At 52.5% G+C, this 70,271-nt stretch overlaps 2 protein-coding genes across 4 annotated transcripts; both read right to left on the bottom strand.

The window, feature by feature from the left end:
* Window positions 1–16,696: 16,696 nt before the first annotated feature.
* Window positions 16,697–31,396, bottom strand: MFNG (MFNG O-fucosylpeptide 3-beta-N-acetylglucosaminyltransferase). The gene is made up of 8 exons (XM_020904056.2): window positions 30,935–31,396; window positions 26,356–26,404; window positions 25,904–26,006; window positions 25,352–25,505; window positions 22,335–22,420; window positions 20,286–20,451; window positions 18,490–18,575; window positions 16,697–16,871 (listed from the first exon to the last, which is right to left on the bottom strand). Exons 1-8 carry the CDS (start codon window positions 31,187–31,189, stop codon window positions 16,808–16,810), a joined length of 963 nt encoding a protein of 320 aa, XP_020759715.1. The 5' UTR covers window positions 31,190–31,396; the 3' UTR covers window positions 16,697–16,807.
* Window positions 31,397–35,146: 3,750 nt separating this feature from the next.
* Window positions 35,147–61,757, bottom strand: CARD10 (caspase recruitment domain family member 10). 3 transcript variants are annotated; one of them, XM_070453920.1, is made up of 21 exons: window positions 61,559–61,757; window positions 61,135–61,386; window positions 60,178–60,315; window positions 57,757–58,082; window positions 53,453–53,650; window positions 52,381–52,536; window positions 51,658–51,783; window positions 50,399–50,590; window positions 48,584–48,718; window positions 48,123–48,238; window positions 47,291–47,319; window positions 46,716–46,839; window positions 41,231–41,390; window positions 40,645–40,804; window positions 40,008–40,251; window positions 39,751–39,820; window positions 38,607–38,709; window positions 37,331–37,489; window positions 37,121–37,236; window positions 36,561–36,676; window positions 35,147–36,340 (listed from the first exon to the last, which is right to left on the bottom strand). In XM_070453920.1, exons 1-21 carry the CDS (start codon window positions 61,695–61,697, stop codon window positions 36,094–36,096), a joined length of 3,306 nt encoding a protein of 1,101 aa, XP_070310021.1. In that variant the 5' UTR covers window positions 61,698–61,757; the 3' UTR covers window positions 35,147–36,093. The 3 variants fall into 3 exon arrangements, with proteins under 3 accessions (XP_070310021.1, XP_070310023.1, XP_070310024.1); XM_070453922.1 differs by having other exon boundaries at window positions 39,727–39,820; window positions 40,696–40,804; window positions 61,559–61,756; XM_070453923.1 differs by having other exon boundaries at window positions 36,561–36,673; window positions 40,696–40,804; window positions 61,559–61,755.
* Window positions 61,758–70,271: the final 8,514 nt, after the last annotated feature.

The following is a 70,271-nucleotide window of genomic DNA, read 5'->3' as shown; positions in this document are numbered from 1 at the left end:
GCAGGGAGAGCAGCCAGGTGGGGTGAGGCCAGGTGGAGTCATGTGTTAAAAGACTCCTCGGGGAGGAAAGCCGAATAGCCAAAGCGGTCTTGATAAAGAAGAACGGAGCTGAATGAATCCACCTTCCTGACTTCAGACTACCCTACAGAGCTACAGTCATCAAGACAGTACGGTTCTGGCACAAAAACAGAAATGCAGACCAATAGAACAAGATAGAAAGCCCAGAGATAAACCCATGCACCTATGAGTACCTTATTTTTGACAAAGGAGGCAAGAATATACAATGGGGCAAAGACACCTCTTCAATAATGATGTGGGAAAACTGGACAGCTACATGTAAAAGAATGAAATTAGAACACTTCCTAACACCATACACAAAGATAAACTAAAAATGGACTAAAGACCTAAATGTAAGACCAGAAACTATAAAACTCTTAGAGGAAAACATAGGCAGAACACTCGATGACATAAATCAAAGCAAGATCCTCCATGACCCACCTCCTAGAGCAACAGAAATAAAAACAAAAATAAACAAGTGGGACCTGATTAAACTTAAAAGCTTTTGCACAGCAAAGAAACTATAAGCAAGGTGAAAAGACAACCCTCAGAATGGGAGAAAATAATAGCAAATAAAACTACTGACAAAGGATTAATTTCCAAAATATACAAGCAGCTCATACAACTCAATGCCAGAAAAACAAACAACCCAATCGAAAAGTGGGAAAAAGATCTAAACAGATATTTCTCCAAAGAAGACATACAGATGGCTAACAAACACATGAAAAAATGCTCAACAACACTCATTATTAGAGAAATGTAAATCAAAACTACAATGAGACATCACCCCACACCAGTCAGAATGGCCATCATCAAAAAGTCTACAAACAATAAATGCTGGAGAGGGTGTGGAGAAAAGGGAACATCTTGCACTGTTGGTGGGAATGCAAATTGATACAGTCACTATGGAAGACAGTATGGAGATTCCTTTAAAAAGTAGGAATAAAACCACCATATGACCCAGCAATCCCACTCCTAGGCATATACCCTGAGGAAACCAAAGTTGAAAAAGACACAGGTATCCCATTGTTCATTGTAGCACTATTTACAATAGCTAGAACATGGAAGCAACCTAAATGTCCTTCGACAGATGAATGTATAAAAAAGTTGTGGTACATATACACAATGGAATATTACTCAGCCATGAAAAGGAACACATTCTTATGAGGTGGTTGAACCTAAAACCTATTATACAGAGTGAAATGAGTCAGAAAGAGAAAGAGAAATATCATCTTCTAACACATATATACAGAATCTAGAAGAATGATACTGAAGAATTCATTTACAGGGCATCAGTGGAGAAGTAGACATAGAGAATAGACTTATGGACATGGGGAGAGGGGACGAGAGGGTGAGATTCATGGAAAGAGTAACATGGAAACTTACATTGCCATATGTAAAATAGACAGCCAGTGGGAATTTGCTGTATGGCTCAGGAAACTCAAACAGGGGCTCTGTATCAACCTAGAGGGTGGGAGGGAGGTTCAAAAGGGAGGGGATATATGTATACCTACGGCTGACTTATGCTGAGATTTGACAGAAAACAACAAAATTTTGTAAAGCAATTATCCTTCAATAAAAAAAAGAGAAAGAAAAAAGAAAGACTCCTTGGGGAGGAAAAGTGTTTTTAAACATGACACAAAAACATTAACCATCAAGGAAAAATTTGTAAATTGGACTTTGTAATAATTAAGAACTTAAATTCAGCCAAGGACATCATTAAGAGAAAGAAAAGCCAATACACAGATGCAGAGAAGATAATTCAGTACCTATATCTGACAAAGGACTAGTATCCAGCACATATAAAGAACTTCTACAAATCAATTAGACAAAAAAATCACAATGTTTTAGTAGGCAAAGATACGAAGAGGCAGTTCACAAAAGGGAACATTAAAATGGCCAATATGCACAAAAAGATACTCTAATTAGCAGCTATCAGAGATATATGCAAAAGGAAACCACAAACACCCAAAGGAATAGTCAAAATGTGAAAGACTGATAGTATCAAATATTGCACAGAAGGATGAGGATCAACTCTCCCACAAAGCCAATGGGACTGTTAGTGGTTCACCCTGTTGAAGAACTGTTTGGCAGTTTCTCACAAGGCTACAGCCATTCCACTCCAAGGGATTTATCCAAGAGAAGTAAAAGCATGTGTCCACGCAGAGACTTGACATAAATTCTCATTGCAGCTTTATTCAGAAAATAGCACAAATGTCCATTAACAAGTGAAAGAATAAGCAAATAGTGTGTTTCCCCACCATAGAGCATTACTTAGCAATAAAAAGAATTGGCTGCTGATATATGTGCCGCAACCTGGATGAAGCTCACAGGCTTTACACTAAGTCCAAGAGGCCAAAAGCAAGACAACATGTTCTATGGCTCTGTTCAAAGAAGGGTAAGAACAGGCAAAACCAGTCACTAGTGACAGAAGCCAGGGTAGTGATTGCCTTGGGGGAGGAAGGGTTGGTGACTGGGAGAGAACACACGAGGGAAACTTTTGGGATGCTGGGCATGTTTGATACACATATGTAAATCCATCAAACTATACATTTAGAATCCATGCATTTAATTTCCTTTCCTGTATGTAAATCATACCTCGATTTTCTCTTAAGTTAAAATAAATGAGGAAATTAGGACTTGGTGCTTTCAAGACACAGTTGAGCCTCCCTCCCCCCAGTCCTGGATGCCTATCTCCTGACATCCTTTATATAAGAGAGAAATAAGCCTCAATCTGGTATAAGCCACTGTCATTTCCAGTCTCTATGATTGGCAAAACGAAGCAACCCCTAGCTAAAACACAAAAGCCTTGTGAGGTAGATATGACGGTGCAACCTCCACCTCTTGCACCCCCATTTTCCAGGTGCACCCCCAGCCTCCTGTCAGATGTTCCAAGACACCAGCATTCAAATCCCAGCTCCCAGACACTGTGAATCAGCCTTGGCCTGAACTGGAGGGGGCCGCCCCAACCAGCGTGTGGTGCTCCACGCTGATCACTGCGGCTGGAGCTGTTGACACATGTGCAGGTGAGACAGCAAGGTGCTGGGCTGAACATCATACCTGGTGCAGAAATAAAGGAAGAGCTGGAGAATATCTGCATACCACAAAGAGAAAATACACCAAACGAATACTAGCCACGTGGGGTAAAAGTCTCTTTCAGACTTGTCTTCCCTTGTCTTTGCCATGTGAAACCGAGGCTTGTGGGTCTCCCGCAAGAGGAAAGAAAGTATTCGTAGCTCAGTCTTGTCTGACTCCTTGCGACCCCATGGACTGTAGCCCACCAGGCTCTTCTGTCCACAGAATTCTCCAGGCAAGAATATTGGAGTGGATTGCCATTTCCTACTCCAGTGGATCTTCCTGACCCAGGGATTGAACCCAGGTCTCCCGCATTGCATTCAGGTTCTTTACCATCTCAGCAACCATACAGGAAGGAACGGCATTAAACCCACACTGAGACTACCCTAGAAAGCTGTCCTACAACTCATGACCTAGTGGCTGGATAGTAGGCAAGGGTACCAGCCAGTCTGGGTTCAAATTCCTGCTCCATGAACTGTGTGATCTCAAGGCAAATTCTTTACCCTCTTTGTACCTTAGTTTCTTCATCTCTAAAATGGGCACCCTGGAAGTCCAGTGGTTAAGACTCCATGCTTCCAATGCAGGGAGTAAGGGTTCGATCCCCAATTGGGGAACTAAGATCCCACATGCCATGCAGCACAACCAAAAAATAAAATGGGCAACATAAGGTGGCTTTGAGGGTTTCAAGAACTGACCTGGAAGAACTTGGTGCCTGATATGTAGGAGGAGCTATTAAGTATTAGCCACTGTTGACATGTTTCTGCTGAGAACTCTCTTTCTTTATCATGTGTTTGTTATAGGAAACTATTTACTCACCAGTTTTGGAACATTTCATCCGTGGACTTCACACTTATTGCTTCTGATCGTAATTAATCCTGTGTAGAGTCTCCTGGCACCAGGAGGAGCAACCCAAAGCTTTTCCTCTTGCTTAGGTTTACACAGGTAAAACTAAACGGTGATTATACGCAATTCATTTGTCAAACACAAGGTCAAGAATCTCAATTTGTCGCATGTCACCAAGGCAGCACCAGGAAGCGCCCCACATCCCAAGCCATCTCCCCTCTGACATTGACTGAAGTGCCACCATTAGCACCAGAGAACCCCTAGGAGGAGAAGCAATTTAGGAGCAGAGCATCTTCGTCTTCGTCTTCGTGTGAATGCACATATCCAGGTCAGCCAGGGGGAGGGAATCCTGGCAAGCGAAGGGAGGGAAGGAAACACCATGGGCAAATTTTTGGACCTTTTTTGGGGGTAGTTGAGGATTATGCAACCCCTAAAGGCTGTGAGCTCAGGCTCACCCACCTATACAAGTACACACACACACACACACACACACACACACACATAATCGCTTTACCCCAGCAGTAGGGGCTTAAGCGGCTATCTGGGCTAGCACCATCCCGCCCCCAGCTGCACCAGCACCTCTGCCCAAGGTGGGGTTCCCAGAGGCTCAGCAAGGAAACCCTGCAACTGGAAGCTAAGTCCCACAGAGCCAGCTGCTAGCGGTGGTCACATGCAACCTGCTCTCTGTCACACACACTCACGTGCAGACACACCGCCGGAGACTAAACACCAGACACAGACGCACACTGAACTGTCCTCCCAAAGGCAAGACAAATCAGGTAAGACCACACGGAATAATTCTGTCTCAGAGAAAGCCACAGCTGCACACTCCCAGAAACAAGGGGGACACGGAGAAAACACTCACCCACAGACCGCTCCCTGGGCTCTCTCTGCCCTGTGCCCCGCAAGCGCTCTGACCTCAGTCTTCTTCTCCCTGGGAGACAGACTTCATCGGGGTTCCCTGTCCTCCCCCATCCCCTTTCCCAGGTACGCGGGCTCCCCAGGAATCGTCACACTCACACACCTCCGCTCCCAGGGGCTGTAGACAGTAGGTGCTCGGCTGCACGCCTCCCCCTCCCCCTTGCCTGGGGTTCACGCCTCAGCTCCCCTCCTCCGTGGAGCTGGCGGCTCTTCTCATTTTCCAGCGAGTGCGTGAAAACACAGATTAGAGCAATTAGAGAAAAGTCATTGCAGGGCAAGGCAGGAGCCACCACCACACCTGATTGCCAGCTCCAGCAAGGCGTGGTGAAGCACAGACTTACTCACACAGATTACAAATTGGAGCAAATTCCAAAGCAGGAAGGAGCAGAGAGGAGGGGCTCCAAGTTCCATTTTAGATTCTCCTGTTTCTCTTCAAACCTGTTCTTTGCAGCAGTTTTCAGAGCCACGCTCCCAAGAGAGGCAGGTGGGGCAGAAATTATTTCAGCTCCATTTTATACAAGGGAAAACTGAGGCCAAGGGGAAGAACAGTTGTAGAAGGCCCCATCCACCTGGACTGGTCTTCCTGGCTGTAGGTGGGGATCAGGGTGGCCCCAGTCCCCAGGAGAGCCCCCCTTGGCCCCCATCAGCTCTCTCCTCCCCCTGGAAAGGATCAGCAGAGGGTTGAGGTAGAGGACAGGTTCTGGATCAGCTGTAGGTATGTTGTCTGGTGCTTATGATGGGCTCAGTATCTGCACACGGGGTGGCCTTGCCCTTCACCAAATGGCAGGATGGTTTCATCCAGGGCCGCTGTTGCCAGCTGCTCCTGTGTAAATAGATGTACTGTGTGCTCTTTTCCCCTTTCTGGAAGAGGGGAAATTTCCTAGAATCTGAGTGCAGGGGCCCCATTTCAATGCCTCCTTATCCCATAAGGCTCTTCAAAAGCTGGCCTGGTGCCCCTCAGCAGCATGCCCACCATCCTCCTCCTTCCCGCCAGGCCCACCTTGCCCTGGCCCTGGCCTGGGTGAGAAGCCAGCAGTGAGGCAGGAGTGCCCCCTGGTGGTGACAGCCTACACTACCCACTGGGACTCCACCCCCAGATCTAGCATCAGGGCCTGACTGCTTTGGGTGAGGAAGGCTCAGTTCTGGTTCCAGCAGCATGGAGCGTGGGAGGCTCCTGGGTGACTGATGGACACTAGGCATGGTCATGCAAGAAGGCAGGGGACGATGCCCAGTATCAAGCACGGCCCATCAGAGGAGCTCAGGAAATATGGGATGGATGGATGAAAGAATGCGTGAACAAATACAGAAGTGAATTGTTTCCTAAAAGGTGGTATGAATATCACAAGTAATAAACAAGGGAACTTTTAGTCAGTAGTGTACCTTTTAGGTAATTCTTATTTTAAGAATTATGTGCCTATGTTGAAGTATGATAGATTTAATAGATCTGGCCCATCAAACCGATTATATAAACTTTCTGTTTAAAACAAATGTCTTGGGACTTCCCTGGCAGTCCAGTGGTCTAGGATTTCCCCTTTCAATGCAGGGGTGAGAGTTCAATCCCTGGTCTGGGAGCTGAGATCTCATATGCCTTGTGGCCAAAAAAAGCCAAAACATAAAACAGAAGCAATATTGTAACAAATTCAATAAAGATTTTTAAAATGGTCCACATTAAAAAAGTTTTTAAAATTCACCCCAAAATGTCTTTAGGTGCAAAAATAAATTAGGCAAGTAACATATGGGTATCCTCAGGATCTAGCATAGAAGGTTCAATAAAAGTTAAAAAAAAGTTCAATAAAAGTTCATGTGACAAATGAATGAGGAGATGACCACAGGTCATGATGGTCTTTGTAAAGTAGAAACAGATGATCCCAAACTTTGCTGTAAACTGAAATCACCTGGGGAGGTTTTTTCCAAAAAAAAAAAAATCTCTGGGCAGTTATGTGTCTGTAAATCTCAGGTGGCTGAGGAAGAAGCCAGTGTGTTCTGGACAGCTCCCAGAGGAGAGGAAAGCCCCAAAGCACCCAATTTAGGTGACTTCTAAGATGCATCACGGCTTTGCTGCCATTTGAGATAATGTCAAACTGTCATCATTGGAGGAATCAGCAGTGCTTGGGTGATCTGGGCTTCCTTTGTTGGGTAAGAGGTTGAACTGGATGAACTTGAAGGCATCACGCAAGGAAAGAGAAGTGAGTTATTTAGGTAAACTAGTTTCTACATTGACACACAGTACAAAGTGAATTGTGCATATACTATGGTTTTAACATACTAAGTATTTCTCATTTACTCACCCTGCACATCAAGTCTTATTTGACATATATCTTTATTATCAGTTAATATAAATATTACTTTAGTTGCCATGAAGAGCATATAGAATTTGCGTCCTGAGTTGATTTATTAATACGTGTTAGTTCTTCATTTACAGGAGTTTTTGCCTCTGAAAAACAGTCCCCTTCTTCTTGAAAACTGTGTCTAGTTAATTACAAACATATATTAATATATTATAGTTAGTGTGGCCACAGTCTGTTTATCTGTTTTAATTGGATCCTGGCTTGATCACAACAACTTTCAGTTACTTTCTTAATTAGGAGCCAGAGGAGTGAGGGATTTGGTGTTGGCTATGGAAAGCATGCTGTTTGCTTCTAAATCCACATATCACCTAAAAAGTGCAGGTTGAGTTAATATTTGATGTGTGAGTTGTTCCATGATCTTGTTAGATACCGCTGACAACAGAAAAGAGTTTTCAGGCACGAATTTTCATGGCTATACCTCTGGGAGGAAAATGGATAAGAATAAATTTATCCTATTTGGAAAGATTGGCATATGTATTGAGATTGAGTCTGATTTTTTTAATATCATTTTAATAAGCAGTTTTTTAACTTTGAATAGATTTTTAAAACATAAAACATGAATGGATTTGTCATAGCACAGGGTCAAAAATCACTGTTGATGGCAAGTTATTTGATATTAATTCCATTTTATGAACAAATGCAATTAAGTTGCAAATCCCTTAACAGAGGGCAGTGTTAGGCCAACATTTTAATCGGTATTAGGAAATGTCAGATTAGCATCCCCAAGGAAGAAGAAATCTTCGGCATAATGCTGAAAACTTACATGTTAGTATTAAAGCTGCACCTTGCTCTCTTACATAGCTATAGGAACTATAAACTGGTGCATACTCTCTCAAGGGCAATTGGACAGCATCTACCAAACTGACACATGCAGCTTTTCTTTAATTCATGAATCCTGCAAGGATTTCTCTTCCAATATACTCACACCTGAGCATGATATCATGTGTAGGAGAAAATTCGTTATTGCATTGCTTGAACAACATATGATTGGAAACAACCTGAATAGCCATCAATAGAGCACTGGTTAGTAAAAGAACTGCATAACTCTTCTTTGAAATGCTACATGACTGCAAAAAGAATGAGATCTCATCACCAAGAACAACAACAAAAAACAACCCAATTAAAAAGTGGGCAAAGGACGTGAAAAGACATTCTCCAAAGAAGACATACAAATGGCAATAGGCGTATTAAAAGATGCTTAAAATCACTAACCATTAGGGAAATGTAAATCAAAACCACAGGGAGATGGTTCATACCCATTGACGAGACTTCATACTCATTAGCGTGACTGTTACTTAAACACACACACACACACACACACACACACACACACACACACACAGAAAACATGCTGGTGAGGATATGGAGAAATTTGAACACTTGTGCTTTGCTGGTGGGAATGTAAAATGGGGTGGCTGCTGTGGAAAACAGTATGTCAGTTCTTCAGGAAAAAAAGGCACACAGAATGACCATATGATTCAAGAATTGCCCTCCTGGGTGTATTCCCAAAAGAATTCAAAGCAGACATGCAAACAGATATTTGTACACCAGCATTCACAGAAGCATTGTTCACAATAGTCAAAAGATGGAAGCAACCCAAGTGTCCATGGATGGATGAAGGGATAAAGAAAATGCGACATATACAGGTGATGGAATAGTATGTAGCTGTGAAAAGGAACGGAGTTCTGATACCAGCTACAACATGGATGGCCATTGCAAAAAAGTTTTGGTGGTGGTTGTACAACACTGTGAATGTAATTAATATCACTGAAGTACACTTAAATGGTTACAATGGAAAATTTCATATTATATATTTTAACACATTTTTAAAAATTAATAATGTAGTTTCTTAAAGGCAAGGGTGGGGCCAGCCCTCTCACTGAATATGAGCTGGCCTTGGTTGATGCTGCTAGATTTCCTAAGCCAGATCAGAAGAGGCAACCCAGCTTACTCTCTTGGCTGGATGCCCTGAGCCAGCATGTAAGAAGTCCAGCTACCCTGCAACGTCATACCAGAGGGACCTCATAGAGAGAATGACAATAGCAATTTGAGTCTTCCCCACCCAGGCATCAGATGTCAGCGCCTCCAGATGATCCAACCCTAGCCAGAGCCGCCCCAGTGGACACCAAGCAGAGCAGAGAAGAACTTCCCCACCAAACCCGCCCAAATCACAGATGCATGAGCAAAATAAGTGGTGTCACTGATTTAAGCCACTACATTTTGGGGTAGTTTATTATGCAGCAATGGGTAAATGGCACTGTAAACATATTACTAACGTATTAGAATGTATTTAGATTTAATTTAAAAATAATCAGACACAAATAAAACAGATTTGAACTACATAAATGTCTCTTGCAAACCAACAGGTAAATTGGATGGTTTCAGTCTCATGGTCTGTATCATGCTTCTGTAAAATCATTAAAGATGCAGATCTGCTCGCACCCAAATACTGAACAAAGCTGGGGTGAGGGAGGGTCAATGGGCTAGAAAGAGGGGAACACAGATCCATCTGGAGGCTTTTCCAAGAAGGCCAGGATGCGGGTGGGAGAGAGAAAGGTCACTGGAGCTATGTAGCATGAAGGGACAGGTTTCTGACCCAGCAGGGCCAAATTAAAGATAAAAATTAAAGACAAACAAACAGCAGGTCCTTGAAATAAAATCCAGAAGGTGGAATTAAGAATGACATAGGTCACGCAAGATGGGCTTTCAGAAGGCTTGAGAAGGAGGTTAGCCAGACAAAGCTAAAGAATTTTAGACCAGGACCATTGAGAGGCTGAAGGTTTACTCGTTAAGGTTGGAAGAATTTAAAAATAAATCCATAATGTGTCCGCCAAAGATCCCCCACTGGCTCCTTCCTGCATGTGGCTCTCATTACTCCATCAGTTTCTAGAACTCCTGTTTATTTGTTTACCTGTTTGCTTTATGTCCCTGTATTAGTATTAGTCAGGGTAGGCTGGGGCTTCCTGGATGGCTTCACCTGTAATGAAGGAGATGTGAGAGACGTGGTTTCGATCCCTGGGTGGGGAAGATCCCCTGGAGGAGGATCCAGTATTCTTGCCTGAAAAAATCCCATGGACAAAGGAGCCTGGCAGTCCACAAAGAGTCAGACATGACTGGGCACAGACAGCACAGACAGGCTAAGTGCTGTGACAGACACCCCAAGACCCCAACTCAACACCAGTTTGTTTCTGATTCTTCTAACAATTCTGTGCAGCTGTTTGATGGAGACTTCCACAAAGAGATTCTGGGACCTGGGCTCCTCCCATCTCCAGGCTCCTATAACCCAAGTCCTCTCCATCCAGCCAGCGATGAGGACAGAAAGAGATCATCTCGTAGAGGGGAGTTTTATGGGCCAGGCCTGCAAGTAGGACACATCCATCAGCCAGAACTCAGCCATACGGCCGGCCTCTCACTATAAGGGAGGCTGGAAATGTCATCTCACTGAAGGCCAGGAGTATTACCCTCCACCCCAGTTTACACCCCTTGCATGCCATCTCTCATGCACCTTGATTCTCAAGCACCTTCACGGTGACTGTCAGCATACCTGGCATAAATGTAATGTGAATGAATGAATGTGAATCTATGAGTGAATGAATGGTGCTGGAGCTGTGCCCCTGGAACCAGGCTGATGGAAGGATGTAATCACTCCTACTTCTCAGATTAGGAAACTGAGGCTCTGAAAGCTAAACAGCAGGCACAAGGCCACACATCTAGTCAGTGCTAGAGCAAGGTCTCAAATCCCAAAAGCCTTTTCTGCCACATGTCTGTTCTCTCCACTCCCCAGGCTGCCTCTCCAGTGAGCACACTTGCTGACTCTGGGTCTGGTTATCTTCAAGGCTGCTCTCCTTTCTAACAGTCAATGAACCATATTTGACAAGCTGTGGGCTCCTTGGGGGAGGCAGCTGTATCTCGCTCATCCTTAGGTGCCCCCTGGCTACCAGCACAGCCCTTGAACACAGTAGGTGCTCAAACCACCTTTGGGGGATTAATTTGTTCACACTGGCTCAGGCTTCATGCTTTGCTGCTTGCACAGTATGAGGGTCGCTTATAACTTGTAAAAGAAATAGAGGGGATATTCATTATCCTGCCTCTCCCTGTGCAGTCAGAGCCGTCTCCCACAGCAGGACCAGTGCCCACCCCTAAACTCGCTCCTGAAGCACAGACGAGGGCCATGTCACATGAAGGCCAAGGCCACAGATGTCTCATGGCCCCCATCAGGGTTAGACCATTAACTCCTGTCACATGCACACATAGAATGCCCTTGCCCCAGCTGGTCCCAGGAAAGAGAGGAGATAGGGACTGCAGTGTGAGGTTCTGTCCATGGTGCTGAACTCATCTCACATCCCACCTTGTTTGCTAAGCCAGGAACTACTTAGATCCTCTCGGGAATCAGGTAAAAACACAGATTCCTTGGCCCCTTCTTTGGAGACATGAGTTCCGAGGACCTAAGATGGGGCTTTAGAATCTGTTTTTACCAAGCATCTGTGATTCTAATATAGCCAGTTTGGTACTAGCCTGAGGTTGATTCACTTACCTAGTCTTTGGTCTGCATGAAGTGCCTGCTATGTGTCCAGCACTGTGTGAGGTAATATGAGGCACAGAAATGCAGTGCGCAGGGTCTCTGCCCTGGGGAGAATTTACACAGTCATTCAGGGGGAGATGTAGGAAGGGAAAGAGGATGAAAAGTGTTTTATGTGGACACGGGGCTAGGTACATATATACTTCACCTTTACCCTGCATGGTGAAATAAGTAGGCACATGAAGACAGTAGTACTCACAACCATAACTAGCATTTTCACTTTCCTTCGGGTCTCCCTAGACTTATCTGCAAGGCAGGATGTGACGCATTTTGTTCAGTCTGACATCTTCCTGGCTCCAGACAGAGACCTTCCTGATTCCTGCTGCCCCTAGAAATGAGTCCTCCTTCTTCTGCCCTATGGTCACATTTCATCATCAGTTACATGATAAGCCATGTTTTTAATACTGCTCCAACTGGGATCTGAGCTCCCTTTTGAGAGTAGGGCTTACACCTGACTCCCCTGTGTAATCTCCAACACAGGGATCCCAGACACTCCCACCAGAGGAGCTGAGCAGTAAACTCTTGTTGGATGGGTGACTAGGGGCAGTGGTAAGTGATGGCTGTGACTGTCACTGTGACAGCCCAAGGAAAGTGCTGCTGGGCTATGAAGCAGCTGGGACCAGTGCTCAGAACCAAAAGAAGTCAGGATGGGCCTCAGAGAAACCAGGAAACAGGCAACATGCAAGTCAGGAAGGGACCAGCCTCCAGTCAAGGTCTGCCTCTCCTTTCTCTGGGTGTTTGGGGAGAACAGAAAGTAGAGTCAGGACAGCAGTGTCTGATGAGAACAGATGTTCTCTGGCCTGAATGTGGGGCATGGAAGAAGGGGGAGGGGAGGGAGAAAGTTAAAAAGGGGAGAGGGGAGGGCCATAGACAGCAAAATAGAATATCCACGGCCTTCTTATTTATTTAATTTTACTTTTTATGACGGAAAATTTCAAACACACACCCAAATAAAGAAAATAGTAAGAATGAACCCCTATGTGCCCACCACCCTACTTCAACAACTATCCCCACTTTAAATACTTATTTCATTCCTTGCCCCCAAGCATCTCTTTAAAAAAAATTATGGACAATATATCATTTCACCCAAATATATTTCAGAATGCATCTCTCACATATTAGAATATTTCTGAAAAAGTAACCTCATTATCATAGCTAATAAAATGAACAATTTCTTAAGACTAATAGAAAGTCCATTTTCAAATTTCCATATTTTTCTCAAAAAAAAAATGTCTTTTTAGGATCCATTTATTTGAACCAGGATCTTAACAAGATCCAGGCACTCTATTCTGTTCTATGACTCTTAAATCTCTTTTAATGTCTAGCATTCCTTCCTCCTACCTTTTTTATGGTATTTTAGTTGTTGAAGAAACCAGGTCTTTGTCTGTAGAATTGTCCCCTTTGTTGATTTGCCTGGTTGAACCCTCATGGTGTCATTTAACATGTTCTACTGTGCCCTCCCCCCATTTCCTGGAGACTGATATTTAGATCGAGAGGGTTGATATGTGGGGTCAACTACTTTGGCAAGCAGACTTCCTGGGTGAAGCTGTGTCCTTCCTAATGCACTATAATCAGGAGCACTTAAGGTCAGATTTTTCCCTTTGTGCATGATACTATAAAAAAATGGTCAATGTTACCAACTTGATTTTTCCATTATAAAGCTTCCCCATCATCTTGTCCGCAAGGGGTTTTAGCACCTTTCATAGACTCTTAAAACTGACAAGCTGGAAGAGCTCTGAGAAGCTCACTCACCCATTTTTCAACTCATCCCACAAATATTTGTTGAGTGCGTGCCAGGTAGTGATAGCAGTGAGCAAAACCAACACAATCCTTGGGATCGCAGAGACAACAGTCAGACAGGGGCGAGCAACAAATACATGAGCAAGCAGGTGCACCCACAAGGGATGTGTCTGCGAGGTTCAGAGCCACCTGGGGAGCTACCCCAGAGGGAAGTGATGGCGGTCCGTAGCCACTTTGAGGTGGGTGATCAAGGAAAGCCTCCCTAGGAGAGGATGTTGGGGCTTGACCAGAGCTATCCAGCCATGCAGAGTTGGGGGACCATTCCAGGGAGGGCTGGGGCAGACAGAGAAACTGCGCACCCACGAGGAGTAACGAGGAGCAAGGTGGAGGGGGGTCTGGGGGGAGGCCAGCGAGGAGGCTGCTACGGTAACGCCCTTTTCACCCCCTTTTACGGCTGAGAACAATGAGGTTGGGTAAGCCAGGAGACAGTGGTTACTGAGGAACTACCTGCCCCAGGAGCTTTTTGTGCAGCGTCTCAAAACCACAGCTGCACGCTACGTAGAGGTCACTCTATGTCACAGGTGAAGCCAGTGAACGGCAAAGTCAGCTGCCCAAGGGCTGAGAGGCAGAGGATAAAGGAGGCCCAGCCTGAGGAGGCTCTCCCACCCGCCACGGTTGTCCTGAACTGATGGTCACTGTGGGGTCTCAAACCTTGGCCCTGGCCCCTAAAAGCCCCATGACCTGGACCAAGGGCCTTTTCTCTCTCTGTGCCTCAGTTTCCTAACCTGTAAAATGGGAATAATACTTGCCTGAGGGGTACGGCAAGGCCAAGACAAGGTGGCTCAACCTTGCCTCCCCACCATGCTCCCAGCTCCTGCCTGTGGGGTCTGCACAGGTCACCCTAACACAGCCTACAGGCAGCTTCCCCCTTCCCACACAGACTCACAAGGAGTTAATCCCAGGCTCCCTCCTTCCTCCATTCCAGTTCTGATCCTTGCTGACTCTGCTCCCCGCCCTACGTAGCTATTCTGGGACAATGGAGGCAGCAGATGGCCCGAGTCCTGTTCCCTCCACCCGACCCTCGGGATCTGGGAACAACCCGTAAATCTGCTATTGCTTCTAAAAGCGGGCCAGCCGGCAGCCCTCCATGCACGGGGTGGAGAGGATGGCGACTATAGAGTACACCATCCCATCCCTACAGGCTGTAAGCCCAGAGGCCGCCCCACTCGGCTCGCATCCCACACACCCAGCATTAGGTCAACTCAGAAAGAAAGGAAGCCCCACACCTAACAAGCACAGGGCGGCTCCTCTCGGGGTCAGACTCCTCCTTGGAAGAGAAGGGGCCAAGGCTCCAGGGTTCGGTAGTTCCATCAGCCCAGACAGAGTTGTGGCAGGGACAAGGTCCCTTGACGGCTGGAGGACATGCCTCAAAGAAGCCCCCAGCCCTGGCTGCCTGGATCAAAGCCCTTCTGTCCCTCTGGATCTCTGTTCCCTCCGCCCCCCTGCCCTGAGCTCCACTGTGACCCCCAACCCCTCAACATCTCAGCATGATGCGGGCTGGGAGCAGACACATCCTCTTCCTAGCCCTCCCCATAGACACCACCAGGCCTGAAATTTCACCACGATCACTTTCATTCAGTCATGCAACCTCTTTGGGACGTGAAATTTTAAGGGCACTTACCTTTACCTAGCTCCTCCCTGGGCTGTCAAAGTGTCCCTTAATCTGATACCAGAGGCTGAACCCCTCAGCTCCATTCTGCCTTCCCTCATTCTCTGGCCACCTCAACCCAGGCCCTGAAGGCAGATAAAAGGAAGTATTGTCCTCAGCAAACCAGCACCTCATGACACACATGTATTCACTCGCATGCGTATCACTCACACAGAGGCGTGACAGAGGCACACACACATCTATATGTCCCACATACATTGTTAGGCACAGAAAAACAGAGAAGGGTGCATGGGCACACCCTTATACATCCCAGCACACCATGACACAGCACACACTACTAGCCATCACTGCTCACGGAGCCGTTCCTTTCTCCATACCAGACTCTGTGCTCTGCCCTTTACAAACCCTGCATCATTTCACCCACAACCCGTGAAGTAAGTACTCCTTTTCTCATCTGTAAAATGAGCAAACAAGCCAGAGAGGCCAAGCAGATTCCCCCAGGTCACACAGCCAGCAAGAGCAGGGCAGTGCTGTCCAGCTCAGGGACCCAAAATCAACATCACTGAGACAGACAGATGGAAGATCCTCCCATCCTGCTCAGGAATGACTTTCACTGTGTGTAACAGAAAACTGAACCAAGCAAGGCTTAAACAAATAAGGGTTTAATCTTCTTACAGAACCAGATACTGGAAGGGACAGCTGTGAAAATGATTGTCTTGGCATTCCCTTCATGGCAGCAAGGTGGCTGCCCTAGATCCAGACATCACACCCACATTTGCGTCAGAAAGATGGGGTATAGGGCTACAAAGCCTTCCCTAGAAGCCTCTCTATTGGCTTTGCTTAATTCGCACTAACTGACAGAGATCTGGCTCTGGCCACAGCTGGGCCATGTAGTAGCTCCTAACAGCAAGGGAAGCTGGGAAAGAGAGCAAAAGGAACATCATGATGGGCTGGGACCCATTCTGATTCATCATCTGGGTCTGGTCATGCTGATGCTCCAAACAACATCAGGTGGGGAGCAGGGGCTGGAGACTGGTCAGCAACAGCATTATCTGCCACAGATTCTGGATTCTGCCCTTCCTCCACTTGGGTCCCCTCAGTGCTTGAGGATCCAGCCAAGGAAGCCAGGAGTGAGTGGCCCAGTGCTTGATCCCAGGAGAGGAACTGAGAGACCAGAGCTGGGGGCTCTGCACACCCAGGGGCCCAGGTAATTCTCTGGAGGGTTAGGATTCCTGAGCCCAAGTAGCTTAAGGACCCTCCATCCTCATTCAGTTCAGCCGCCCAGGGCCCATGGAGGCCCAGCCTTTGAGGCCTCTCTGGCACTTACTTGGTGCCCCCAATCCTGGGCTGTGCAACATACCTCCCCGGGGCTTGAGATGCATTCAGCACCAGTCATCATCCAATCCTGGGCTTGCTCATCTCTCAGAGGCCCTGCCAGGGACTGTCCCCCCCCCCACCCCACCCCCCCACCCCCCCCACACACACAAGACCTGCCACAGGCCCTCAAGGCTGCCTGGGAAGCTAAGGATAACCAGAGAGCCTCAGCCCAGTCTTTGCCCAGAGGTTCAGGGTTCGTCAGGCCACCAGCTGCGGGCACCAGGGAGTATCCGGGTAGAGGAGACAGTGGAGAGAGTGAAACCTGTGGAGAGACCAGAAATGGATAAGACAGTCACCCTCACAGGCTCTTGGGGGAGCATGGCACAGAGATGGTTTGGAGCAGGGTTTTTCCACCTTGGCACGTTGTGAATATTAGGAGCCAGATAATTCTGTTGTGGGGACTGTCCTGGGCATTGTGGGTGCTTAGCAGCAGCCCTGTACTCCACATGCCAGATGAGATTTTTTTTAAAAATATTTATTTATCTAATTTACTTATTTGGTTGTGCTGGGTCTCAGCTGTGGCATGTAGGACCTTCTATCTTCACTGCAACATGCAGGATCTTTAGTAGCAGCATGTGAGATCTAGATCCCCGACCAGGGATCAAACCTGGGCCCCCTGCACTGAGAGGGTGGAATCTTAGCCACTGTATCCACAGGGAAGTCCCTGCTGAGGCTTAACAATAAAAAATGTCCCCCCACACTACCAAGTGTCCCTTGGCAGGGGTGCAAAATGGTCCCTGGTTGAGAACCACTGATGGGTAAAGACTTCAAAAGCCAGAGAAACCATGAACAGCTGAGGCCACATCCTCTGAGTGACCTGAGTCCCCATCAAGCAGGAACCTATGGATTCTAGAATATTTAGGCTTTGAGAGAATTTAACACCAATTTTTAAATCTCTTGACATACAGCCATAGCTTGCACACCTCTATTGATAAGAAGCTCACTCCATTATAAAGCAGCTCCTTTTCTCTTGAAATTTTTTTTCCCCCTATATTGAGCCAAATTCTGTCTCCTTGTAACGTCCAACTTGTTCAACACAGTCCTGGGCCCGGCAGCCTTGGGATGGCGGTGAGCCCTCTGCCTCCAAACAGTCGGCTCTGCAGGATTTCAGGGGCGGGAGTGCATACTCCCTTATGGGTTATGCACTTCAGGTAAGTCCAGAGTCTGGACAGAGCCTAGAAGGCCCAGGGGATGCGGGGGATGCCACCTCCCCAAATGAATCTGATGCCACTCTCCTCTTTTCTCCCATGTACCAGTCACACTGGCTTCTTCTACTTCCTTGAGTAGGTCTTACTTCCCTGCCACAATATGTCACAGACCAGGCTCTAAACGGCTCCACAGCAATAAGGGCTGGGAGTGGGATGGAGGGGGCTGAGCTGAGCAGCTCTAATCCCTCCAGGGTGTGTTTGGGGGGAGAACTGGAGGTGCCTAGGTGGCATTTTAGCCCTCATTCCAACTCTGTCCATGGAAAAGTATCATCTAAGAAACGAAGAGCCTAAGAAAAAAATTTTTTTAATTTCCCCATGAGTGCCTGGAATTTCTCCCTGAGAGCATCTCCTTTGCTCAGTGAACACAGTTCAGTCTTCTAGAGCTTCCTGAAGAATCCCAGAGGATCAGTTCTGGGAGATCCCCTTCAGATCCTTGACGCCCAGCCTCCTTGTGCTACCAATGGGGTGACTAAGATACAGAGAGGGCTGGGCAGGCCCCTGCCCAAGGTCACACAGTAAGCCCAGGACAGGGCAGCGACTGAGATCCATTCCCAGCTCTGTACTATCAGCTACTAACCTCTCTCACTTCCCTCCCTCCAGGTTCCCTTGTCTTTCTATCCCTGGCCTCAGGCCCCAGTCCTCCCATCCTACAGTTTCAGCCCGCAGACCCACCTGGAGGGGTCCTCCTCAGGGGAGAAGGGGCCATGGAGCTTAATGACGTTGAGTTTCCCCTCAAAGACGCCGTAGCTAAGGGTAACCTGTGCAGAGAGAAGCAGAGAAGGCAATGAAGCTGGGGGTGGGGGTGGGGGGTGGGTGGTGTTTGTCCCATCAGGGACCCCACAAGGGGGCAGCATTTTGGTGGAAACAGAGAAGGTGCCTGAGACATTTTGAGCGGCACAGAAAGCCAGTCTCTGCACCTGAAATTCCACCATCAGTAATGGGTGTTTCACTGGGGGCCCATCCCCTCCCATTCTCCCATAATCCCATTGGTGCCCTCAACAGTCCCATTTACTAAAGAGGCTGGAATGATCCCCTCATCTACAGATTGGGAAACTGAGGCTCAAGAGGCGAAGGTGCCTTTCCAGGAAGTTGCACTCCTGGAATGAGGTTTCCTGAGACCTACTCTAGGGCCTTAGCAATCCCTCAGATCATTCCACAAGCAATGAGGCTGTGGATGATGACTCCAGTCAAAAGGCAGTCAAGCACAGTGGTTAAAGATTGTGGATTTGGGGGCCACCCACCAAGGTTCAAGTCCCTCTCTGTCCTGAACCAGCCACAGTTAGTTCCACTCTCTGGGCCTCAGTTTCTCCATCTGTAGAATGGGAATAATGTTAAGATCCATTCCCTATGAATGTTATGAGGAACCTGAGAGTTAAAAAAGATAAGGCCCCCAGTGTGGTGTCTGGCACAGCAGGGACTTTAGGGAATACCCTGGTTTTGGCCAAAACCAGGTTTTGGTCCAAACTCTGCCCCTCTTTCCTGGCTGTGGCCCTAATGGGACCAACCTGCACCCCAGTTCTAGGTCTGGTCAATCAACATTAGCTCTAGGCTCTGGTAGGAAACAGGTCATGTGACCCAAGTGAGCCATGTGACCAGTGAGCATCAGCCGTGCGGTCTGACAGAAGGAGGAGCTCTCTTCTCACTGGTGGAGTGGAAACCAGAGGCTGCCATCTTGCAGCACAAGTAGCAAGCCTGCCTGAGAATGGGGCCAGCATAGGGGAGGACACCCGAGAGAGGGGACAGGGTATGAGCACCCAGATCTCACCAGATCGAGCAAATCAGTCACACCCTCACCTTCTCAGGTACATGGTCCCATAAAGGTCCTTTTCTGTTTAATTAGTCTATTGCCTTTCTGTCACTTGCAGCTAAAAGGGCTCTGACTCATACCATGAAGGCCTCCCGGGGGGCCTTCCCAGCCAGAACCCCCTATGGGGCTGGACACCCATGAGTTGGAGGGCAGTATCTGCAAGGCAGAGTTCAGCAGAGTCACTACCTGCCAGGTGATGGGAGGGGTACCCACCCCTCCCCCAGCCTGACCTTACACATGGATCATACCTACTGAAGACCTCATCTTTCCCAATAACACCTGTGTGGGAAGGAAGTAGTAAGCAGTGGCCAGGTAAGCTCTGATGAAGGAGGAGGCCATTGAAAAGGAGGGTGTGGTAAGGATGGGAGGTTGAAGAGAGATGAGAAGGAAGGATGCAGCGTTCAGGGACCTGAGTGGTCTGAATCTCAAGATGAGCTTCCTCTCATTTGTGCAAGTCCCTCCAGCTGGCATTTGAGAACCAGATCAAAGAATATTAGCATCACAAATGCCAACCCTTAAGGGTCAGAGGTGGAGAGCACTGAGTCACTGCGTGCCCTTAAGGGGGACCTTTGCCATGCTTGGACTCAGTTTCCCCATTAAAGGAGAGAGCCCCCCAACACACACACCTCCCCCATTGCCACCTGCCCCAAGGCTGGCTCACCTGCTCTGGAAGCTGGGCAGCCTCCAGCAGCTGCAGGGTCTCCAGGTGGGAGTGGAAGAGGGGGCAGGGCTGCAGGTGGCCGCCCAGCTTGCACTCCACGATGTAGCCCACGGTGCAGTCGTCAGGCAGCCGGATGAGGGCAGAGGTGTCCATGAAGTGGGAGCCACTGAAGGACAGAGCCATGCTGCGGCCACTGGCCAAAGGCCCTTGATACCTAGAGCCCTTCCTGTCTCCCAGAAAACCCTCCCTCCACCACAGCCAGCTGGGAGAGAAGAGTGCAGCTCTAGCATCTGCCCCCTGCACACTGTGTGGCCTCGTGCACGTTATAAGCCTTGGAGAGTCTCAGTTTTCTCTTCTGTAAAACGGGCATGATAATAGCCAGAGCTGTTGTGAGGATTAAGTGGTGAAATGGTGAGATGAAGCCTTTTATTAATGTATCCTTTCCTTTTCCCTCTTTCTTTTCATTCGCTCATTCATTCATTCTTGAGTTTGAGTGTCTACCTGGTGCCAGAAACTGATGGCACAGAAGCTGAGGACACAGAGATGGGAAAGAAACGCTTCCTGCCCTCAACAGCAGCCTCCGTGCTGGACGGAGACAGACAGATGAGCAGGTCATTTCAGAGGAGGACTGATGCTAGGTCAGAGGAAAGCACGAGGCCTGGGGACACAGGGAGGGCAAAGCAGATTCCCAGAGGAGGTGGCAGTCTTTTGTTTTGCTCTTTATTTAATCATGGCAGTAGCAGATTCTAAACAGAGTCTTACAGGATGATCTGCAGTCAGCCAGGTGCCAAGCGGGGGAGGAGCAGTGTTCCTGGCAAGGGCGTCACCTGACTGTGCACCCCACGAACGCCCTAGAGACCAGGCTGGACAGCTTGCCCCGCTGCACAAGATGCCTGAGAGAGGGGTTGAGCGGGTACAGAAACCCATCCTCTGTCACCTTCCCCAGGCTGTGCCTGGGGGCCACACTGCCCAGAGGGGGTACTTTTTTCTAATTCACACAAATGTGCCATAGAGGGGGACAGAAGACTAGATGGGGTATCCGGGTCACAGGGAGACCCCTAGTCATGTGTATACACCTGTTATCAACAGACCTTAGGACAGCATTCCTGCTCCCTGTCAGGACACAGACTACCTCCGGAGGGCATCCCCATCCAGGGCAGGGCAGAGCAGGTTGCTGCAGAGGCAAATCACGCAGGCCCTTGAGCCAAACCCAGCAGCTGAGAGACCTTGGGCCTGGGTGACCTTGAACCAACCACTTACTTAACCTCTCAGCAACTTAGTTTTTTCAGCCAAGTAGAAATAAGGCCAACGCCCCTTCCTCCCTGGGGGCTGTGATAATCTTAGCGAAGTACAGGCCTGGCTCAGAGTCAACCCTCAATTCAAGGTGGTGACACTGATGTGGCTGTTAATAACAGTAAATCCTGCCCAGCAGACCTCAAGAGACCTTTGTCATGTCCTCTCTAGAATACCAGTACTCCCACCCAGTACTGAGGGCTTCCACTACTCTCACAATTGCCCTCAGTCTGGCACCACTCTTCTAGGACCATTCCAGCTCAAATGCCACCTCTTCCAGGAAGCCTTCCCTCCTCTCCCCAGGTAGAAGGCCCTACTTCCTCCTCTGAGTGTTCCTCCACTTGGCCTTCACCTCCCTTGTGACAGTGATTGGTCAGAAGAGGGCTGAAAACAGAACCTAATACTGACTGGGCTCCTACCAGGTGCCAGCCCAGGCACTTTCTCATTTAACCCTTACAATGACCACTGGCCACTGTATTATCAGGTCCATTTTACAGATGGGGCACTGAGGCTCCTAGAGATTACACAGCTTGCCTGTGTGTAGCAGTGTGCACTAGGCAGTGTACCCCCAAGGGATGGTAACAGGTGGCTTGCTCACCACCATCTGTGTAACTCTGATGCAGTGGGAATGAGAGGTAGTGTCTCCTTAGCTCACTTTCAAGCACTTTCTGCTACAAACACTCCACCCACACACCAGCCGATTCCTCCTCTCTGCACACCTCTACCTCCCCCACCTGCCTGTAGGTCTCTGCTTACCTGGCCCAGGGGGCCATCTTCAAAGCCAGTTTGCGGTTGATGCAGAAGCCAGCACCCCCGGTGGCAAACCAGAACTGTACCAGCCTCTGTGAGGGAAGATGGGGAAAGCCAAAGTGTAGGGTGAGCCTAGGAGTGGGGGCAACAGCCAGGCCTCCCCTTATTCACAACCAACATGGCTCAAAAGCTTTATATTTCACATCTCACTAGAGTCTTGCTATGAGGCTTCTCAGATTGCCCTAGTGGTAAAGAATCTGCCTGCCAATGCAGGACACATAAGAGACACAGATTCGATTCCTGGGATGCGAAAATCCCCTAGGAGGACATGGCAAACCACTCCAGTATTCTTGCCTGGAGAATCCCATGAACTGAGGAGACTGGCGGACTAAAGTCCATAGGGTCACAAAGAGTCGGACATGACTGAAACGATTTAGCACGCATGCACACTCTTGTTATAACCTGAAATTATGCCCATGGAGGAAAAAGAGAAGGGCAGGCAAACATTCAAGGGCTTGGAATGAGATCCGGCACATGGTAAACATTAGTGGGTTTATGGATCAGCTTGTAAAGCCCTTGACATTTCAATCTCTGAACCAATACCACCCTTTTAGGGTGTAAACTGTTTTCTGCCCTTGTCTAGCATCACTGTGGCCCAAGATCTCTTCTACCTCCTCTGTGAGGACCTGTGAATTCACCCGTGAATTTCTTCAAGGTTTTTGAGAAACACGATACCTTTTCAACTATACCATCTCTTAGTCAAAGTGCCCTAAGGTTACCTTCTCCCAAGTCCACAGTTGGCGCTTCATTGATGTATGTTGCATTGGGTTGGTTATCTCCCATGATTCAGCAGTGAGAAGAGTACTGGACAGGAAGTTGGAAAGTCTGACACTGGGCTTCCCCCTCCACTGTACAGCTGTATAACCTTGAAAGAGTCCCTGCCCCTCTCTGGACCTCAGATATGTCACCTGTGAGCACAGCATTGGCTCCAGTTCTGAAATCCCATGGTTCTCCAGGCCCAGAGGTGTTCTCCTCCTCCGAGATCTCTACAAGCTTACTTCTGGAAACTCTGCCCTCTTAGAGAGAAGTCAGGCCTCAACTAGGCAGAATGAATTGGGACCTAACACACAGGAGGTGCCCAACAAATGCTTGTTTAATGAATTAATGAGAGCAGGGCTTCGACTCCCAGAGAACCACAGTAACATCAGCAGTGACCATGTGAGTGCCTAGCCCCAAGTACCGACCATGTCAAGCCCTGTGCTACAGATCAGGTGACCGAGGTACACAGAACTGAGGTCACCTGCTGAGGTCCCAGAGCTGGGACTGACCCCAAGCCAAACCTCCTTTCCCCTGTGCCATCCTACCCTGGGGGGACACCCACAGTCCGAACTGGCCAGGACACTCTGGAGCAGTCCTGGGATCCTGCTGGTGGGGTGTCTGACAAGGAGGGCATTGGTGCACATTGTGGGCTTGAGGAGTGGGTGTGCCCAGCAGGGTCCTGTGCCCAGCATGGGAAAAACACTGCTCAGAGGTGAGGCTGGGCTGAGTCATGTGCTCGTGCTCAGCCGCAGAGTCATGTCTGACTCTTCAGAATCCCATGGAGCTGAATCGGGTACTGGTGGAAAACACTCACTAGTATCTGCCATGTGCCAGATCCCATTCCAAGCCCTTGAATGTTTGTGTGTGCTTAGCTGCTCAGTCATGTCTGACTCTTTGCAACCCCACGGACTGTAGCCCACCAAGCTCCTCTGTCCATGGGACTCTCCAGGCAAGAATACTGGAGTGGGTTGCCATTTCCTTCTCCAGGAGATCCAGGCCCTTGAATAGGTGACCTCACTTAATTCTTCTTTTGCTCACAACCACTCTATGAGGTAGCGACAGTTTTCACTGATTCTACAGATGAAGAAACTGAGGCACAGAGAGGCAAGGTGACTTCAGTCAAGGTCACAAAGTCAGGAGGGAGCGGGGCTAGGGAATGAGCTCTGGGAGTCAGGTTTCAGAGCAAAGCTCTCAACTCTTTAGGTCAGGGAGAGGTGGTATGGGAACCTGGGTGACCCCTCGGCTCACCTGGCATCAGCTTGCTCATGCACACCACCCCTCAGGGCCCAGGAGGATTTAATTAGGGCTCAAAGGCTGATGAGCGGCAGATAATTAAGGTTTTGTGTTTCCTGCTCTTGGTTTCCCTCGAGAAGCAGATGGTGACCCTGAGAGGGAGAGAGCCCCATAGTGGGCCCAGCTCCCGCTCCAGACATTGCCTCTAGAAAGGGGGACCCATGGCTTTCCTATTCATGGGGGCCAAGGGTGCCCTAGGGGCCTGGCTCGCCACAACACCGGAATCCAGGTGGGTTCTGGGGACAGGGGGGAAAACATGGAATATACGTATACTAAAAAATTCTTATTTCTGCAAAAGTCATATGAACCAGTCTCCTGGCCTTTTGTTTATTTGCTTCCTAAATCTGGCAACCTAAATCTGTCCATTCAGGTCTGGAGCTGAAGCTGGTGCTGGGGACCCTCTTGTGCCAGGTGTCAATACCTCTGTGGGTGATTAGTGAAATCTGAAGAGAGGAAAGCTGTCTAGGGGAAGGGAGGGTTCAGGGGCTCCCGGCAGCCACAATTTGCCACCTGGTCCAACAGATTCAGCATTTTAACAATCCGTCCAACTACATGGTGATACCAGGTGGCTAGAAGCCTGATGGTGGAGCCTGGAGACCTCAGCTCACCCCACCATGCTCACGGTATGACCAGGACAAGCCACTGCTCCTCAGTAATTGAGGCCCTACTCAGTGCCAGTCTTTGCTTTCCTTGCATTATCTCAATCTCCTGTCTCCCCTCTCTCAGTCTCATAAAGGAGGAGACAGGATCAGAGGAGAAGCCACAACCCAGATACAGCGATGCAGCCAATTCTGAAACCCAGAAAAGGCACCCGCCCCATGCAGGGCCCCGCCCCTGACCCCGCCCCCCGAAGGGCCCTGCCCCGCCCCCCAGCGGCCAGTTCACAAAGGAGGAGGCAGCGAGGGACCCACTGTGCGGTTGTGAGGTTGCGGCTCCGAAGCGTGAATTGGCCGATTCAGGCTAGGCCGGCCTACGTAGACGTCACTGGTCTGGGGGAAGGTTTTCAGCAACTTCAGCAGCGCCCTCGGGTTCAGATAGTTGTCGTCATCTACGTGGCAGAACCATCTGTGGGGATGGAATGGGGGACCTTGAACTCGAAGGGGTTCCCAAGAGCTTCCAGTCAGCCAGACTCCCCCTGCACCCTCATAGTCAATCAACAAACAGATACGGGCTGGAGGGGGGTTAACATTTAAGGCCTAGCCCTGTGCCAGGCAGCATCTCCTGTAAGCTCATGAAGAAGTTGTGCCCACTTCTCAGCTGGGAACCAAGACTCAGGAAGGCTAAGACACACCCTAGGTCACACAGCCAGAATGGCAGGATTTGAACCCAGATGGTCTGACCAGAGACAGATCCCAGAAGGCCCTGCATGTGATTCAATTCACCGGATCCAGAACTTTACTTTTGCCTGAGGCAAAGGTCATGCTTGCCCCCTAAGACCAAGGTGAAGACCAAGGTAGACTCACCTCAGCCCACTGGCCAAGAAGGCATCAAATTCAGCGGCCATCTTGCAGGACAGGGCAGGGTGGCTGTGTTCTGCAGAGCAGTTAGTGACCACAAGGTGGGGCCCTGGAGAAGGAAGGACCAGTCAGCCCAGCTCCTCTCTCTGTGAGAAGCAGAGCAAGGCAGGGCCTCACAGAGCCTGGGGCAGTCCACCCACTCCCATTTTACACAGGGGAAACTGAAGTCAGGGAGGGCTGACCTGCCCAGAATCCTGAAACTAATGGACAGTACGCTGAGCTGGGACCCAGGTGTTCACGGCCTTACTGCTTCCAGGGGAGACTCCTGTTCCCCTCCTGGGCAAAGGGGGAATCCCTGTATACCAAGGGTAGACAGTCGTGTTTCCTGGGGACCCCTAGGCAGCCACCCTAGCTTTCCCTGACAACAACGGAGGGGTCCCCATCCCACCCAGAGTTACCCAGTCTCTCCTGGAGGCCTTCATCCAGGCTGTCAGTGAAGATGAACGTCTAGGAATGAGAAAAGAGTCATGGCAGGGGTCAGCCAAGGAGAGTCCTGGGTCAGCCCACAGCCAAGTCCAGGTGGATACACACATATCAGACCTCTGTCCTCCTTCAGTGATAGAAATACACTCTTGTCACAGTCACACACTCCTTTAGGACAACAGGGCTTTCTCAGCTACCCAACCCCCTCCCCCATACAACACACACAAGCCCGCTTTTGTAGACACACAACTTCGAGTTGTACATCAGCCCATCAGTCTCACATTCAGCCCCCTTACAGACCAACACCCACCAGACCAGAGTCACACGCCCTTGGTAGAATCACACCTTCTTCAACCACACACACATCACAGTCCCACTTGGCCACTCCACAATCACATACACACGTGTGTGTCAGTAGACAGAGGCACATGCTGGTGCACCGAACCATTTAGGGAGACAGTCACAACTCTCATAGTCACCCAAACTCCGTGTGCAAGTGTCAGGGCCCTCACAGACCTCCCAGACTGAAGAAGCGCCCCACCCACAGCTTTCACATGCCTGGTCCCTCATGACTTCACTGACCCTCCACAACACCCGACAGGTGTTGTGATTTGCAGATGGCAAAATGAAGGCTAAGTCATGAAGCGAGGCTGTGTGGTTGGCAAGAGGTAAGGACTTCTCCCCACTCTCAGCTCCCAGCGCAGCCAGACTTCCCCCCAGGAGCCCCACCCAGCAGGCACTCAGACCCAGCCTGAGGACACTGAACACCTGAGCACCCCCAGACCTGGGCTTCTCTCACTCTTCCCTATCTTACTGGGACCCCAAATCTGGGGGTCACCATGCCTCCTCTCTTTCTCTCACACCCACATCCAGTCTGTCAGCAAATTCTATCCACCCGACTTTCAAACTAAAGAGCTAAAGAGCCTCTTGATGAAAGTGAAAGAGGAGAGTGAAAAAGTTGGCTTAAAACTCAACATTCAGAAAAACTAAGATCATGGCATCTGGTCCCATCACTTCATGGCAAATAGATGGGGAAACAGTGGGAACAGTGACAGACTTTATTTTGGGGGGCTCCAAAATCACTGCAGATGGTGACTGCAGCCATGAAATTAAAAGACGCTTGCTCCTTGGAAGAAAAGTTATGACCAACCTAGACAGCATATTAAAAAGCAGAGACATTACTTTGCCAACAAAGGTCTGTCTAGTCAAAGCTATGATTTTTCCAGTAGTCATGTATGGATGTGAGAGTTGGGCCATAAAGAAAACCAAGTACCGAAGAATTGATGCTTTTGAACTGCGATGTTGGAGAAGACTCTTGAGATTCCCTTGAACATCAAGGAGATCCAACCAGTCCATCCTAAAGAAAATCAGTCCTGAATATTCATTGGAAGGACTGAAGCTGAAGCTGAAACTCCAATATTTTGGCCACCTGATGTAGAGAAGTGACTCATTGGAAAAGACCCTGATGGTGGGAGAGATTGAAGGCAGGAAGAGAAGGGGATGACAGAGGATGAGATGGTTGTATGGCATCACCAACTCAGTGGATATGAGCTTGAGTAAACTCTGGGAGTTGGTGATGGATAGGGAAGCCTGGCATGCTGCAGTCCATGGGGTTGCAAATAGACACGACTGAGTGACTGAACTGAACTGACTGAACTTTCAAACTGCTTGGGGTACACGCTTTCCCTGCAGCCTCCATGGTCAGCGCACGGTCCATCCCTCCTCGTCACCTCCTGCCTGCTTTGCTGCAGTCACCTTTTCCCTGTTCTCTCTGTTCCGTCCTGCTCCGCTCCAGTCTGTTTTCAACACAGCCCCCGGGGGAGCCTGTAAAATAAGTCAGGCTTTTCTTGCCCTGCTCTCCGGCAAATGTGTGCCACCAAACAGTCACCAGATAGTGGAACTCTCCAGTCTGGAGTGTGGGCCAAATGGGCCAGGGAATGTCTGGGAATGAGTTAGTGAGGATGGGGGGAAGGAGAGGTCCCCGCAGCACAGTCTGGGGGCTGAGCAGGGCTCATGAGGCTGGTGTTTCAGTCCCTGGGAATTCTGAGGTTGGCACAGAGCAGTGGGCAGAGTTTTCTCTGAGCAGAGGGTTGCATTTGATTGTTTCAAGGAGGGATCCTGACAATGGTTAAAACTTTGTAGGAAAACAAAAGGACAGACAGTCTACTGGGGTTGGGGGAGGGGGTGCCCGGGGCCATCTGCTGCAGAGGAGGGGAGATGTGGGGCTCTCATTGCTCCCCCCACCCCTGCCCTCGAGGAATGTGAGGAAGAGAAAGGCTCCTCTGCATCTCAAAACGTGCTTCCCCCAAGCCCGCCCCCTGTGCCTGGGACAAAGGCCACACACGAGCCCCAGCCCGCTGACACAAAGGCCCACCTGCCACCCGGCTGCCCTTAACCAGCTGGAGCGGGTGCCCAGCCCTGGAGTTAACCAGCTCAGGCCTGCTCCTGATGGCAGAGCTGAGATGGCTCTAATACCCTCCTGCGCTGTGCGGCTGGGGAAACCGAGGGTTGAAAGGGGGACGGCCTTGGCCCAGGTCACAGGGAGAGATGAGCCAAAGGATGGAAATGAAGGGGGCCCAGATGTAGTGATGAGAGTGGGTCTCCCTGTCTCCTCTCTTCTTCCTCAGTTTGAGTGTCTTTCCTTTTTTTTTCAGATCTGCCTTAAAGGACAAGATTTCTAGAGTCTGCCTCTTGTGCTAGGGACAGGGGAGAGGAAAATGGGAATGTCCAGCTGAGTGAATACACCTCCTCTGCTTACAAATTGGGAATTTTTAAGTCTCCCCCTCTGAAAAATGGAAATATCAATACCTACCACTCGGGTTATTGTGAGGGTTCAGTAGAGTGATGCACTAATATGCTGTCCCTTAGATGCCGAGCAGTTGGCAGGTACTCCCTCTGGCGGCCTGGTTAGCATCTGGGATTGAGCTCAGAGCAGAGAGGGTGTCTGCATGCCTCTCCTCTGCGAACCTGGTCCTGCCAGGACTGGACACCCAGGCTAAAAGCCCAAGTGACCAGGCCGCCCTGGGGTCCCCAGTCTCAGTAGAGAAGGAGGGACCCCAGCCTAGAGGTGGGCCCACTGGGCTCTGCCCCCTTGGGCCTTTGGGGTGATGCTGGCAAGCACTTCCTCCTCTCTGGCCTCAGTATCCTCATCCGGAGCAAGGGCACCATCATAGCGATCAAGATGAAACAGGAAAGGGCCTCCGACCACGTGAGGCCAAGCTCCCGGGTACACACAGACACAGCACCATAAACAGGAAGGTCTGCAGGGGGGGCCAGGCTTGGTGGCTTCCGCTTAATCTCCCTAAGATGAGAAGCTGTGTAGCGTCCCAGGGAAGAGTCTGGGGCGTGTTAGGGGTTCCAGCAAAGAAAGGATTAATCCAGGGTGCCGGGATATCAGGACCAGGAAATCAGGGTAAAGGTGCCCCCCCGCCAGTGGGCCCTGGCCTCTTCCAGGCACCACCTCCCCATCCTTGGTCTCCAGGAGCCTCCAACCAATCCCCCTCCCCCCAAGGCTCGTCACTTCCTCCCACTGAGCCAGCCGCCAAAGTAGGGACAGCATGTGTGTGTGTGTGTGTGTGTGTGTGTGTGTGTCTGCGCACGCACGCACACGAATCTGCCCCTCTACCTCGCTAGAGATGACTCCCAACACCCCCAGATCACTGACTTTGCCTGAGAAGGGCACTGGGTATGGGGCTGGCAGAGCCAGAGGGGACTCAGAGCTGCTTCCCCAGAAAACCACACCCCCATCACACACACACGTCTTGTCATGGCACGTCTGACACTGACACTGGCTCCATGCGTGTGAGCATACACGCATGTGAACACACATACACATCGCCACTATACATGCCAGGCAGGCCTCCCGCTCATCACTGCTTTCACCACAGCACACAGCCACTCCGTCCATCCATCAGAAACTGCCCCACAGGGATCGAGACAAGGAGGTGAGATGCCCCTGCCCTGGGGCACGCCCTTGGGAGCAGAGGGTGGGGGCAGGGCTGTCAGGAATTCTGAAAGGATGCCCCCCACCCCTCTCCCCAGACAGGCCCCACCCAGACCGTCCCATCCTCAGAGGCTCAGCCCTTGCACTCCACCCTCAGCCAGGGCAAAGGACAGCACCCAGGGCCTGGCCTGGGGGCAGCCTGGCCAGGGCTCTTGTCAAAAATCAGGACCTTGCAGAGGCCTCTGTCCAGCTGCCCAACACCCACCATTGCCCCCAAGGCCAGGGTGGGCACGCACGAAGCCTGCTCCAGAATAACCAGGGAATGAAGGGACCCCCAGAAGGGACGTAGGAGCCCAGGGTAGCCTGGCCCCCAAAAGACCAAGCAGTGGGCCTGAGGAGTGCCTGGATCCTGGGCCAGTGAGGGACTCGCAGCCGCAGGAGACCCCCATCCTGGGAGGAAGGAGGAGCGGGAACACAGTCCAGGCAGGGCAGGTGGGAGAGCAGCTTCTCCCGTGGGGCTGCCAGAGAACCCCCAGGTCGGAGGTAGAAAGGCCTCTGTGAGCCCTCAGACCAGGGGCCACTCCTGGGACCCGCAGTCGCCCGCTTGTCACCTGTTCCCTGGTCCTGGAGACCCACGTGTTGAGCAGCAGCTCCACGCGGGAGTGGTGGAAGGCCTGGGTCGTCTTGACTGCGATGAAAACATCGTGCAGCTGCAGCTCGGAGGGCCGAGGGCTTGGCGGGCTCAGCTCGGGGGTGTCGGGCACACGCTGCGGGGACGGGCTTGAGCGGTACCGTAGGGAGAGGAGCCCCATGCATAGAAGGGTGAGGAGGACTCCGGCCAGGCCCCGGAGGAGCCGGCAGTGCATTGGCCCTAGGGCCCCAGACGGCTCAGCTCCCAAGTCCCAACCAGACGGGGAGGGGAGGCTGGTCAGGCGGGAGCCCCGGCAAAGGCAAAGGGCTGGCAGGCATGGCGGGCGGGCCGGGAGGGGAGAGGTGGGAGTCGGAGCTCCAGGCCCGCCGGCCGAGCCACCGCAGCCCCGCCGCCGCCAGCCCTCCACCTGCTTGCTCCCCGGCCCTCCCGCCCGCGGCTCGGGGGCGCCTGGCCCCGCCCCTGCCTCCAGCGCAGCCCAGGGGCGGGGCCGGCCCAGGGGAGCCCAGAGGTGGCTGGAAAAGGCACGGGCAGAAGGCACAGCCCCGGCTCTGCCAGCTGCTGCGGTGGGGGTGGGGGCAACAGCAACCCCTCCGTGCCAGATGGAAGGGAGGGGCCCTCCAGCCTTCCCACTCCCCAGAGACCGTGGGCTTAGCTCATTCAACACCCAGTATCTTCGGTGGCCAGCCTCCCAGGTTTGGCTTCACATAGTTCCTTCTGGGTGCACCCTTTCCTCCGCTAGCCCTGGCCATCCTCACCCACGTTTCCTCTACCAGGCTGAATTTTATTTGCCTTTTAAGGGTTTCCCCAACGGCTAAGTGGGTAAAGAATCCGCCTGCAATGCAGGAGACACAGGAGATGCAGGTTTGATTCCTGGGTCAGGAAGATCTCCTGGAGGAGGAAATGACAACCCACTCCAGTATTCTCTCCTGGAAAATCCCATGGACAGAGGAGCCTGGCGGGCTACAGTCCACGGGATCACAAAGAGTCAGACACGGCTGAGCAACTAAGCACATAGCCAATTAACAAGATCTTATAGAGTCAGGTGGATAGCAAAGGGACTCAGCCACAGGTATACATGTGTGCCCAGTCTCCCCCAAACTCCCCTCCCATCTGGGCTGCCACATAACAGAGTTCCCTGTGCTCTACATTAGGTCTTTATCCATTTAAGGCTTAGGCTCAAGTGGCCCTCCTCCAGGAAGTCTCCCAGCCTCTGGGGCCCCCACAGCGGTTAGCCCAGTTTCTTCGGTCTTCACAACAGTGCTAGAATTATTTCCAGTTCGTAGCTGAGCATATAAAGCTCAGAATGATCCAAGCTGATCCAGCAGCTCAGCCACAGAGCCCCTCGTCTGGCCCACAGAAGACCCCTGAAGGTCCCTGTCCTGCTGTGACCCACCGTAGTCCATCTTGCTCAGCAGTCATTACTGCTTCCTCTCTCCCAGCCAGCCCAGTGGACAGAAGGCTTTCTGCAGCCACCACCTCTCTCATTTGTTTTTTTTTTTTAGTTAATTAATTAATTATTTTTGACTGTGCTGGGTGTTCATTGTGGCACTCAGGCTTTCTCTAGTTGCAGTGAGCAGGGGCTTCTCTTCTTTCGGCTAGTGGGCTCTAGAGCCCAGGCTCCATAGTTCCGGCTCATGGGCTTAGTTGCTCCTTGGCATGTGGGATCTTCCTAGGTCAGGGATCAAGTCTGTGTCCTCTGCGTTGCAAGGTGAATTTCTAACCACTGGACCACCAACGAAATCCCTCCGTCTTGTTTGGTACAAGGTCACTCATGTCTTGTCCTCCCTCTGCTAGAACCCTGATGGCTTCAAAAACGCCAAGGATCAACACCAGCCTGCAGACCCTGGAAGGGTGGCCCCTGTTACCTCCAGTCCCAGCTCCTACTCTTCTCCTCTTGCTTCCTCACTCCAGACCCAGTGGGCTTCTGACCAGTCCAGGGACACATCCACCTCAGGACCTATGCCCATGGTTCCTGCCTGGGCCTCTCTCCGTTTAGTCGCTAAGTTGTGTCCAACTCTGCGACCCCATGGAATGTAGCCCGCCAGCCTCCTCTGTCCGTGGATGATTGTCCAGGCAAGAATACTGGGGTGGGTTGCCATTTTCTTCTCCAGAGGGTCTTCCCAACCCAAGGATCGAACCCAAGTCTCCTGAGTCTTCTGCACTGCAGACATAGTCTTTACCACTGAGCCACCTGTGATATTGGTCCTGAGAAACAATTCAACTGGCCTATCAAGTCAACTGGTTCTACCAACATAATGCTACCAAAAAACCTGAAAGCCTTAGCATTCACATCTCAGACTAGATCAAAGAGACAATACTCTTTAAGCTACAGTTTCAGGATTATATAGAAAATCACTAACCTTCAGACAATAAATTCATACTATACTAGGTATTTTAAAGTGATTTTTACCTCTTTGTAAAGAAGGGATCAAAATAATAATTAGGATTTTTAAAAATGAAAAATGAGATTCACTCAAATTTAATAAAATTAATCATTGACTCAACTCTATGGACTCTCAAAATAATTAGTTCTACCCAGGCTGCCAGCTCTAGAGATCCAGAGATCTAACTCCCTCATCACCCTACCTCCTTCAAGTCTACACAAATATCTTCTACATGAAGCCTTCCCAGACCGTTTTATTTAAATTGCAACTCCTCCCCCCTCCTTCCCAGCTTTCCAGGCTCTGTTTCCCAGGGTCCCTTTTCTGCAGTGTTCTCTCCAAAAGTACTTCTCAGCCTTCAACATCCTCTATATTTATTTGTTTATTGTCTGTCTTCCTCATGAGAATATCAGGGCAGGGATTTCTTTTTATCCACTGAATTCCTAGTACCTAGAACAGGGCCTGGCACATGGTAGGCACTCAAATTTTTCTTGTTAAACACAGGAAATACCAGATACGTGGAGAACTGCATTAGCACTATAAAGGGAGAGAAAAGGAAAACCAACCCTTCTGAATCACCTTTCTATGGCCCAGCCCTGTGCCAGGCCCCTTCACAGCCCATCTTTTCAGAATGGCATCTTCAAGGGATGAACCCATGCTTCATGCCATACAGACCAGGGTTCAAATCCTGATTGGGCCACTCCCTAGCTGTGTGACTCTGAACAAGTTACTTCACCTCTCTGAACTTCACTTTCATTTGTAAGATGGGAACAAAAATGACTTGGGGTTGGTGGGCTTCTCTACCCCCATGGAAAGGGCACCTAACATGGGACCAGCCACTGGACTCCTGCAACTTCACCCAGGCTCGTATGTCCATAGACTAAGCACAGGGCCAAGAAGCGAGGATGGTTTGCTTACCCCAATGAGCATAACCCAGTATCCATGGCCAGGGAGCCAACAGCCACCCATAGAGACCCACCATCTGGCCACAAAGCAGAGCATGGCATGGCCCAGAATTCCCAAGGCCTGGGAAAATCAGGCAGCTTTGTGGAAATGATATCTGAGCCAGACCTCAAATGTTAAGCAGCCCCCAACCCCTGGACTTGGACCTCTCAGCTTCATTTCCTGCCACTCCCCAGTGGCCAATCTCAACCCGTTTTCTGCCACTGAGCTGTTGCTCTTGAGGTTCCCTCCACCTAGTCTACCCACTCTCCCCAACTCCCAGGAGCCTGCCCAAGTTCATCACTGTGACTGAGGAGAGTCCTAGGAGGACCAAGAACAATATAAGCATGTGAGTCCCTTAAGTGCTTCCTAAAGAAAGGAATCCCACACCCCAAGCTCAAGCAGCACCTCCTCCAGTAAGCCTGCTAGATTTCTCCCATTGGAAGTTCTCATCCTCTCCAGTGAAGCAGTCTTACGGACTTGGTAGTACACTAAGGGTTTGCTCTTAGTCTCCTGGATTCAGTGGCTGAACCCCTTAGCCTAAGACCACACCCTGCTGGCTAGGTATCCCCGCTCCACGAGACATCTCTTTGATGATCAGACACAGGCAGAGCTGGGCGCAGGGGTGGCCCATCTGTGGGGCCCTCCTCCGGTCATTTGGGGGCAGGTAAGGTGATGCCAGCACAGATGGCAGGCAGCTCCAGGATGAGTCAGGAGAGAAATCTAACCCTCCCCATGGGCGAGCAGGAACCTGAAAGGTGGCATCAACCTGAGCTGGGGGTGGCAACAAGTGGGACGAGGGGAAGGGGGCCCAGGCCAGGGAGGCAAGCAAGCAAAAGGCCACCAGCTTCTATGACAAACTGTTTAATGTTCCCTAATGTGCAGCTTCTGAGGGAAAAAAAGCCCATTAAAAATCCACAAGCTGTACATTCTGGTAACGGAGTGGCTGGCGCCCTCCCCACCCATCCCTCCAAGAGGCAGGGCAGGGAGGGGCGCAGGTGCTGTGAGAACATGGTCCTGGGGTGTGCTCACCAGGAACACACGCGGGTTAGTGCCTAAGGTCACGGGGCTGGGGGCCATGACATTTACACAGGGGAGAACCACGGACACACATGTGACTGGAAGACACGAGGGGCACAGGTGACAGTAGACTGGGGAAGCCACAATGCCCCCGTGGAGGTAAACACAAGAAATGTCAGTTGGACGGGTGGCTGTCACACACGACAGGCTCGGGGGCGCCTGTGAACAGAAGAGGCTGTGGAGGACTTCCCCAGTGGTCCAGCGATGAAGATTCTGTGCTTCCACTGCACAGGGCACAGGTTCAGTCCCTGGTCAGGGAACTAAGATCCTGCATGCCACACACAGTGAGGCCAAAAAAAGAAAAAAGAAATAAGAGGCTGTGGATGCAGGAGACCTCGTGAGCCGAGGGGAGGGGCAGACTCGAGTCCACCCTGTGGGATCTTGGGTGTGCAAACCAACACACAGGACTGAGAATGCAGATGCTCTGAGGAGAGCAATGAGGGACAGGACACAGATGTGTGTGTGAGACCCACGAGAAGGGTTCGTGGAGACACAGAGCCAGGGGAAGGCCCAGAGCAGCAAGTCCAGGGGTGGGAGGGAGCTCTGGCCAGGGGCTCCCCTGGGTGAGAGAGCCCAGAGCCGAGGCCCCACGTCAAGAGTCCCAGGGATGAGGAAGGCTCAGGATGGGGAGGACCTGGGTCCACTGCAGACACCAGAGTCCCCGGTGGTGGCTTCTGGAGTGCGTGAGGAAGGCACAGGCATTCCAGGGGGGCCCTCAGGCCTCGCTGCTGCTGCTGCTGCTGCTGCCGCCGCCTCTGGTGCTGCCGCGCTCTACCCACACAAGGCGGGCCTGCTCCTGCAGAATTCGGCCCCGCACCACCTTGGCCAGCTCCTCCGAGTGGCCCCACTCGTGGGCGGGGACCTGCACCCAGGAGCAGGGCAGCCCCCAGAGCACATGCTCTGAGCCCCGGCACTGCCGCAGCAGCTCGGAGTCCCGCCAGCCTGGCCGGCCCAGCAGACCCCTGCCGAGAGAGCACAGTAGGCAGTGGTCAGAGAGGAGGATGAAGATGGACAGTGAGAGACAGAGAAAGGAATGGACTAAGACATGGAGAGTCAGAGAGGGAGGATGGACAGAGGGAGTCAGAGAGACAGACAGAAGGCAAACGAAGAAATGGAGAGAGAGAGCAAGGCACCCAAACAGGAGGAAGCACAGTCTTTACCCCTCCTCCCGGCCCAACTCACCTGACTTCCCGGACATTCTTCTCGGTCACCTCCACATGGATGACGATGGGGTAGATTTCGTTCTGGACCAGCTCCCGCACACCCTGAGCACCCAGCTCCAACAGGCAGTGCTTCTTCTCAGGGTAGGGGTGGTCAAGGCTACATTTTACTCCCAGGCCAGAGACCCTAGCCTCCCTGCCCCCAGACTGGGTCCCCATAACACAGCCCCCTACAGGGTCCAGCTTCCCCATCCACCTTGGCAATAAGGAAAGAACTGGAAGGGAAAGCCCAAGACCCAGGGAAATAAGTCACTTTCCCTAGACCCTGATCTGCAGAGGGCTCTGACCCCACCCATGGCAGCCCCAGGTGGCTCCCAGGGGAGCCACAAGTCTGAGACAAGGATGAACAGATCAGATGTATCAGCCAAACTCTCCAGGGTGAGCCACTTGAGGCAGAGTGCCCCAGGTCACCCATTTCACAGGTGAGAAGACACTCATGGAAGGGAAGGGGCTTGCCCAGGGTCAGCCTCTGCTCCTGGGCCCGGAGGGCACCACCCCCCATGCCCCACCCCAAGCACCTACCTTCCCAACAGACTCCTGGATGGCACGGATCCTGCTGCCCAGACCGGGGGTGGCAGGCCGGGCCTTGGGGGCTCCAGGTGCTGACAATGTGCACTGTTCCTCTCCAGAGAGGCTTTCTGCAAAGCACAGGAAGGCACAGATGAAGGGCCAATAGGCCTGACTGCCCCAGGGTGCCACCCCGCCCTCCCATATTCAAGTGTGCAGGCTCACCCGCTGGGCACACTTGGAAGTCCAGCCGGGAGCTGGGCAGGTCTAGGAGGTTGCGGATGAGCCGGGGCGCCAGGCACTCAGGCAAGAGCACCACAGGCCGCAGGGCAGATACCAGCAGGGGCCACACCAGGCTGTAGGGTTTGAGGCTCCGCTCTGGCTCTGGGCACGGGAGGGGACAGGATGTAGACGAGATGAGGGTGCAGGCAGGGCCCCAGCTCCTCGCTGCTGGGATGGCCAGCCACCTCAATACTCAGAACCCCAGTGCCTCCTCTCAAGGCCCCTATCTTCTTTCCCTTCCTAACACCCGCTGCGGGGCTTCACTGGGACTGTCCTCCTCCCCATCCCGGGCCTCACCCGTGCCCCCTACAGGCCATTCTCCTCTCGGCAGCTGAGGCAGGCTTCAACGCTGAAGTCAGATCCTGTAACTCCCCTGTGTTCAATGCACCAGTGACTTCCCACAACTCTCAGGAAGAAGGCCACATCCTCCACGTGGGTGACCCAGCCCTGCCGGAGCTGGGGAGGCAGCAAGCCACAGATCCCCTCACTACAGGCTCTATTCCGACCTCACAGATCAGCAGCTCTAATCACGGGACCTCTGCATGCCCTGGTGGCCCAGTTAACTCTCCTGTCAGAGCCCAGGTCAGGCCTTCCCAAGCTCCCAGGTGGGCAGGGACCCCTCCTACCTCACCGCTCCCCTCTCTCCCCTCCCCTCTCTCCCCTCCCCCTCCCCTCTACCGCAATGTGTGAAAAGAGATATGCATTTGCTGTACTCAGTGTCCTCCAAGTATAAGACACATAGCCATGCCTCTGAGTGTTTGCCTTCTGCAACGAATGCCTTTTCATCCTTGAAGGCCCCAGCTCAATCTCCCTTCCAGGAAGCCTTTCCTAACCAGCCTTACCCTCAGAATTGCTATTCGTTCCTCTGGGCTCCCCTAACCCCTCATCCTCCTTCCTCCAGGAACTCCCTCTGGGGTCATCATGGCACCTGCCACCATACACAGGCAAAAGGCACAGCTGTGCATGCTTTGCCAGACAAGAACAGGCCCATGCTTGTCTGTGCCTCACACACACCCCTGGTCACACCTGGACACAGACCAGCTCCCTCCATCCTGGTGGCCCATCTCCCACCAGGTCCCTGGCCTGCACCATGCCCCCAACTGGAACCCTCCCACAAGTCCTTCAAGGCCAAAGGGAACACCAAGGCCAAAGGACACCCAGATGGGCACATTACTGGAGTCCGTAGGCAGTGGCTGCACCTTCACACCTGGGCACACACCTGAGCAGGGCTCCAGCAGCAACTGCTCTGGGGAGTCCCCAGGAGGACTCCCCACGTGCTTGGGCTTCACCAGTCGCAGCTGGTCCAAGGCGCGCTTCTTTAGCTGGTGAGGGAGTAGAAAAAGAGGGGCACCTGAGAGCTCAGCTCCATCCCATCCTCAGGGAGAAAGGACCCTGCCGTCCAGTCTCATGGGTCAGCACAAGAACCCCCTCTCTATCTGGCTGTCCCCTACCCCCACCTGGCCCAGCACAGCCCCCAAGACAGAGGAGGGTGACCATCAATAGGAACCCAGGGAAGCAAGACTGTTAGAGCTAGCTAGAGCTAGAGGAGCCTTAGGTCTGCCCGACATTACAGATCAGAAATGGAGGCCCAGAAGGACCTAATAAGATGTAAGAGACAAACTCTGGGGTCTCTTCCAATTAATCAGCAGTGTAGGAAGAGTATAGAAAAACCAAAATCAACAGCACTAATTCTAACAATAGTGGTTGCTGTTCAGTTACTCAGTCATGTCCGACTCCATGGATATCAATAGTTGACAGGCGTCAAATAATGTGACAATGTGACGAATGCTAACTAGATCCCACATGCATGAACCCAGGAGGCAGGCTGGGTTCCCCATTTTACAGATGAGGAAACAGAGCCTCAAGAGAGGGTCAGGTGGTCGTCCAAGGTCACACAGCAAAGACGGAACGGAGCTGGGATGCAAACTCCAGAGGCCTGGCTCCAACCCAAGTTCTACACCTTCTCTCCAGTACCAGGTCTCTTGAAATATTTAAGCTCTCCGAGCCTTGCTCTGCCCAGGTGCGTGGTACACGGATCAGAGAAGGGAGTGTGACTACCATTCTGTTGAGTGCTCACCACATGTCACCATGCTCCTGAGCACCAGGCACACTGCTTCACGTCCCCCTCTCAACTACCCGGACTGGAGTCCTGTTGCTATTCTCTTTGACAGACACACTGGGGACAGGATCAATCAAGTCTGGGTGAAGACGCAACCAAAATGCTCACCAAGAAGATGAGCAACAAAGTGGGTAGGGTCTCCTCCCCCAGCTTCCAGAGAATGGAGCCTATCCTCTCCTTTTCAGCCCCCCCACTTGGCACCCCCTCCCCAAGCCCTCACCCTGTCCTCCGCAGCCCAGCTTACATTACTGCGGGGGCCCCGGTGTCGGCTGGATGGCAGGCATTTCTCCTGAACTTCCAGGAGCTGCTGGGCTCTGGCGGGAGGGGGTGGTGGAAGAAGGGAGGTCATGTCATGAGTTTGTAGGGAGATGGGGAGTTCCTCACCTTCTCTCCCCCAGCCCCCTCCCCCAATCCTGTCCCAGAGGATGGCGAGGTACTGCAGGAAGAGAGAGAGAGTCCCCCATCCCAGTCCCGGCTCCCAGGGCTTGCGGGCTGTGTCACCTCTGATAATTGGGCACAGTGCCCCGGTCCAGGTCTCGCAGGGTGAGGGGGTCAACCCGCGTGCAGAACCACTCCTGCCGCCGCTTGTATGCCGGGTCCACCAGCCGCAGGATCTCCTGAGCTTTCACACACAGGGCATGGGGGTCAGCCCGCTCAGGCAGTGTGAGGTTGGCTCGAATGTAGAAGGGCTCAGCTCCCGGCTCCTTCACCCAGGCGTCCAGGGCCTCGTGGAAGGACTGGCAGGCTGAGTGTGGACAAAGCAGGGGGCAGCAGCGAGGACAAGGGAAGGAGAAAGTCAAGCATTAATCTCAGAGAGGTCACACCTTCCCCTTCTTAAAATGAGAGTCCAAGGCCCAGGGAGGGAGGGGATGGGCCCAAAGCCACCAAGCCCACTGGGGACAGAACCAGGACCCAAACCCAGGTTCCTGGACTCCTATCCACTGCTCCTTTCACTGTAAGTTGCTTACTGAGGACAAGACAGGAAGGGCATAAGAAGAGACAACTAGCAAGCGGCCAGCGGTGTAGGAGGGAAGGGAGCTGACAGGAGTCAGGACGTGAGGCATCCCCCTCCCAGGCCGTGGCTGTCCCACCCACCCTATGGACTGGAGGAGCCTTCTCGTGGGCCCTCAGTTCTGACCTTCCAGGACTCCTGCGTCCTCAGTCCCTGCCCGCCCCAGGCCAGGTTTACCCTTGAAGTCCATCAGTGGGAGTGTGGACGTCTGTTTCCGGGGCAAGGTTCTCTGCTGGGCCTCGCCTTCCAGGCCTGCCCCCTCCAAACCAGCAGCATCTGCCCTTGGCTGGTAGAAAACCCAGACAGGGAGGGAACTGAGCTAGCTTCCCAGGGCAGCCCTGGGGCTGAAGAACACCGCGTGTGGGGGTGACCATGTCTCAAAATTCTGATGCTCCCACCTCACAGGGTGCGTGCCCAGTCAGACCCTGCTCCCTGCAACTGGCCTCCCCACCCAGCGTGGCTCAGTCTGGTCTTTTCCACGTGTAAGGGTGGGGATCTGTCCAGGTGCTATCAGTCTGCTCCACCTCCCAGCCTCTGCCCAATCAGATTTCACTTAATGCTGGTTGAGGCGGGGCAACCAGCCGCTAGTCGATGAGCCCACCTCTGCTTCGACTAGAAACTCCGCCCAATGATCTAGATACACCAATCAAAGGGTGCCCAGCCCCAGCTAATGTACCGATTCCGCCCCCAGCTCAGAGGGGCGGGGCCTCACCTCTCTCGGTTCTACCCTGGCCGACCCTGGCCCAGAGAGCACCCTCCGCACAACAGCGCCAGACCAGCTGTCCCCAAGGAACGACAGGCTATCTGGGCCCTTGTCCTGGGACTCAGGTCCCCCCGGGGGACTCCAGCCAGACACTCGGATGGCCAGAGACCTGAGCAGAGAGAAAGGAGATGGAATTAGCGTTTAGTCAGTATGTTGATTCAGTTCAATATTCTTGGAGAACTATAGTGATGCCCCAAAGATGCCAAGACTGCCACCCCAGGCCACTACACCTGCTGGAATGCTCTTTCCCTTCTTTTTTGCCTGGCAAATTCTGCTTATCCTTCATAGCTCAGGTTAAAAGCAACCTCTCTTTCCCAAACCCCTGCACACAGTGAGGTGGAGGTTCTTGCTGGAGCACTCCTTTTTTCTGTTTTCCCCTTGGTTTCCTCCCTCAATAAAATGCCTTGAGAATCTGCCCTCTATCATGTTTGGCTCTGGATCCTGACCACCAATCACAAGTGTCTGGCACATCTGGCAGATGACTAATAAAAGCTTGTTATGCTCACAGTCTAGGGCAGGAGGTCACTCTTAAATCATAATAGATCAGGGATGGTTACTGCTGGCAGTAGGAGCATAAAGGGGAGGGGCTTCCCAGAGGAAGCAGCAGCTAGGCTACATGAGGGTGAAGAACAGAAGTACTTCTGGAACAGACAGAACTCTATGGTTCCAGACCGAAGAGCTGGTAAAGGCAGAAGTGTGGAGAATAGGATACAGTGCAGAAGAATTTAATAACAACAATAATAACAGTAGCATCAAACACTTACTGGATGCTTCCCATGTGCTAGACACCATGCAAAACTCCTTGCCCTAATTAACTAATTTAACATCCTGGGAAATAGCTCCCAGGAAAGGCAAGCTGGAGCCACCCTATGGAGGGTAAGGAATGAAGGTATCTGACCTTCCTCTGGTGGTCAGTGGGTACAACTGACAGTCAGGACAAAGAGTCACCAAATCCCTCTCATAGGAGGACTCTGCCTATCCCTGGATGAGAAGTGGTGAAGCCCTTTGGCCAGACTCAGAGAGAACTGACCATAAGTCTCCCCATGGCCCCTCCTCCATGGTTCTGGGGAAGGGGAGAGGTCAGGCTCTGTAGGTGTGCCCCAAATGGAGAGGGAGCCCAGGAAAAGCCTGGGCATTCACTCACCTCCCCATCTACACTGGCAGCTTCAGTCACACAGCCACACTGCCCCCTGCTGCCTGCTCAGGGTGGGCAAGGCTGCAAAGACCTTAACCCAATCAGTTACCCATGCAGGGGAAGACCCTGGCCCTCGGGAGTCCAGCCTGGCTCCTGCCCTCTCAGTGAAAACAGAGGACTGGGCCCCAGGGGCTGGGGATAGACATGGGTGCTGGGGACATCCGGGCTGCCTTTACAGGCACCGTCAGCCCTGGGACTGTCCTGGCCACATTGACTGGAGACAGAAAGGCCTGGACAGAGATGGGAGGCCTGAGTCTGGGCCTGGCTATGCTGCCCAATGGCTGGATGGCTGAAGCCACAGCTATCAGCTCCAACTCCATTACTAACTGTGCTCTAGCCTTTGAAAGCAAGCTGGCCACTTGACTTTATCCCCACATCCATAAAGCAAGACAATGATGACACTCGTTTCCCACCGTGGGTGTGAGGCTTAGACAAATATAGAGATAATGCAGGTAGAGGTGGAAACCAGAGGGCTCCAGGGCTTTCCAACTAAATGGGTTATGAAATTCACTGGGTCATGAACAGCACTGTTTTTGAATGGAATGGAACAGAAAATATAAGCCTGCCTCCCTTCAAGTAAATCCAACTATCTTCCCGTGACCCTTTTGTTCCAAGCACTTATACTGGGTTTCTCCTGCGGTGGGATACTATCAGAAGAGTTTGAGAAAAGTGGTGTGGAGGGCACCTGCAGGAACTCTGGGGCCAGGAGGCCTGGCTGCTCGCCTCTGGTTCTCAGCAGTCCCATCTGTGTCTATCTACCTCATTGTACAATTCAGTAAGTTTAAATACTGGATGTTGCTGGAACAGTGCCTGATAAAAACTAGACATTCACTATCACCAGGTGTGATTCAGGACAAGTCACCTCTCTGTGGTCCAGCTTCCCCCTACCCAATTTCAAACCCACAGACAGCTGACCACTGGTGGCTTCCCTAGTTGAGGGCCCAGCAAGCAGACTGCATTCAGGCCCTCCCGGTCCATCTGCTCACTCCCTACCCCTGCCTGCATGCCACGCCCCCTCCCTGCAATTCCAGCATCAGGGCAATTCCTCAGCCATTCCACCTTTTCAGGTTCAGAGACCCAGCTTGGGCATGTTCTCCTTCAGGATGCCCTTGCCCATCTTCCTGAGGGATCAAATGACTTCTCTGAGCCTCTACAGCTCCTGGCTACTACCTGGGAGCTCACAGGGGCAAGATCCAGGTCAGGTCTCTCAGACTCAGACCTCAGCAGACAAGTGTGTGGGGAAGAAAAAGGAACATGGTGGAGGGCGGGGGTTGCCTGCTCCAACCTCTCAGGAACTCCTAGGTTTCTGGCAACAAGATCTGATTGATCCCAGTCCTGACTGTGGGAAGGATGGGGGTCCCCATCCACCAGGAGAGGGATCCCAATCCTATTCCCCAGTGTCAGGTCAGGAGTCAGGTCACAGGGGAACATCAGGGACTGGGCCAAGTCCTTCACTCTGCCAAACCTGAGCATCATGAGTCAGGTGGCCTGGATAAGTGCTGCCCTACACCCTGGGGCACTGTGGGAAGATTCCTAAGTTCAAAGGTCAGGGACCTATGAAGCTGAGATGTAAGCATGTCACACAGATTACCTCACTGAATCCTCCCAACCACCCTACGGAAGCCATCTGTTATTCCCCCAACATAAGAGAAGAGGCAAACGGAAGCCAGGGGAAGTTACAATTGCCAAGGGTTACACAGCTGGTGGGTGGTGGAGTTAGACAGTGACCTACCCAAACCTTCCCTGTGTGAGGTCGGCCAATGCCAGAGACTCTGTCTTTGTGACAAGAGCGGGCAGGTGTGGCCCTGCCCGGGAGACAGCACCCCAATACTCTCCCAGTGTCCTTCCCACCCAGCATCTCGCTTTCACTCTTTTCCACCTGCCTGACCATCGTCTGCCCTGGCCCAAGACTCTGGGAGCCAAGAGGGGCAGGGGGGAGCAAAGAGCCGCAACGCCCAACACACAGGGAGCTCAACAAGGTGGAGGTTAAAGCAGCTTCAGTGGGGACTTCCCTGGGAGGATAGTGGTTAAGAATCTGCCTGATAAGGCAGGGGACACGGATTTGATCCCTGTTCTGGGAAGAATCCACATGCCGTGAGGCAGCTAAGCCTGAGCTCCACAAGGGGGGCCACCACAATGAGAAGCCTGCACACCAAAACTGAAGGGCAGCCCCCTCTTGCTGCAACTAGAGAAAGCCTGTGTGCAGCAATGAATACCCAGCACAGTCAAAAACAAATAAAAGTTTAAAAAAAAAAAACACTCAAGTAGCTGTGATGAGAGGAAGGGACTCTGGAATCCCCAGCTCCACCACCAGGTGGCCGTGGGACACATTCCTGACTCTGAGCCTCATTCTCATCTGTATATGGGGCTTGCAGGGTTACTCTGAGGATTAAGCCACAACAGCACCAATAATAGCTAAGAGCTAACTTCCCACTCACTATGAGCCAGGCACTGCATTTAGCACTCTAGTAAGAATATTAGAACCTCCACAATGACCCTAATGGACAGGTACTACTGTGAGCCCATTTTACAGAGCAGAAAACTGAGGTACTGAGAAATTAAATGAGTTGCTTAAGGCCCCACAGTAGCAAGTGACAGAGCCAGGATTTCAGCTGGCTCACAAGTCTGTTTGGATCCCGCCTGTGCTCTGACCTGTAACCCTGCCTCCAGCCCAGGACTTGTGCAAACAGCGCTCCCCAGGCCATTAGGGCTCTCACATCCCTGAACTCCCATCGGCCCACCCCCTTCTCTCTTAGTCCACCAACCCTGCCCCAACCCCTCAATCTGTGTTCCTCCCTCATCTCCCTCCTCCCCAGGAACTGTGTGGGCACCAGAGCTGGTCCCATGATCACATGGGCCAGAACCTCCAGCTCCCTCTGCGGTATCCCGGGGGCCCTTGGACAGCAGCCAGGACCCCTGCTGCAGGCCTGAGCGGAGGAAGAGAGGAAGGGCCAGGCAGGCAGGAAGGGAGGCACCTCCGCCCCTTCCCCCAGAAGCACGTCCTGCACAGTGAGAAACAATGTCACACTGGGCCCGGTGCCTGAGAGTGGGGGCAGGGGCCTGGCCAAGCTACTTCCAGGAGGCAGGAGGCTCCCAGTGCTGCTCTGCCCTGATTTCTTGTGCGACCTGTCCTCTGTAACCAGCATCCCCACATTCCAGCTCTGACATTCTGTGCTTCCTATGCCCTCCCCAAAACCCAAATCTGGTCAGGACACCCTGGACCTTGACCCTGGCATGTCCCAGCTGTGTGACCTCGGGCAAGTCGCTTAACCTCTCTGAGCCTCGGTTTCCTCCTCTATAAAAAAGGGGTAATCATAATAGAGCCTGCCTCCCAGGACAGAGGGAATGCTGTAAAGCAGCCTGGAGCTGGCCTTGCATTTAATAATAGCTAAGCACCATCCCCTCCTCCCCCACCACCCAGGTTTCCCAGGGTGCACAGCACCACACTTCCCCAGCCTGACTCACAAAGCCTGCCCTAGCCTCCACTTTCACCTTTCCCCCTTCCCTGCCCTCATGCTCCAGCCACCACCAAACGCCAGGCCTGTCCCTGGACAGCCTCTGTTCTCTCCTCTTCCACATCACCCAGCTGCCCTCCTGGCCTGCTCTCTCCTGGCTGCGTTCAAAGGCCACATTCTCAGGTCAGCCTCTTCCATCGCCTGTCCTTCTGAGATCACTGACCAGGAAAGCCATGCGTCCACCAAAATGGACAGAGCACATGGCCTGCAGTGTGCTGGGAGCCGCCGAGGTTTGTGTCTCCAGTCATAGGCGGGCCAGCTCAGCTGCAGGGAGCTACAAATGACAAACTACCACCACCCAACCCTGCCCTCAGCACAAAGTCTGCTGGGAGGCTCAGTCCTGCTGGGAGATCTGAGCAGGGACAGGCAAGCAGTATAAGTAACAGTTGCCACCTACCGCGCACCCACCGCACGCCTGGCAGAGCAGGGTGCTTGGCTGCCACAACTCCTAAGCCTTCAAACACCACCTGCAGAAGACATTGCTGTGCCCTATTCCCTGATGAGGAAACTGAGGTCCAGAGAGGTGAAATAACCAGCCCAAGCCTCGCAGACAATGGTGACAGCATATGAATTCAACGTCTGCCTCTGCGCAAAAACCCAACAGTCTGACAGCGGCATGAGGCAAGGGCTTCGCTGCTGCTCCCTCCCACCTCACCCCTGCTCATCCTTCTCCCGGGATCGGACCAGCCCCCCAGCTCCACCCCGCCCCAGGCGACTGTGGTACCTGTTGAAGAGATCCAGGCCGCAGCCTCTGGCCAGAAGGCCGTCCGGCTTTCCCAAAGGCCACACGCTGTCGGAGGACGAGGACGAGGAGAGGCCCGGGGACCAGGGCTTGAGCGTCACACTCCCTGGGGAGGAGGGGTGAGGTTCAGGGGCGCCAGCAGAGCCATGACGGAGGGCTGGGTCCATGAGAAGGGGGTGAGCCCCTCGAGCCCAGGGATGGCTCAGGGCCCAGAGGCCTTGGCAGGCTGGAGGCCCTGGGAGCACACTGGACTCACAGGGCTCAGGGTTGGGCCTGGGTCGACCAGGGTGACCCTTCAGTTTCCTGGAGGAAGGTGGAGGGCGGGCTGGAACTGAGTAGCTCCATAGAGCGCAGCTGGGACCAGGAGAGAGGACCACGATGGGCTCCGGGTGAGAGGTGGGAATCAGCTCCCCCAGGGGCCTCCTGAGCAGAGCCTCCCTGCCTGGCCAGGGGACAGCAGAGCCTCAGGGAGGGGACGCGGGCCACGGGCAGCATAGGCAGCACAGGCCTCAGGTGGGTCCCCAGACGAGCCCTCCCCAGCGTCCCGGGGCCTTTACCTGTGATGTCTGACATGCTGCTGAAGGACCTGGGCAGAGAGAGGGCGGGAGGGGCCAGCACTGAGCGCAGTGGGCACTCAGCCCCACCCCCTGCCCCTGTCCCCATGCTGCCCCCATGTCTGGCAACCCCCAAGCACAGGCAGGCTAGACTCCTAAAGTCGCAGGGCAAGAAGCTAATATTCTGATCGTGCGACTGTGCCCATGTCCCTCCACCTAGAAGGCCACCCCTTCTGGTCTGTAATGCCACTCCCTCCAGGAAGCCTACCCTGACCTCTCATGCCTCATCCCAACCCTACTTTCTACTGTCATTTGTAGCTCCAGGGTCTGCCTCCCACACTAGAACATGACCTTCCCATCGCACACTCATCATAGCAGGTTCACTCATTACATCAAGCTGATGATGGGGGACACATGCCAGGAGGCAGGAGATCTCCCGCCCTCGGTCCTGGCACCAATCATATGGCTCAGTTTATTTGGCCCCATTTTCTGCTGCTGCCTGAACCTGCAGCCGTTCTTGCCTGAGATCCTTGACCCCTGAGAACCTCCTCCGTGTCTCCTAGTCCTGAACACCCAGGCTTCCCCCTGGATTAAGGCTCTTTGAGGCTTAACCTCCAGTGACTCTCATGTCAGGGTGCTCAGCAGGGACTGAGCCCACTCTGCCCTTTGACCTTGTCTTAACCCCTTGGTTACACATATGACTTCTGGAACCTGGGTTTCCATAGCTCCAGTCATTTAAGGGCAGCAAAGGGAGGTGACAGCCTGGACCTGACCCTGGCATCAGGGACTCTGAGAGGCAACAGTAGCGCCCCCCACCCCTGGCCTCTCTCTTTACCTCTTAGGGGGCGCAGGGTCCTCCTCTCGCTGCCGGCGGAGGATGGAGCCAGCGCTGGGCGGGAAGGGCAGGATGGAGAGGCGATTGATCTCCTTCTCATTGTCCGTGGCCTCCTCCTGCAAAGTCACAGCAGGGCCTGGTCACCCCCACGGCACCCGCCCACAACTCATCGTGCCAAGTTTGTGCTCATTTCACAGACGGGAACTAGAGCCCAGAGTGGAGGGGCGGGCTCTGCGAAGTTTCTGTATGTGAATGGCTCCTCAGGTCTCCTGGCGCCTGAGCCCAGGCCCAGCACTGAGCCAGCTTCTTTGGGAGTTTCAACAAGGCACTTGGCTTTCATGGGCCTCAATTTGCTTTCGTGGGAAATGGAATGGTCAGCAAACTGGAGAGCCCCCGGTGTGTCAGTAATAATATGACGGCCATGCGTACCCCCTACATCTGCGCTAGGGCAGGCGTCTTACCGAGGTGTGGGGCTCGGGCCCTCCCATGACAGCCGCCTCCCCCGCTGCTTCTGGGCCTCCCAGCGGGGACGGGAACTCGCTGAGGCTCCAGGTGCTGCTGAGGTTGGAGCACAGGGAATGGGAAGAGGCGCAGGCCTGGAGAGGAAGGGGAGAGGGAGCGGTCAGCAGCGCTGGGCCAGGGCCAGCCACCACCATTTTCTCAACGCCCAAGGGCTGGAAACAGGGATGAGGTGGGGAAGGAGGGAGCTGGATTCCTGCCCTCATGGAGCTCACAGCCTAGTGGAGGAGAAAAACTGTGAACAAGCAGACAGATGAAGGAATTAAGGCTCAGCTGCCAAAAGAGCTGGGAAGGAAAGTACCTAGGGTGGGGAAGGCACTCAAAGGCCCCACCCGGCCAGGGGGCCATCAGAGTGTTTTCCAGGGAAAGTGTGGTTGGAACTGAGAACTCAAGGATATGTAGGTGTTAAAGTTGGGGAGGATGGGTGAGGCAGATGGAACAGTCAGATCAAAGGCCCTGAGGCAGGACTGACACATTCTAGGAGTTAAAAAGCTGAGGCTGGGGGGAAGGGATAGTGTGGGATCAACAATGTACACACTGTTATATTTTAAATGGATAACCAACAAGGTCCTACTATATGGTATATGGAACTCTGCTCAATGTTCTGTAGCATCTTGGATGGGAGGGAAGTATGGGGGAGAACAGATAAACGTGTATGTATAGCTGAGGCCCTTTGCTGTTCACCTGAAACTATCACAGTATTATTAATTGACTATACGCCAATACAAAACAAAAAGTTTAATAATTAAAAAAAAAAAAGTTGAGACCGAGAGAACCAGGCTCGAGGTGGGCAGGTAAGGGAACCACCCTGTAGGACTTCTAGGGCAAAGTAAGCCACTGAGGATATTTAAAAGTCAAAAATCACAGATTTATGCTTCTTTTGTCCTATTTCTTCAGGTACTACACTCCTGGCAGACTGATTCTCTTTAAGCAAACCCAAAATAGGAAAGGGGCTTCCCTGATGGCTCAGTGGGTAAAGAATTCGCCTGCAACGCAGGAGACACAGGAGATGTGGGTTCAGTCGCTGGGTCAGGAAGATCCCCTGGAGGAGGAAAATGGCAACCAACTCCAGCATTCTTGCTTGAAAACTCCCATGAAGAGAGGGGCCTGGTGGGCTACAGTCCAAAGGGTCGCCAAGAGTCAGATATGACTGAGCAGCTAACCACACACACAAAATAGGAAAAGCCTTTCTTTTCCTATCTTGGCAGAGATCTGAGAGCCAGTGTCTGATTCATAAGGGATCTGAGGGCTCGGCTCCACTGCTGGATGGCTCTGTGATCCTGGGCAAGCTTATGACCCTCTCTAGGCTCTGTGCAATGAGGCAACTGTACTAGTCGGTTTCTGAGGAACTTCCAGGGCACACATTTTGCATTCTAAGATGCTCACCAGCCCTCAGGCAAGTTGGGGCTCTCCAAGTGTATGATAAGACAAGCTTCAAACTGTTTTTCGCGCCCCAGGTATAACCTCAGAAACCCAGAGGCCCCTACACTCCTGTCTTGTTCCCTGATACACCAACCCCCACCCATCTGAGCTGCATTTTGTCCACCCTGGCCAACAGCCCCCTCCAAGACTGGCATGTTCTTGATCTCGAATGATGACTCCGACCAGGACCCGCATGTCTCCTCCCAGAGCCTGCATCTTCCCAGGCCCAGGTGAGGACTCCCGATGGGTCCCCCGCGTCCCCGCCCCCAGCTGAGGTCTCTCACCAGGTCTCACTCTGGCCGAGAGTTCCAGCTTGGACTCCTGACCCTGCTCACCTTGAGGTGGGGCCCCCCCTGGACCCGCTGTAGCTGCACCTCCAGCAGGGCCTTGGCACCCTCCAGGCTGGTGAGTGCTGTCAGCAGCTCATCCCGCTCCACTTCCAGGCCTCGGACCTGCTTCCGGTACTGGTCCTTCTCAATGAGGCTCTGCGAGTACTGCAGCTGAATACGGTCTCGGCTCTGGATGGCCTGGCAAGAGTGGGCAGGGAGGGGACTGGGGCCAGGAGCTGGAGGTGACATGCTGGCTCAGCTGTCCTGGCCTCTGACCTTTCAGATCAGGCCAGGGGGTGGTGGGATGGGTAGCAACAGGACCGGCAGCTAATGTTTATTAAGGACTTCCTGCATGCTTGTACCCTGTGCTAAATATTGGCTCATTTAATCTACACACTAACTCTCAGAGTTAGAAAGTCTCTTTATTCTCATTTTACAGACAGGGACACCAAGCCAGCAGGGACATAGCTTCAGAGTCTAGGCTCGTACCATTTCCCGGAAACAACTCAAAACTCTTCTCTGGGACACACTGTGTGTGGGGGACTTTATTCCCGGCTTCCAGGGTTCAAAACCCAGCCCAGTGCACTCAAAGAATTTTTCCATACAATGTAGACCAGGGTGCCCAAGAGCTGGATCCATGGCCGTGGGGACCTGCCACCCGTTGTCTCAGAGGGAGCAGGGGTGAGAGTCTCAGGGGCTAGGAGCAACCAGGTAAAGTGCGGACTCCTGGGCCCACCCCAGACCACCTGAACCAGTATGTCTGGGGTCGAAACCCCAAATCTGCATTTTTCACCCAGCCCCCTGAGGCCCACGCTCATGTGTAGACATCAACTGCTCCAGGAATTCCAGGGATTCGAACGTGGCCCAAGGACAAAACCTGCTGCCCTACCCGCTGCATGGGGAGCTCAGACGAGGAGGGCTGGGGGCCTCAGCCCACCCCTCAGGAGGTGAAGGAATGGTACCCTGGGCTTGGGAGCCAGAACTGTTGAGAATCTCTTCACCAACAAATATTTGAAAGCCTCGCCCTTGATGTGAGCAGAACAGGGATTCAGATGCAAAGGCCGCCCACACCAGCTTTCATACCTGTCCCAGAAGCCCAGTGAGCCAGGTGTGTTGAGAGGGCAGGGCTGGCATACCTCAGCGCTCAGGTCCCCTGTCTGTTTCTCCTGGCCTACTTGCCCCATCCTAAACTGACGAGTATACTGTTTGTCTGTGATTCCAGTCCCACCTGCCTCTCCCCATCTTCCCCTGCAGGCGGGGCTTACCTGGTCCCGCTCCTTCTCGATCTCCTCCAGCTGGGCCAGGACGGTGGCCATGCGGTGCTTGTACAGGTCACAGTCCTTCTGTAGCGTACGATGCTTCAGCCGCAGGTCCTCCATCTCCTGCAGGTACTGTGGGTGCGGCAGGGCGGAGCAGGATGGGACACACCCAAGTCACACTCCAGGACCGGGGACCATGGACAGGAGGCTAGCAGGTCCAGGGGAAGGCCTGAACCCCAGTAATGAGTGCCCACCTCCTCAGTTGGGTAGCCTGGGCTGCTTACTGACATCCCCTCACTGGGCCTCAGCTGCCTGATCTGTAAAATGGGGACAACAACCCACCCCAACCTACCTGGGCCTCCTCATTTCAACTGCAGTCTGCCCCCTTAACCCACTCTGCTTCCTCCACAGCACTCATCACCCTCCGTGACATGAAGTGAGGGACTGTGGATTATGCATAAGGTGTCCTGTTTGTCTCCCCTGCTAGAATCTGTCCTCCCCAGGAGAGGGGACCTCTGTTTTGTTCATGGATGGACCTCAACACATATTTGAGAACAAATGAATGCACAGCTCTTGGCATGGGACCTGGCACACAGCAGATGCTCGGGGAAAGCTGGCTGAAGTAAACGGGTGATGTCCATTCCCCGCCTCCCCAGGAGCTTCCCCAGGCTGTGAGCAACAAGGCAAGTGGGGGCAAGGCAGGGGGTATATGGGGAACGTGGACATCACCTTATCCCGCAGCTCCTCGGCCCACTGCAGCTCCCCCTGCACATCATGCAGCTTCTGGCACAGCTCCTGCCGGCTGTCCTGAGCCTCACGCCAGTCATGTTCCAGGATGTCCAGGAGGATGCGCTCGGAGCCTGGGGCCCCTGGCCGGCTTGCCTCCTGTGGGGGCGGGTGTCAGAGTTCAGTGCTGCCTCAGCCCCTGACTCCAGGCCCCTCCTGAGTGTGGGGTGAGGGGGGACACATAGCTCTCAGCCTCAGCTCACTAGCTCTGCCCCCTTGGCCAAGAGCCTTGGCCTCTCTGAACCCTGGCTTCCCCTTCAGCTGAGTGGGTGTGGCCCCAGCAGTTCTGCCCACCCTCCAGGGAGCATCTGGTGTACAAATGAGGTAAGTGGATGAGGGCGTGCTCGGACAAGTTGGACCAGGATCTTATTCCTCAACAAGAACCAGGCCTGTTCTCTCTTGCTCTGGCCCCCACCCGCTAGCCAGGATAGAAGATGGGTAATATTTCCAAGGCCTATTTCTACCCCCCTCCTCTGGCCTGACAAGGGGTTTTCAGAGGGTCTGAGCCTGGCCCAGGCAGGTAGACCATGAGCTGAAGATCCAGTCCCCAGACCCACACCCTAGCCAGGCACCCCCAACCCTATAAAATACACCAGAGTCCTAGCTTCCTCCCCCACTTCCTGTGAGGAGTAATGGCCAGGTGGCAGGCCCATGCTGTCCCTTACCTGCCACAGGACACTGAGCAAGCCCCGGGGCCACCCAGACCTCAGAGGTCTCAACCTTTCCATGATCAGACTATTTTACAAATCCAAGGAAAACTGGGGGCCCAGTCCCCAGAAAAACGTTCACACACAAAATCAGATGCACCGTTTCAAGGAGTTCAGAGGCTTCCTGAGTCCCCCCTCCCCCAGCCCCAGAACCCAGACTCAACACTCAGGGTGAGCTGAGGGCCTCCACTCAGAGCTCAAGAGGCCAGCCAGATCTCAGATCCCTGGATCTAGAATCCTCATTTTCCAGGCCTCATGGGGACAAGTGAGCGGGAGGGTCTGGCCTCCCCCTGGGCCTACCCCCATACCTGCTGCAGGCCTTCCTGCAGCTCCTGCAGTGAGGCCACCAGCCGCTGGTTCTCAGCGCGGAGCTCCAAGACCAGGTCCGCACTGTCGGGCTCTTTCTCTTTCTCTTTCTCCTCGGCCCCAGGGAGTGGCCCCCTGGCCCTTCGCAGCTGCGTGCACTCTTCCTCCAGCCGGCTCACCTTGAGCTTGAGCTGATCCACCTGGGGCCCAGGACATGGGTCAGCTCAGGGAGGGAGCACTGGCCAGGCCAGAGGGGAGACAGAGGTCCCGCTCCTGCAGTCTGGGGTGCCTCCCCAATTCCCAGAGGGGCCCGAGCAGGCATCCTCCCTGGACATGTCTACAAAGAAGCGCTGCTGGACCAATATGGCAAGGCCAAGCCACCCTCCCAGGGGAATCTGCCTCAAGGGCTTGTCGGTGGATGGGCCAAATCACAACACACTTGCCTGTCTCGCAGTTCTGACATTGAGCACAGGCAAACTAAGCCCAGCACCAACGTAATGGATGGGAAGGAGGGCTCCACCAAGAACAGGAGGACCCAGGGGCTGGGCCCAGCTCGGCCTCTAACTCCGTGTGGCCTTGGGCAAGTCATGGCCCCTCTCTGTGCCTCAGTCTCCTCATCTCCCAGGGAAATAAGGAGGAGGATAGTTTTGAGGGTCTCACCCAGCCTAAGAACCAGGATGATCCCCCTCAGAAAGCCTCCCCGCTCAACATACATGCACAGAACAGCCATGAGTCTGATCCTCCCTTAGAGATAATTCCTAACAGAGCCTCCATGAGGGATGGTTATGCTGTTGGTTCACTCCCAACACAAATTCCAAATCTGGGGTCCAGGTTTCAATTGTATCATTTTACCCTCCATCATCCTGAGCAAGTCACTTACCTCCTCTGGGCTTCAGTTTCCCCATCAGTAAAATGGGCCTGTGCAATCCCCCTGCTCCTGCTCCACCACCTGCCTCCCAAAGTCATTGCAGGCATCAAACAAGACAGCAGGTGGACAGAGGCCTTTAAACTACAAAACTGCTGGGGGTGTAACAGTGGCTATTTTTACAGCTTTGAATAAAATCCTAGGACCGCCCCCCCCCAGTCACCAGTTCTGTGTGGGCAGCCAGAAACTGACCAAGGGGGCTGTGTGGGTGGCTGAGTAGTGGCCATGGCAGAGATGTACGACCAGCTGGCTGGATTATGAGTGTACTCAGCCCAAGAGATTTTCCAAATTCATGTGGGGTCTGAGGTGGCTGGACAGTGACACGAGGAGCAGCAGGTGGCAGGCCACAAAATGAAGTCATTGTTGGAAAAAGACACAGTGACCTCCGGGGCTACACTCAGGCATGCTGATGTCTGGTGCCCTAGGAGCGCCCTGGCCTTGCTTGGAAAGGACTCCCAGCCTCCCAGACTCCAGAGCCTGGCATGGCATTCCCCACACCACCACCCCACACACACAAGGGTCTGGAGACTGGGTCAGGCAGTTCCACGAATTAACAGCCCACTCCTCCTCCGCAGAGGACTCAGAAAGAAATTCATGACTCTCACATTCCTTTCCCCTCACAAAACCCGCTTTGTGAGCCGCTGGAGAAAGACAGCTAGTTACAAGGGCAAATGTGGTCACACCCTCTCCAGCAAACCACAGCCACACACCCCGGCCTCCTGCCTGACCCAAGGCCGGCAGGCTTCCCGGATGAGTTCAGGGGACAGGGCACCTGGGAGTCTCCGCCAAACACCAGGAAATAACGGATGCATTTAATCCTGGTGTACAAACTCACTTAGCACAAAATTATAGCGTTCATTCCTTTAAGGTTTATGTTGCTTAGAAATAACAGCTCATTAAATTTGCACCTTATAAAATACAGTATTAAATCACAGCCACCACACACCTGTCCGGGGGGGAGGGAACCCAAGCTGCCAGGAAAAGGCATGATCAGCTGCTCTGTTCATCTCCACCTGCAAAGCCTTTGTTAACTGGTTGCGGAAAAGCTCCAGTAAATTAAGGCAAGTGTACAGTAGCTACATTTAAAGAAAAGCTTATCTATTAACTGAATATCATCCCTTAACCTCCACCAGCTAAACTGGGAAAAAGCAGCTGTTCTCTGCCCACTGGCAGATTTCTTTACCCCTAGGGCCATCCTGGACCTTCCCCAGTGGCTCAGCGGTAAAGAATCCGCCTGCAGTGCAGGAGATGCAGGAGACATGGGTTTGATCTCCGGGTCAGGAAGGTCCCCTTAAGAAGGGAAATGGCAACCCACTCCTGTATTCTTGCCTGGAAAATTCCATGGACAGAGGAGCCTGGCAGGCTACAGTCCATGGGGTCAAAAAAGAGCTGGACACATGTGAGTAACTAAGCACACACTATGTGCACCTAGAGCTGAAATGCTGACACACAGGGAACCTCCAACACCTCTTCTTCATCCGTCTACCCAACCCCAGGAGACTCCAGACAGGCGTACGCACGCACACACAGGGCACCCCCCACCCAGTCACAGGCACATATTCTCTGCTTCAGCAGACCCAACTCACAATCACATCCAACCCAAAGGTGAGACCAACTGTGCCGGCCACAGGGACCAGCGGCCATCACACTGTCCGCCCTGAGCAGGCTCTCCCCACCAGGCTCCTCCCCCAGCTCACCCGACTCCCAGCAGTACCCAGAGTAGAGTCAGAAATTCTCCATCTTAGAACCCTGGGAAACACTGGAAACCTGTCTGTACCTGGGAAAGTACTCCAACCAACCTGTCTGTGCCTCAGCTTCCTTCATTCATAAGTGGGGGTAATAACAGGGGCTCTACTTGACCCCTATTCCAGTGGAGTTCCCAGGAAATTATAGGAGTTGATGGACATCAAGCCCAGAGGACCATGCCTACTACACAGGAGGTGTTTTATTGCTATGATGTCACTGCATCGTGACCTCCCGCTTCAAGGATGAGAAACCTGAAGCTCAAGAGGACCTGGCAGCCTGGGCCCATGAACCTGTGGCCTCAACAATCCCCAGTCGAGACTCCTTTTCCCAGATGTCCACCCCCACCCCCAATGGCACCCACAGTCGCAGGCTCCAGCACACCAGTGCTCTCACGCTTACAGGCTCATCGTGGACATGCGACCCATGGTCCACGGCCACCTCTCACCCCCTGGGGTGCCCCAGCCACAGTTGAGGCTCATGGGGTCAGGGGGCTTCAGATCCCACCATCAAAATCCCCCAGTGGAACCCTGTGCAGTACCGCCAACGACAGCCTACTGTGTGCCATGTGTGTGCTCAGTCACTTCACTCACAGCCCACCAGGCTCCTCTGTCCATGGGGTTCTCCAGGCAAGAATACTGGAATAGGTTGTCATTTCCTGCTTCAGGGGATCTTCCCCACCCAGGGATCAAACCCTGCATCTCCTGCCTTGGCCGCAGGCACTGTCAAATCCTGAGACAACCTTCTGCAGCAGTATAATCCCAGCTTTATCCCCATGTGAAGACCCAATAAGACACCAAGAAAGAGAGGCTTAGTTTCTCAGCCTCTAAGAGGCATGGCCCCATTCGCTTATAGAGAGAACTGGGTGAGATTTCATCTAGATGGGAGAGAGAGGAACAGCATCATGAGGCAGAGGCCAGCAGGGGCACCAGGCAGACCTGGTTCATATCCAGGCCATGCCACTTGCTGCTCTGTGACCTCGAGGAGGTCTCTTTACAATCTACACCCGTGTCTGTACTCCAAAATGAGAACGTGGAGCACGGTGTCTTTGTGAGATTACATGATGTGATATGTGTGACCTGCACGGCACAGAGTCATACTTAATAATATCAATAACAATGGCTAACCATAATCCAGGTTTTGAGCACTAACCCTGCACCAGACACTGTACGTGTCTTAAATTCTGTGTCTTAAATCCGAGGAATCCTTCTACCTCAAGGTCTCTCTGCCTCAGCACTTGCAGACCTTTTGGACTGGACAGTTCTTGGTTGTGGAGCTGTCCTGGGCTCAAAAGATGTTTAACAGTAACCCCAGCCTCTACTCACTAGATGCCAGTAACACAGTCCTGGTTGTGATGATCAAAAGTGTTCCCAGACATGGCCAAAAGTTGCTAGGGGCAGGGGGAGCAAAATCACCCCCAGTTGAAAACTAGTCATAACTCAGTGAAATAAGCACTATCAATATCCCCATGTTACAGATGAGAAAACTGAGGCACAGGGTGGAGAAGGGACTTGCCCATGGTCCAGTAGCCAGCAGATGGTGGCTCTGGGACACCAGCTGGCTACTGTATTACCATCATTTTTTGCAAAGCTGCCCCTTCCCCACGGCACACCCCACCTCAACCTCCCCAGGGCCTACCGCCAGCTGCAAGTCCCGGCTGCGCAGCACGGCTGAGTTCTTCTCCTCGCTAAGCTGTGCCAGGCGCATGGCGATCATGTAGTTCTCATCCTTAAGCCGCAGAAGCTCCAGGCTCCCCGCCTCCCAGTCCTCCCGCAGCCGCTGGCAGCGCTCCTGAGCCTGCTGTTGCTCCCGAAGCCGCTGCTCTAGCCCTGCCCGCTCCTCCTCCAGCACCCGGCCCCGGGCCTGCAGCTGCTGCTCCCGCTGCAGCTGACTCTTTCGAGCCTCCCGAAGCCGCCGCACCTCTGTCATCAGGAACTGGGTCAGGCCCTCAGGCCCCTCCTCATCTGCCAAGCACAGGGCAGAGAAAAGTCAGGTCAGGCAAATAAAATCCAGCAAGATGGCAGACCACACAGAAAAACCCAAACCGGAAAAACACTAGAAGGAAATACTGGAACCCATTTTTACAATGTGGGGACAGGGAGGGCTTCCTAAACAAGGCAAAAATCAAAAAACTATAAGAGATTTCTGAATGATGACAGATGTAAGAAGCAAAGTTAAAAGACAAGTAAGAGAGTGGAAGAAAATACAAAAAATGACACAGAGCCACACTATATAAAGAGCTCCTACAAATCAGTAAGCAAACAACAAAATAAAACTATGGCCAGAAACTATCAAATTGCAAATTCCCAAACAAAAAATGACTGGTAAACAAAGGAAAGGGCTTCCCTGATAGGTCAGCTGGTAAAGAATCCACCTGCAATGCAAGAGACCCCGATTCAATTCCTGGGTTGGGAAGATCCCCTGGAGAAGGGAATGGCAACCCACTCTAGTATTCTTGCCCGGAGAATCCCCATGGACAGAGGAGCCTGGTGGGCTACAGTCCATGGGGTCACAGAGAATTGGACATGACTGAGCATGTATGCATGCAGATATGCAATAAGGAACGTATTTTCCTATGTTTGTACTGAGCTGTGCTTAGTCACTCAGTTGTGTCCCACTCTTTGTGGCCCCATGGACTGTAGTCCACCAGGTTCCTCTGTCCACGGAATTTTCCAGGCAAGAATACTAGAGTGGGTTGTCACTCCCTACTCCAGGGGATCTTCCCAACACAGGGATCGAACCCGTGTCTCTTGCATCTCCTCCATTGGCAGGTGGATTCTTTACCACTGTGCCACCTGGGAGCCCCCTCCAACTCATTAGCAATAATAATAACAACAATAATAGTAGTACCACTAACATTTGACTTTATTCTTTGGTCTACATACATATATTAATTTATGTAATCTTCACAACACTTAAGGTAGGTACTATTTATTGCACCCATTTTAAAGACAGAAAAACCCAGGCACAGAAATGTCAAGCCATTTGCCCCAGGCTAACTAAGCTGTTGAGTAAGCTGAGTACATCTCTCAACAAAGTACAAACTTAAAACAACAACATATTATTTTTCACATATCTAACCACACACAAAAAAATATTTTAAAATGACCCCCAAGATGAATGAGGGGACAACAAAAAGGGTGCTCATACACTGCTGGAGGGATCCATGCTGTGTGTGTGTTAGTCACTAAGTCATGTCCGACTCTTGGCGAGCCCATGGACTGTAGCCCACCAGGTTCCTCTGTCCATGGGATTCTCCATGCAAGAATACTGAAGGTGGGTTGCCATTCCCATCTCCAGGGGATCTTCCCAACACAGGGATTGAACCCAGGTCTCCTGCAGTGCAGGCAGATTCTTTACAGACTGAGTCACCAGGGAAGCTACACATCCTCTAAGAAATATGACTTCTCAGAACTTCTCCTGAGACACACATGTGCACAAAGATGCGGATGTTCCCAGCACTGTAATATTTGCAAATAACACATCAATAGAGGATGTGTTAAATGACTATGGCACATCACTAACAAACACGATGCAGTAATTAAAAACAAGCATAACAGAATCACACTGGTGGTTGTGGAGGAGTGAATCACAAAAATCAGTTGTTCCAAGAAAAAATGAAATACAGAACAAGACATGTAAGATGATCCCCTGTGTATGTGTGTATGTGTGTGTTTGTGTGTGTGTATAATTGCCAAACTGTTACCAGCAGAGCAGAGTTGAAGGAAGAAGTAAAGATCTTTGCTGTTTATTCTCGTCTCATGGCATGTTTGAGTTTTTTACAGAAGAAACTGCAAACTGGTACATGTCAGCCACATACAGGTCTGAGAACAATTTCAGGGGGAAAGAGCCACGTTAAGTGTGTGGGCTCTGAATTTAGACTCTAACTGCATTACAAACCCAGCCCCACATTCAGCCTGCTGGGGAGGCCTTGGGCAGACAGTTTCAGCTGTCTCTGTGCCTCAGTTTCCTTGCCTGTTCAATGGCCACAATAGGAGTGCCCCCCTCACAGGGAGGGGATAAGGAATCTGTGCTGGCACCCACTGCAGACCCACTCACCGAGGATCATAGAGCAGCGCTGGGCAGGCTCTCGGCCAGTGAGCAGTGTGAAGTGCTCGGGGTAGTAGAACTCCAGGGCTTCCAGGAAGGCCTCATAGCCCCTCTTCCCCCGGCAGCGCAAGATGTCCATCAGGCGCCCTGGAGAATGGGGGATGGGTGTCCAAGGGTCAAGGTGAGGGCTGCCCCCACTGCCTAGCTGCTATCTCCTGTCTGCTCCCTGCCCCCGACCCTGACTACTCCAGGGCCCACATTCCCCAGATCTCTGAACCAGTGACACACACAGGGGCCTGACTCAACACATCAGAGGAGATAGCCTGTCTGCTCCTGCCAGGAGAATCAGGACCCACTCCCCTACCACCACCAGTGGCAACTATGTTTCAACAGCTCCCCAAGCCCCTGCCTGCCCTCCACAGGGATACAGGGCCAGCAAATGGAGCCTGCCTTTACAACGGCACAAAAAAGCCCCCTCCATCCTCAAAGGCAAACCAAAATAGCTATCTCGTTGACCAGTGCCTGAAATTCCACCATCAGACCCTCATTGCTTCGCCAGCTCCGCTCAGGCACAACCTACGGGAGAAGGCACCCTCAAAAAACTGGGATGGGAAAATAAAGAAAAATAACTCTCCGAGAAGTATGTGACACACAGAAGGCGGGGGACAGGGAGAACCTATGAAAGCAAAGGACACATGAACGAGGCCAAGTCGACCAGCTGTGAACGGGAGGTCCCAACCCTTTACTCTAAGGTGGACCGAGGAGGCGGGAGAGAAATCTAGGCGCGGTGTGGACACGCGGACACGCTGAAGGAGGCAGGATGGCGGACACACCAACCATCCCACCCTACCGAGGTGGAGACCGAGGTCCGGGGGCTCAGAGCCCTTGGCCGGTCGGCCCCAAGAAGGCCCCAGGGAAGGCCGGCCCCGCCCGCTCAGGCCCGATCCCGCGCCCCCCACGGCTCACCGGTGCGGTTGACACGGCACGGGAAGCGGTAGGTGCTCAGCACCTCCTCCTCGTCCTGTTCGTCGATGACCCGGCATTGGCGCAGATACGGCGTGAGCTTGGCCGGGTTGAGGGTGCGGGTCAGCCGGTGCCGGACGCCCTCGATCCGCTCCCACAGCGCGTCCTCCTCCGCCTCGGACCCGGAGCCGGCCCCAGCCTCCTCCTCGGCCTCCCCAGCCTCGGCTCCGCCCGGCATGGCCGCGTCCTCGGGGTCTGCGAGCCAGAGGCGCGCGAGGGTCAGCGCCGGCGCCGGGGGCGGGGTGCGCCGACCGATCCCAGCTCCGGGCGTCGTCCGTAGGACTCCTCGTATCCCCTCGGCTTTCCCCTGGCTTCCCGCGCCCGGTCCTCCCCGAGGATGCCCGGCCCCCGAGCCCCCGGGACTCACCCCGCACGCCAGAGCCGCCTCGCACTCCCGGGTCGGCGCTCGGGCGGCGGCTCCGCCGGCGCAGGGGGGCGGGGTCGGTGGCGCCCCCGGCCCCGCCCCCGGCCCCGCCACCGCCCGGACTGCCCGGACCTCCCCACATCGCCGCCCCGGTCCGGGCCAAGCGTCCGGACGGCCAGCCACCCGCACGTCCGCCCGCAAGCTCGGCTCCCTGCAGTCCGGCCGTTGCGCGCCTCCCCCCGCTTCCTGTTTCCCGCCGGCTCTCCCGGCCCTGGCTCGGCAGGGTCCGGGCGGTCCGCCCACACCTGCCCGGCCTCGGGGCGGGGCGGCGCCGGCGGGACACGCACGCTCACACCCTCCTGCGCGCCTCCACACACCTTCTCCAGCCCGCACGGGGCACTGGGCACAAGGCGTCGGCTCCCCCGGCCCAGCGCGCGTCCCCGGCGCCCAGTCCGCCGCTCACACCTGGCACCTGGCGCTAACTTCGGCTCGCAGCCTACACGGCGGCCACAGGGCATACCGGTCACACTGGCACACGGCACATTAGCAAACCGTGTGCTCGGAGTTAAAACGTCCCACACAGCCTACACATCACCCCAGCCCCGTGCAGATGCCACACACCCCGTGCAATTCTACATGCTCGTCTCAGGAAGTGACCATGCAATGTGGAGCCAGGCCACCCCCGTCCCCAGGGTCTCTCCCAGGGCCTGAGCACGTCTGTGGCTGGGCTCAGCTGGGAGAGCACTGCTCCTGGAGCAGGAGATCCAGATCCCAGTCTGGCCTCCGACCTACCCTTGTCTCCGTGTCCCCAAATAAATTGCCAGTTTTGGCACCTCCTCTCAAGCTAAAGGGCCGCCCCTGGGTGGGCAGCAAAAGACAGGAGTTATGGCTGCCTTCTCGGAGATCAGAGTCAGAACTCTCAGGGCACCAGCCAGGTCCCTCCTACATAGTCTCACTGGAGAACAGTAAGACCAGAGACCCATTTCCCAAAGGGTGTTCATCTAGATGCTAGACCCAGAAACACTTGGGAGTGGCGCTGTAGTCCAAGCAAGGAATCTACAGTCCCCAACCCCCTTAGCGTAGTCACTTACCACAATAAAGTGAACACCCACATCAGCTGGCATGGCCATACCATCCCTCCATGGGTTAGATACTGCCAGTGGGGCCTGCTGAAAGTGAGGAGCAGAGGGGCTGGAAAGAGCTGTGAGCTCCCCAAACTCCTTCCATGCCATCTGAATTTAACGCCATGTGCATTTGTGCTATGTATCCAAAGAAATAAAAGTCTTCAACAAATGAAAGCCAAGAAACGTGGTCAAGAAACTGGCTCACCTTTATATACCCTAGTGTTGTTTCCCAAACGTAATTAACCATTTTTTTGTTGTTGTTGTTTGTTTGTTTGTTTTGGAGATCACCAGTTTTAATTGGGGGGGAAATGCTTTGAAAGTACTGGATTCTAGTGCAAATTCCTCAGTTCACAGAGGAAGCAGAGGCCCAATAAGGCAAGGAACTTGCCCAAATTTACACAGTGAGGAAGCAATGGGACCAGGCCAGGGCCCGGCCCCAGGCTCTGAGCCCAGGCACACACCAGGCCTTCCTCCCAGTGGCCCCAGGTGCCCTTGGCTTCCTGTCATCCTCCCACTAGCAACCCTGTTCATTGTGAATACTTTTTAACTTGACCAGGAGAATGGGATGAAAGTCTTAGAAAATGCTTCTGTGGTTAATTATTTCCTCATTAAGAAGCCTAAGCAGGGCCTGGAGATAAGACATAGAAACCAAGGGACCTGCAGGTAAGTGGACAAAGAAGTGACCAGCCGGAGGTCGCTGGATGCCCAGCAGTCCCAGAGAGGCTGTCGTTGCTGTGGGCACCACAATCATACTCACATACAGTTACACACGCTCACCGACACACACACACACACACACACGCCCACAGTGGGCCTCCAGCCGAGTGGGAGACAAGAAGGCACACAGCTGCCCTCCCCACAAGGCAAAGCCCCCTCATTCATCAGTCCCTGGGCATCCCCAGCACTGGGAGTGGAAGTGTGCAATTCAACATCACCTCCTCTTAGGTCCTCGGTGGGTTTGCTACATTCATTTCACTACAGTCACACCAGGAATGCAGGAACTGCGGTATGGAGACAGAGGGTCTAGACCTCACATTAGGGGCCCTGGGTCTTAACCCAGGCTCACTGTCATGAGTGCTGTTCTTCTGAGCCTCAATTTGCTTGTCTGCAGAAGGCAGGTGGTGAGTAATTCCAGCCACACCTAGAGAGCAAGACTGTTTAGCAGCAGAGAAAGTGCCCTAGGGGCCTACATTTGACTTCAATTATGTCTCCTTGAGCAAATTCCTTTCCCTCTCAATTTCTACATCTGTACAGTGGGCACAATGGTTCCCCCTATGCAAAAGGACTGCCTCTAAGCTACAGTTCCTTCATTTGTGAAATGGGCACTGGGTAATCGGTCCTCTTCCTGCTTCCGAGCAAAGTGTGTCCCCATGTTGCAAAGCAATCCATTGTCCCACCACCTCTGACCCTGCTGGTAGTCCAAGCTGCTAACCTGCCCACCCATGGGGCGCTGGACTATAGTCTACTCTGCAGCCAGAGGGATCACTTTAAAAACAGTTGATACCCTCCAGAGGTTTCCCCAACAAACTGGAATATAATGTAAATTGCTTCTAGACCCTGCCAGCTGCCCCACCCTATCTCTTCCACCTGCCTCCCTCACTCACTAGCCTCATTCTGTTCCCGGAACTGGTAAGCTTTTCTCACCTCAGGGCTTCAGCCTGTTCCCTCTGCCTGAAATGCTTGCTCTCCTGGTGCAGAGGGCTCCTTCTAGTTATTCAAGCCTTGGATCAAAGGTCACCTCCCTTGGCACCCGAGCACACAGGCACACAGGCAGAGCTCCTCCTGCACGGCTCCTATGTACCCCCTCAAGCCACTCTGCTTGTTTTCTCCATCGGACATCTCCCCACTCCTGGGTGACTTTACCTGTTTGTTGCCTGCTTCTGCTCCAAGAACAGAAATGTCTTGGTCAGCAGGAGTGTACCGGAAAGTTCCACGAACAGTGAGGATGAGAAGTGGAGAAGGACAGGAGAGGAGATCAGAGAAGCCAGGGAGTGGGGGAAAGATACAGCGCAGAAGGCCGTTCAGGTGACTGTCAAGATGTTCCCTTTTATCAGCAGTAATTCAGTGGGCCTTTGAACAACATGGGTTTGAACTGGCACAGGTCCCCGTATACACAGATTTTCTTCAGTAAGTATGTACTACAGTAGTATATCATCCTTTTTTGGTTGAATCCAAGAATGCAGAACCTAGGATATGGAGGGCTGGCTATAAAGTTCTAAGCGGATTTTCAACTGCAAACGGGTGGGTGCCCCTAACCCCCACGTTGTTCAAAGATCAGTTGTACTAGATTATTATTGTCTCCTTCAAATCAGCCTCAAAGTCCACAGAAGCGAGCATGTACTTTTTCGTTCACTCCTTCAGGAAGGCCCTCAGCCTCTCACCTTCTTCATTCCTCTTAGGCAGCCTCTGATTGCACTCCAGGAACTGGAGCCTTGATTTCTCTCGCCTGCTAGATGGGAAATGTGCATGTGTGGTGGACCCGGGCTCCCCACCCCAGCCCCCAGACTGATCTCACCTTGTCTGGCCATCTCTTCACCAAGTGCAGGGCCTGAGTCACATCAATGCATACATGGCAGCCCTCAGCAGGAGACCTGGCACATGGTAAGTGTTCAGTAGGAGACTGATGAATGAACCTGGCAACGGGGAGAATTCATTTTGATGGGCTTCAAGACACAAGAGCCAAACTTCCCCGGGGTTCAATCCCAGTATAGCACGTGCTTGTGATTCTAGGCAAGTCACAATCTAACTTTTCTCTACCCTTCATCTGAGGGGCCTTAATGCACATGCTCAATTGAATTCATCTAACAATGTCTCTTCCTCTCCCACTGCCCAGGAGTCCCCTAGGGTCACTCTGTGCAGAAGGCCAGAGGGGCCCTGCTTCCCTGAGACCTATTTTGTGGAGGTGGGGAAGGAAGGAGGATGCTGGGGATTCTTTTGTGACCAATCACAGGAATCTGGGCCAGAAGGGTATTTAAAATGATCACCTTTCATTAGCTGTAAAATAAAGAAGGAAATCCTACCATTTGCAACAACATGGATGGACCTGGGGGCATTACATCAAGTGAAATAAGTCAGACAAAGACAAGTACTGTGTGATTTCGCTTGCATGTGGAAACCAAAATAACCGAACTCATGGAAACAGAACAGACTGGTGGTTGCCAAGGGTGGGGGCTGGGGGCAGGGAAAAATGGGTGAAGGGAGTCAAAAAGTACAAACTTCCAGTTAGAAAGATAAATAAGCGCTGGGGATGAAATATACAACAGGGTGATTATAGCTAACAATACTCTTTTGTATATTTGAAAGTTGCTACCAGAGTAGATCTTTGAAGTCCTCTTTGGAAGAAAAAAACAATTTGTAGCAATGGGAGGCGATGGATGTGAACTAAACTTATTATGGCAATCCTTTCACAATTTAAACATGTATCAAATCATTGTGTTGCACACCTTCAACTAATGTAGTGTTGTGTATCAATTATATCTGAAGGAACTTTCAGCTACTGAGGCTGGGGGAGATCCCGCCCAGAAGGACATCAGATCTCACTGTCCTCCCAGCCTTTCACCCCTCCATCAATAAAATGACTTGATTCCTCCCCTCTCCCCCCAAATTATATCTGAATGAAACTGGGGAAATAAGACTACCATTTTATAGAAATTGGGGGAACTGAGGGCCAAGGCTTTGGTAGCCTGGGTGAGCCTGGGTTCCAGAAGACAGGGACAGCAGGGCACCGTAAGGCAGAATGGCAGCAGGGAATGGCTGGCAGGAGCCATGCTCCAGCATCACATTATTGAGCTGGAGACTCCAGGGGGACCAGACGGAGAAGAGGTAGCCACGTCTCTACCTTCTCTTGGCAGCAGCAGAGTAAAAAGGCAACTCACACTTGTCCCCATTCAGGTCAGTTACAGAGGTCTGTGCGTGCCTGACCTTCACCTGTCCAGGCCTGGGAGCTGGGCTGGGCTGAAGGGTCCCATTCAGGGGTCCAGGGCTGGGCAAAGACAGAAAAAAGCAGCCAGAAATTGAATATGAGCTTCTCCTACTCCCATCCCTACCCTCAACCATGGCTGTATGACCCAGCCACACCTCGGGTCCCCTCTGCCTCGGTTTGCCCCTCTGCATCACAGGGAAATTGGGAGGGAGATGTCCACCCCAGCAAGTCACTGACCACCCTCCTGAGAGAAGATGGAGACCCCAAGGGGGATGCAGGACACAGACAAGGCTGCGATGGGAACACAGCCGTCTGCCAGCTCTCCCGGGAGTGTACCGCAGAGGAGACAGCCATTCAGGAACGTTGCCTGGGGGCCCTGAATTCCAGAGAAAGGCCCGCTGAACCGCCTGGGCTGAGTCAGGAGGAAAGGGCGGGCCAGGGGACCCGCCAGCTCTGAGTCACTGGGGCCTCCCTGACTTGCCTGCCTTCCTCTGCAGGCTGCTGGGACCAAATGAAGGATCCTGCAGAACGGGGTTCAAATTCTAGCCCGGCCACTCCAGTGAGGTCGTGACCCGGGACAGTGGAGACAATAAGGGTTGTGTGTCATTAAATGAGTATGTAACAGACTTGACACAAAGCCGGCACTCAACAGCAACAACACCAAATAGTTTTGAGCACTTATTGTATACAGGACATCTATGTATTAAACAGTTTCCAGAATTAGCTCCTAATTAACAAACAGCTAGACATGTGGAGTCACATAGATGATGTTGTCGGTGCTGCGCTAAGTGTGGGGCTGCCCACCGAGAGTCGCTCCTTCTCTCCTCCACCCCACGCCCCCAGGCCCACCTGCACACACTGTTCCCGGCCCAGTCTCTGTCTACAGTCTCTGTTTTGTGCCCTGGGCCAAGCACTGTAGACTAAGTTGCTCCCAAAGGTAAGTAGAACAAGTCTTCTGCCCTGGGGGCATCAAAACCTAATGCTGGGAAAAAGACAAGAGAGGGCAGGGCTGTCCAGGCAGAAGGAACAGCCAGTGCAAAGAATCAGGGGCAGGAAATCTTATGTTCTGTTCCCACAGGGCCTTCATTCCCCTCACTTGCTCGGACTTGCACCATTTAGAGCCATCAGTCCTGCTCACCGTGGTCCCCATGACTCAGTCCCCACCCCAGAGGAGAAGGTGAGGTGTGGGGGCGGTCCTAGCAGGAAGGCTGGTGAATAATCATCCACTGGCCTTCAGTGCTCACAATAAATTCTTATTTATTAAAGTAGTTTAAGTAGATTAAAATCTCCAAAGAACTTAATGGCTATTTAGGAAGAAATACCACTCATTATAATTTAAATAAAGAATAAAAATAAATGTATTTTGTGATGGCATAACTGTAATTAGAAAAATACAACTATGATGAAAAATAACTACTTGTATATGATAATTTTCAAACAGCTTTTTTATGGACCATCTGTCCTGGGTTTTTGTTTTTTTTTTTTTTTGCCACTGCCCTTCCACCACCTGCTTAAGAAACTTAGTTGTGCTTTCTAAGATCTTATATATTTCTATCCTTAAAATTTAGACTTTTTAAAATACCAAGAAGTCACTGAGTCCTATGCATTTGAATTGTGTATCCTAGTGATAAAAGATCCACATATTTCAAAGACAGGGTCCTCATCATAAGCAGTGCCTTGTAAAATTGCTGTAAGACTTAAGTGGAGGAAATAATTTTATAGCTCTGTACCAGGGAACGTTTTATATGATTTATTTGTATAGCGAAAAAGAAAATAATATCTGTATTGTGTCAGCCTATCAGGAATCAAACGAGCAATTCGTACAGATTCTATTGGCCTTAAACATAATACACAATGAAACATATGCATGATACAGTGCACACACAAGAGCCATCAACAACCGGTATACTCTTTGGAAATCATTTGTTTAAATTTACTTTGAAGCACCAACCTAAACTTTCTTGTGTGTCAATGCATTTTTCTGTTTACAGACTTGTGTAAAAGTGAAGTGTATCTTCAGTGAATTTTGTGCCAGATAAGCTTATATTAAAAAAAATGGTTTAATCTGTAAAAAAAAAAAAAAGAGAGCTCGCTCGCACCGGTGCAGAACTCGTCCATCTCGCGTAAGCCCAGTGGGCGGGGCCTCTTACTCTCCAAGACCCAGCCCAGTGGGCGGGGCCTCTTACTCTCCAAGACCCAGCCCAGGGGGCGGGGCCTCTTACCCTCCAGAGCAGGCGAGGAAACCCAGGCTCAGGTAAGGCCAAAGGCTGAGCTTCCCACCCCAGCCAGGAACCTGTTGACTTTTACATGCTTTGGGGAGAGTGAGCAACCTCAGTGTGGGCGAGAAAACCAGGTTTAACTCTTAACTCGGCCTCTCATCTGTTACAGTACTTTGGGGAGCCGGAACCTGCTTTCTTGGCCTCATTTTCCAACTCCCCTGCAGTAAATGTAGCCTGATGAAATGAACCTGCAGCATGGCACAGGCTCTGGAGCCTGCATTTAAACCCCTCTCAGTGCCTCAGTCTCCTTATCTGTAAAATGGGGAGAATAGAACCTATCAGATAGGGCTGTTTTGAGGATGAACATTTCAGCGTGCTTGTTTGCCAGGCCATAATGAGTGCTTTCCATAGATTAATCCCTTGAATCCTCAGGACAGACCTGGGAAGTAGCCACGATTATTACTCCCATTTTATGGATGAGAACCCTGCTTCTCCAGTTAAGTACCTCGCCCAAGGGCACCCAGCTGGGAAGTGGGAGCTCTGGAATTTGAACTCAGACACAGTCTGGTGCACAGATAGTTCCCATATACCCTCTGCTTTTGTACTGGCGTAGCTGCCCGCATGATCACCACCCCCCACCATCAGCTTGCAGTGTGCTAAACCACTTCACTCATGTACGACTCTTTGTGTCCCCATGGACTATAGACCGCCAGGCTCCTCTGTCCATGGGATTCTCCAGGCAAGAATACTGAAGTGGGTTGTCATTTCCATCTCTAGGGGATCTTCCTGACCCAGGGATCGAACCCGCATCTCTTATGTCTGTCTTCTGCACTGGTAGGCGGATTCTTTACAGCAGGAACCACCTGGGAAGCCTGCTATCAGCTTGCTTATAAACAAACAGGAAGGCTTCCTGGAGGAGGCAGGGCAGAAGCTGGGTCTGGAACGGGGGAGAAGATTCCTGCCCCACAGGCAGGAGAACACCGTTGTGCAGTAAGGAACTGAGTGTACCCAGATGTGCCTGGATGAGCGGCAGAGAGAGGGCCTGGAAAAGCCCTGGGGAATGAAGTTACCAGATGTTCAAGTTACCTATTGGTGCATGTCAGTCCACCCCAAAAGACAGCCTACAACGAAAGGCAGCCACCATTTTTGTAGCTCATGAGTTACTCATGACTCAGACTTCTCGTCTTTGCTCATGTGACATCAGTGGGGATCAAAAAGCAGCTAGAGGCTGGACAGCTGGGGCTCCTCAGGCACCTCACTCTATCTCTCAGCAGGCTTTAAGCACGGTCTCTAAGCATCACGGCCTTGGGGAGGCCAGCTTCCAACATGGCATGTCCAAAGAGAGCCTGAGGAACCCATCGCCCTTTATGACCCGGCCTTGGAAGTCAGCCAGTGTTGCCGCTGTCACACTCTATTGGTCAAAACAGTCACAGGCTCGCCCAGATTGAGGG

Source organism: Odocoileus virginianus, chromosome 23 (genome assembly GCF_023699985.2).
Source record: "Odocoileus virginianus isolate 20LAN1187 ecotype Illinois chromosome 23, Ovbor_1.2, whole genome shotgun sequence".
NCBI lineage: Eukaryota > Metazoa > Chordata > Mammalia > Artiodactyla > Cervidae > Odocoileus > Odocoileus virginianus.
Note: the sequence above shows the minus strand (reverse complement) of the source record. Positions and strands in the feature narration are given on the sequence as shown.

Bases quoted from the DNA above. Each gene is read 5' to 3' on its own strand.
- CARD10 (XM_070453920.1), bottom strand. From the start codon at position 61,697: ATGTGGGGAGGTCCGGGCAGTCCGGGCGGTGGCGGGGCCGGGGGCGGG. The intron at 46,840-47,290 runs GTAAAGGCCCCG...CCTCCTCCCCAG, and splicing joins CAGCATGTCAGACATCACAG to GGAGTGTGACGCTCAAGCCC. The intron at 41,391-46,715 runs GTACCACAGTCG...CTCTCTGCTCAG, and splicing joins GGCCTGGATCTCTTCAACAG to GTCTCTGGCCATCCGAGTGT.
- MFNG (XM_020904056.2), bottom strand. From the start codon at position 31,189: ATGCACTGCCGGCTCCTCCGGGGCCTGGCCGGAGTCCTCCTCACCCTT. The intron at 26,405-30,934 runs GTGACAAGCGGG...TCTCATTCCTAG, and splicing joins TCTCCAGGACCAGGGAACAG to ACGTTCATCTTCACTGACAG. The intron at 22,421-25,351 runs GTGGGTCCCTCG...CTTCCCTCACAG, and splicing joins CGCAACCTCACAACCGCACA to AGGCTGGTACAGTTCTGGTT.